We start from the raw sequence: 72089 nt of genomic DNA, 5'->3' as shown, positions 1-72089 counted from the left end.
AGCGGTTGGAGGAAAGTGTCAGGAGTGTTGTGTGACAGAAGAGTGTCAGCAAGACTCAAAGGAAAGGTGTACAAGACAGTGGTGAGACCAGCTCTGCTCTATGGGTTAGAGACGGTAGCAGTGAGACAGAGACAAGAGGCTGATATGGAGGTAGCGGAGATGAAGATGTTGAGGTTCTCCTTAGGAGTGACCAGGTTAGACAGGATAAGGAACGAGTACATCAGAGGGACGGCTCATGTTGGCTGTGTTAGCGACAAAGTCAGAGAAGCCAGACTGAGATGGTTTGGACATGTTCAGAGGAGGAATAGTGGATATATTGGTAGAAGGATGCTGGAGATGGAGCTGCCTGGCAGGAGGGCAAGAGGACGGCCAAAGAGGAGATATATGGATGTCTTAACAGAGGACATGAAGTTGGCTAATGTTAGGGTAGAAGATGTCCATGATAGAGTGAAGTGGAAAACGATGATTCGCTGTGGCGACCCCTGATGGGAAAAGCCGAAAGAGAAAGAAGAAGAATAATAAAACTTGGACTCAAATAAAAACGAATAATTAATGTTATTATTATATTTGGCAAATTGTATATTCATAAATGCTAATTTTATTCATCTTCTATCCCGCCCCCGTGTTAATCAAAAAATTGAAATGTATCTCAGTTAAATCTCTAAAAGCCTTAAGAAAGCTGTATAATTGTATGAAAGTTGTGGAAACCTAAATGTTTTTGTGTAAAATGCATGTAATATGTTTGCTCTCCTGGCTGTACTTACATTTTGAACAGTAAAGTTAAAAAAATAAACTTTCTTTACCCACTCCCTGAAAACACTAAACAGAGCAGCAGTTATCATTGATTTCTTACCAAAAACGATCCTAAAGTTTTTTAAAAGGTTTCTTATGTTTTTTTTATTTGTATAATATGAGATACTGTTTTACAAAACATCACAAAAGACTTTCCTGCCACTTGATACATGCTCAGGAAGAAATTGGCTGTTGGAAATGACAAAATTTGTTGTATGCCCGAAGTGCCATTGTATTTATTACCTTTGATGAAGCAATGAGGATATTACTGTATATCTTAATCAAACTTGGGTTGACTTGTCAATACTTTTCACACCTGTTTTTAAACATTTGTGGGAAAATATACGTGCAGAGCAAACTCAGCTTAACAGATCAGATGTCTAATTCAAATTTGTCATAAACAAAATATGTCTGGAAAAAATATATGTGCTTTTGAAGTATCTTGTGCACATAAATTGCTAGGCAAGGCACTTATCAAACAAGTGATACATATAATATCCAGAGACAATACATGTCCTAATGCAGTATCGCCTTTGCACATATCACAAAATACGGTGTAGGTACCATAACCTTTCGGCCTGGAACTTCCGTTCGGGGTCCTTTCAACTGAGTATAACGTCACACTACGGTAACCCCACTTGGACAAACTACGTAGCGTTGACATCTGCTTGGGCTCTACGTATTTTCATTTCACGTTCCCTTTTGTAACCTAAAGGAGTTTTCCCTCATAAATTGTGTCTGACAATATTCTTTGTCATTTTTATAAAGACATGTTGTCACAATCCGCTCGTTACTCCAGTTTAAGTTCAGCCGTGGCTGAAATTTTTGTCAGCACGGCTAAATGTTGCCCTTCCGGGTCCGTTCTGTCAATAATAAAGCAATGGGTGCACGGATTAAAAAAACTATAAGAGAACATGAATTCAATAATAATCATAACAATAATAAAGGCACCTTTCGAATACTATCTCACAGCTCTGTTCGTTTACAACAGACGTCATAATATTTTCTTCTATGGTAGTATCGTAAATTGGTGAATGTGGAAAAGAGTAAGGTGATGAGGTGTACGAGGTTAAAGGGTGAACGTAGATTGAATGTGGCATTAAATGGGGAGTTGTTGGAAGAGGTAGAGTGTTTTCAGTATTTGGGGTCGTGTGTCTGTGTGGATGGTGGAATAGGGGGAGAGGTAGAGTTTAGAATGAAAGAAGTACGAAAGATATGGGGGGGGGGGGGGGATGAAGAGAGCGACTGAACGTAGATCACTGGAAAAGCATGCGAAACGGAGATTCTATGAGGGTGTGGTGGTGCCTGCAGCGTTATATGGGGCTGAAACGGAGTCTGAAAGTGGCGGAAAAGAGGAAGCTGAATGTAGTTGAGATGAGATGGTTGAGGAGTATGTGTGGTGTGACGCGTATGGATCGTGTGAAAAATGAAGTTATCTGAGAGAGAACTGATGTGATGCGAGAGTTGGCCTATAGAGCAGAGCAAAAGGCACTGGGATGGTTTGGACATGTTGAAAGAATGGAAAGGGAGCGTTTGGTGAAAAGGGTATATGAATCTGATGTGAGTGGAGTAAGAATGAGAGGAAGACCACGAATGGGATGGACAGAGGGTGTAAGGAGAGCGCTGAATGCAAGAGGGATGACTGTGGTGCAGGGGAGAGAGGCTGCTCAGGACAGGGATGTGTGGAGAGAGTTCGTGTATGAATGAATGGATGAGTGTGGTAGAGGTCTGGTCTTGGGATGAAGCGGCAAGGGGAAACCAGCCTTGGCTGAGGCCCTGCTGTGGAGGTGCCCACACTGGAGTGTGCAGCTGACCCTGGTGCAGTGTGGTGTGGCTTAGACCAGGCCTTAGACCAGTCTCACACACACCAACGCACACACACACGCACACACTGAAGGAGGAGGGTTTGGGGAAGAGAAGGAGGGAGTTAAAATTGTGTGCCCTGTCTAGGCTACCCCACCTTGGTGGGACACAGCCTTAGTAAATAGATAGATAGTATCGTAAATTGTCCAGACCAATCACTGTCTGACACGTCATCAGACCAACACACAGCCAATCACATAATGTGACGTCAGCACTAGTCGAAGGACCCCGAACGGAAGTTCCAGGCCGAACGGTTATGGTACCTACAGCGGCAATGGTAACTACGGAGGATATGCACCAGAAATGCCTCAACACTTAGATAAGTATACACTACAGATACTACAGGATATTTACCTTCTTCAGTATCTTTACTCCAGATATTCCCAGATTTCACTTCAGGTCATATTCGGAACTTGGATATGACCAAAATAAGACACAACCAGTATCTTTTGCCCGGATATCTTCAGATATGCTGCATGTCTGGATATGCATTAGAAATGGTCCAGATTATTTAGATATTTAAGAAAGTATCCACAACAGATATTGAGGATTCTGGCTCTTTTCGCGCAGTGAAATCCAGAGGTTCTTCATCATGGAGGACCAGAAACCAATCCCATGCAGTGCTTTGACATCAGTGGCTGCATCTGATGTGCTGTTCAAAGCACATTTTGTCTTCAGCAACTCCTATGATGTTTTTACACATTTATCCAAACCACAGTTTATAACATTGATGTTGGAAACACAAAGGAAAGTCCACGATTCACGGAACTGAGAGCACGACTTCTGCAAGAGCGTTAGCATGACACCAGGTTTAAGGTCAGAACCCTGTTAACACACTGACAATGTTCTCTGGTTTTGTTTGTAAAAAGCTCCACAAATCTTTGCAAGTATTTAAAGTCCTTAATGGTTTATACCCAGCAGAATGTTTAAAATGTGGGGGCTAGGATGTGTTTCATGTTTTTGTACACATGGTGGATTCAGAAATTAGCTTAATACTGAACACAGTCGACAGCTTAGTGGACGGTCTGAATCTAATCAGGAAATGACACAACGTCATTCTGATGAAGATATTTCTGTAGCTCAGCCAACAACTTCAGCATCTATGCTGCAGGTTCTTACTAATGTTACACAAAACCCTCTTGTTGAAATGACCAACTACAAGCTTGAGGTCTATCTGAAAAACAGTCCAAACAATAGTTTGTTCAATGGAGGACGTTGGCAGTGATGTACATAAGCAATTATGTGAAGCAGCGTTCTAATCATTTTTTTCTGAAGATAAAAAATCTGACATAAACAAAAACATTGATCTTAGTCTAAACCAATTAAATGATCTGTTTACTCCATTTAATACTGAAAAAAAAGAGTAAAAATGGATGCTGAAAAATGGTAAATGGTTGACCCAGGGGCTGCACGTTATAAGGAAAACTCACGATTTGAGATATTAGTGAACAATATTGTGATGATGATATAACTAGTGATATGTAAACAAATAGCAAAAAAACTAAATACATCATTTTCATTTCACTGCAACAGTTTAATTGAAATAAGAGCCAATATAACTTAAATTATATTCTAAATGACCTTTGTCTACATAGGAGGTGCTTCCTTAGGATGTATGCAATTTTGGTATGTCCCACCGCTGTTCTGCTAACTTCAGAGTGTGTAATAAATGATTAAATTATAGTTCCAAATTTTATCTTGATAATACTGTTTATAATTTTTTGCATGTCCCTGAAACTGCTGTCCATTCTGTCGCTTTGGGACAACTGTCTCTTTAAAAACCCGCTAATGTTTTAAGTGACATTAAAACCAACAATACTGCTGGTAAAAAACTGAATGCTGATGTGAGCATTGTAATAATGAATATAAAGATAAACTAAACGTTTTAATGGCTATGCTGTATATTTATAACAAACTTAAAATGAATAAACAGAAACAAAGATACAGTTGGGGATTTTACTTCATGGGCTTTGGCCTGCATCCATCAAATATTACATTTACATTCAGCACTGACTCAGCGGACCTGTCAGTCACATTTATTAGATGAAGCAATGCATCATGGAAAAAGTGTTTGTTGATAACAGCTACATCAAAAAGTCTGTCCATGTTGCTGCTTGGCGCCACATCCGTCGTCCTCCGTAGAGAACTGGTCCTCTACAGATGAAGAGACCCGCCTAAGGGGCCCCCAGCTCCTGCTTGTACACACTGGATACCAGACAACTCAGTACGTACAGACCCTTAGAGACACATATGTGTTGTTCACATGCAGCCATTGACTTTAATGTACAGTGCAATGCCACACTCTAAAGTCACAGATCGTAGTAGGGGTAGAGAAGAAGCTTTCCTAAATTGTCTTCGTTTTTCCGAAACACAGAATTCTGCAGTTTACCTGACAGCATAGATGGTTATACGCCTCTCTGACAATCTTCCCCCACCCAACTCCAACTGATAACGGTAACCTGTCATGAACTGATGACGGGTGGATGATCTGTCTGTGAACACTGGTTACGTTTAACGTGTGACCAGTGTGTTCTGTTGATGATGGGACTGCCTTCCAGGTTGTTAATAATAATAATAATTAAAAATGTTTTTAGTAGCACTGCAGCGGAGCGCTCTCTGCTTGCTAAATAAATAACTACTCACACATCACCTGCTACATGCCTTTTACCTCTGAAAACTTTCTAACCACACATTTACAACATCTTCCAAGATTTTAACCTGTAACCCTTGTTCTATCCTAGGCACTTTAACGTTGGGAGTGGGGTCATCTAGACCCACTAGACAGTGCTCTGAACCTTTTTTCTTCAATGATTTGTGATCTTCACTGGTGTCCATGGATTACATGAAATCTTTCCACCTTTATCCACCTTTGTCATGGTAGGGAGAACACCTCAATGTAAGAATCCAGTAACCCTTGTGTCATAGGATAACACAAGGGTTAAAGATTTATCACACCATCCTTTTCTTCCACCTTCATCCACACAAACTACTTCTGGGTGACTTTTCTGTTTCACACAAAATGTCAAAAATTAATTCGAACGTTCATTGTCTGTTTGCTCCATTTTTTGAATAAAGACATGAATGGGAAAATAAAAGAAAACAGTTTTATTTTCTATAGAAGTTTATACATTGAAACTCAAATAAAGCGGTCATTTTTTATTTTAAGATAAAAATAAATGAACAAATGATACACGAATTTAGAAGCCTCAGTTTCCTGTTCTTAGCTGACAGCAGTGTTACCCAGTGTGGCCTTCTGCCTCCAGGTTGGACGTGTTGTGTGTTCAGAGATGCTCTTCTGCAGACCTCGATTGGAACCAGGGGTTCTTTGAGTTCCTGTTGTCTTTCTATCAGCTGGAACCAGTCTGACCTCTGGGATCAACAACATATTTCTGACTACACAACTGCTGCTCTCTGGATATTTTGTCTTTTTGGATCATACTCTGTAAACCCAGATGGTTGTGGGTGAAAATCCCAGTATATCAGCAGTTTTTAAAATCCCCAGACCAGTCCATCTAGCGCCAACAACCATGTTCAAAGTCACTTCAATCATCTCTATTCGCTGTTTGAATGCTGGTTTGAACTGCAGCAGATCGTCTATATATATATATATATATATATATATATATATGTATGTATATATGTATGGGTCGCTCGGTTGGTAAGGTGCAGGACTGTCATGCAGGAAACCCGGGTTCGATTCCCAGGGCGGAATGAACAATTAATGGCAATGAAAAATGGGGCAATTACCATGACAATGGAAATGGGGCAATTACCATAACAATGACGGGCAATTAACATCACCCAGTGAGGGTCCTTGGGCAACTCCTATCACAACTTGAGATTGAAGCAATACAATACAGTGCCACGGGAGAGCCAGAACAACAGGTCAGAGAGAAGGTTATACCACACTCCCACCCTGAGATTGGGTACACAGCCCCAACAACCACAATTACACTGAGCGAGGCAGCAATTGACCTGAAAGACAAGATCATGTCTACAATGAACACTAGGCAACCCCGACACCAGCTACAACGGTTAAGTGATGTACCGCCTGAAAGTCTACTGGAAACTGTGAATGAAGCATTGAGGGCAATTCCTACCACAACCATCACAGAAACCAATGAACTGGTTTACACTTCAGCAGCAGTGATCCTTGAGATGCTTGGCTATAAGAGCAACCATGGAAGAAAACAGTACCCACCATGGAAGCAACGGTTAGAGGCCAAAATCAAGGCAACTCGGAAGGATGTGAGTAAGCTGACAGAGGCTCAAAGAGGTACAATGAGAAAGCAAGTACCTAAGAGATACAGCCAGATGTCCATACCTGAAGCACTGGAAACTGCCAAACAAAGGCTCCTAGCCTTGAGTAGCCGCCTAAAGAGGTACACAAGAGACAATGAAGCCAGACGAATAAACAGGCTCTTCGCAACTCAACCTGCAAAAGTGTACGCTCAGTGGCAGGGTCAAAACAGCCGAGCAGACCCACCAAGGCTGGAAACTGAACAGTACTGGAAAAGTATATGGGAGAAAGAGACAGCACATAACAGCAATGCCCAGTGGCTGGTCTCTCTGAGAAAAGAACATAGCAACCTCCCTGAACAGAATCCAGTAACCATCACAGTGGCTGACATCCAAGAAAGAGTCTCAGGTATGAAGAACTGGACAGCACCGGGCCCTGACATGATACATGCCTACTGGCTAAAGAAGCTTACCGCACTCCACGAGCGCCTGGCAGCACAAATGAACCAGCTGCTTAGAGATGGGACTCACCCCGAATGGCTAACGGAAGGGCGAACGATCCTGATCCAGAAGGATCCCTCAAAGGGTGCAATCCCATCCAATTACCAGCCAATAACCTGTCTGTCCACAACATGGAAGCTCATGTCAGGCATCATTGCAACCAAGATAAACAGGCACATGGATCAATTCATGAGTAACACACAGAAGGGCATTGGTAGAGACTCCAGAGGAGCCAAACACCAACTCCCGGTTGACACAACAGTCGCTCAAGACTGCAAGTCACGACACACCAACCTGTGCACAGCCTGGATTGATTACAAGAAGGCCTATGACTCAATGCCACACACATGGATCACTGAATGCTTGGAGCTGTACAACATCAACAGGACTCTAAGAGCCTTCATAGGAAACTCGATGAAGCTGTGGAAAACCACCCTTGAAGCCAATGGGAAGCCACTTGCACAAGTGTCCATCAAATGTGGGATATACCAAGGTGATAGTCTGTCCCCACTGCTGTTCTGCATAGGTCTGAACCCCCTCAGCCAAATAATCAACAAGACTGGCTATGGATACCGACTCAGAAATGGGGCCAACATCAGTCACCTCCTCTACATGGATGACATCAAGCTATATGCTAAGAGCGAGCGTGACATTGACTCCCTGATCCACACCACCAGGATCTACAGTACTGACATTGGGATGTCATTCGGGCTCGAGAAATGCAGCCGGATGGTGACAAAGAGAGGCAAGGTAGTCCACACAGGAGGGGTCTCACTCCCAGAAGGAACAATAACAGACATCAAGGACAGTTACAAGTACCTTGGAATTCCCCAGGCAAATGGCAACCTGGAGCAGGCAACAAGGAAAGCTGCAACAGCTAAATACCTCCAACGAGTAAGGTAAGTCCTGAGAAGCCAGCTCAATGGCAAAAATAAGACCCGGGCAATAAACAGCTACGGACTGCCAGTTATCAGATACCCTGCAGGAATAATAAGATGGCCAAAGGAAGAGATACAGACCACGGATGTTAAAACACGAAAGCTCCTCACCATGCATGGAGGGTTCCATCCCAAATCCAGCACCCTGAGACTGTATGCTAGCCGCAAGGAAGGAGGCCGAGGACTAGTGAGTGTAGAAGCCACTATCCAGGATGAAACATCCAAGATGCATGAGTACATCAAGCTCAAGGCCCCAAATGACAGTGTGCTCAGTGAATGTCTCTGGCAATGGAGAGCAGAGGACACAGTGCTGGAGGACAGATCCTCATGGGAGGACAAACCCCTGCATGGGATGTACCACCGGACCATAACTGAAGTGGCTGATATCAAGAAGTCCTACCAATGGCTAGAAAGGGCTGGCCTACAGGACAGTACTGAAGCGCTCATCCTGGCAGCTCAGGAACAAGCCCTGAGCACCAGAGCGATAGAGGCTCAGATCTACCACACCAGACAAGACCCAAGGTGTAGGCTGTGCAAAGAGGCCCCTGAAACAATCCAGCACATAACTGCAGGATGTAAGATGCTGGCAGGTAAAGCATACATGGAGCGCCACAATCAAGTGGCTGGAATAATATACAGAAACATGTGTGCAGAATATGAACTGGAAACCCCGAGGTCAAAATGGGAAACACCTCCGAAGGTGGTAGAGAATGAGAGGGCAAAGATCCTGTGGGACTTCCAGATCCAGACTGATAGGATGGTAATGGCAAACCAACCAGACATTGTAGTGGTGGATAAAGAACAGAGGAAAGCCGTTGTGGTGGATGTGGCAGTGCCAAGCGATGGGAACATCAGGAAGAAGGAACATGAGAAACTGGAGAAATACCAGGGACTCAGAGAAGAACTGGAGAAAGCCTGGAAAGTGAAGGTGACAGTGGTGCCTGTGGTAATTGGAGCACTGGGGGCAGTAACCCCCAAGCTGGAGGAGTGGCTACAACAGATACCTGGAAAGACCTCTCAGTCCAGAAAAGAGCAGTGCTAAGAACAGCTAAGATACTGCAGGACCCTCAAGCTCCCAGGCCTCTGGTAGAGGACCCGAGCTTGGAGGAGAAACCACCCGCGGAGGGTGAGAGGGGCGTTTTTTTATATATATATATATATATATATATATATATATATATATATATATATATATATATATATATATATATATATATATATATATATATATATATATATATATATACACATACACATACACATACACATATATATATATATATATATATATAACTCTGACACAAGGCAGGACACAGGGCTGGACTCAGATGCAGAGTTTTAGATTGTTTTAATTTCTTAAACCTTGATAATCTTGGCTTGGCTTTGTCAAGGAGAAAACAAGACAATCAGGCACAGGACACAGGGAAACTCTGGCTATAAATACATGAGGAGGGGAAGCACAGGTGGAAACGATCAGGGATGATGAGGCAGGCTCAGCTGTGGGGAAACAGACAAGGGAAGGGAGAGGAAGGACTGAAACGAGAGGTAAACCTATAAAATAAAACAGGAAGTTAAACACGAGACAACAGAGACTGACAGGAACTTGACGAGACATGACAGAACCCCCCCCTTAAGGACCGACTCCTGACGGTCCAGGAGCCCCGGACCCGAAGAAGTCCGTCAGGAGAGACCTGTCCACAATGAAGCGTTCCGGGATCCACTGCCGCTCCTCCGGACCGTAACCCTCCCAGTCCACCAGAAACTGGCGACCCCGGCCCCTCTTCCTGACGGCCAGTATTTTCCGGACTGTGTACACCGGACCACCTCCCACCATTCTGGGCAGAGGAGGAGGCTCCGCGGGAGGCACCAGGGAACTGTCCACCACCGGCTTGATGTTGCTAACGTGGAACGTGGGATGGACTCTGAGGGACCGGGGCAGACGAAGACGAACCGCAGCAGGATTGATGACCTTGGTGATGGGAAATGGTCCCACAAACCGCGGGGCCAGTTTCCTACTTGGGACGTGAAGATTTAGATTCTTGGCCGAGAGCCAGACCTTCTGTCCAGCACGGTAATCTGGAGCAGGACGCCTGCGGCGGTCAGCAGCCGTCTTGACCCTGTCCTGTTGTCGTTCCAGGACCTGTCGAGCGGCAGCCCAGATGCGACGGCAGCGGTGGACCAGGGCGTGGACCGATGGAACCGAAACCTCAGACTCCAGCGCCACAAACAGAGGAGGTTCGTAGCCGAAGACACACTTGAAGGGCGAGAAGCCTGTAGCCGAGGTGGGTAAGGTGTTGTGAGCGTACTCCACCCAGACCAGATGCCTGCTCCATGTCGAGGGATTCTGGGAGACCAAGCACCGGAGACCGGTTTCCAGCTGTTGGTTGAGACGTTCAGTCTGGCCGTTGGACTCCGGATGGTAACCTGAGGTCAGGCTGGCCTTAGCGCCGATGAGCCGACAGAACTCCCTCCAGAACCGGGACACAAACTGCGGACCCCGGTCCGATACAATGTCCTTGGGGAAACCATGGTACCTCACGATCTGGTTCAGGAAAATGTCAGCTGTGGCCCTGGCCGAAGGCAGTCTAGGCAGGGCGATGAACCTGACCATTTTAGAGAACCGGTCCACAACTGTCAAAACAGTGTTGTGACCACGTGAGAGGGGAAGGCCTGTGACAAAGTCCATGGAAACCTCCGCCCACGGTCTGGAAGGGATGGGAAGAGGCTGTAGGAGTCCCATGCGTCGTCCGGTGGATGACTTATTCCGGGCACAGACTGAACAAGCGGAAACGTACTCCCGGACCTCCTGCTCCATGCATGGCCACCAGAACCTCCGGGAGATGGCGTGCATAGTCCGCCGCACTCCCGGATGACAGGAAAGCAGTGAGGCGTGGGCCCAGTGAATCACCCTTGAGCGTAGGTTCGGGGGAACGAACAGGCGTTTCCTCGGGCACCCACTGGGCGTCAGCACCCCACCGTTAGCCTGCCTTACCTCTGATTCTATCTGCCAAGACACTGCTCCAACCACACAAGTCAGCGGAAGGAGAGGTTCCGGTTCTTTGGCAACAGGCGCGGGGTCGAATCGGCGAGACAGGGCATCCGGCTTGACGTTCTTGGACCCCGGCCTGTAAGAGAGGGTAAGAGAAAAGCGGTCAAAGAACAGTCGCCAACGGGCTTGGCGAGCGTTAAGTCTCTTAGCGTTCCGGATATACTCAAGATTTTTATGGTCCGTCCAGACGATGAAGGGGTGCTCGGCCCCCTCCAACCAATGCCGCCACTCCTCCAGAGCCACCTTGACCGCCAGCAACTCCCGGTTGCCGATATCATAATTGCGTTCCGCTGATGAGAGACGCCGAGACAGGAACGCACATGGGTGCATCTTCCCATCCTGTTCAGACCGTTGGGACAGGACGGCTCCAATCCCCTGATTGGACGCATCCACCTCCACCACGAACTGCCGGTGTGGGTCAGGCAGGGTAAGCAGCGGAGCAGATGTGAAGCGGCGTTTCAGAGCCCTGAAAGTTCCAATGGACGCCGCCGGCGTCCATTGGAACTGCATACGTGGAGACGTGAGGGCATGGAGGGGCGCAGCAATGGAGCTGAAGCCCCGGATAAAGCGTCGATAAAAGGTCGCAAACCCCAGAAACTGCTGGAGTTTCTTACGGCTGTCAGGAGACGGCCAGTCCATCACTGCGCTGACCTTGGCTGGATCCATCTCCACTGTTCCTGCAGACACTATGAACCCTAGAAAGGCAACGGTGGAGACATGGAACTCACTCTTCTCTGCCTTAACATAGAGATGGTTCTCCAGTAGCCGCTGAAGAACCGCAGAGACATGGGAGACGTGAGAGTCTTGGTCGGGGGAGTAAATAAGGATGTTGTCTAAATAGACGTACACAAATCGGTCCAAGAAGTCTCTGAGAACGTCATTTATCATGGCCTGGAACACGGCGGGAGCATTGGTGAGCCCAAAAGGCATGACCCGGTATTCATAATGTCCTCTGGGTGTATTGAAACCGGTCTTCCACTCGTCTCCTTCCCTAATCCTGACCAGATGATAGGCATTACGGAGATCTAGTTTGGTAAACACTTTGGCCTGCTGGAGCTGGTCAAAAACAGAGGACATAAGTGGCAATGGATATCTGTTTTTAATTGTTATATTATTGAGAGCGCTGTAGTCTATGCAGGGTCTGAGGGTCCCATCCTTCTTCCCGACGAAGAAGAAGCCTGCTGCAGCTGCGGATGAGGAAGGACGGATGAGGCCCGCTGCCAGAGAGTCATCAATGTACTTATCCAGAGCCTGACGTTCGGAAGCTGAGACTGGATACAGACGCCCTTTTGGAATAGTGGAACCTGGAACCAGGTTAATGGCACAATCGTAGGGGCGATGAGGTGGAAGACTCAGAGCCCGGGACTTACTGAAGACCTCCGCGAGATGATGGTAACACGCAGGTACCTTCTTCAGGTCCGGGGTCTCTGGACCTGAAGCAGGATGAACAGGAACAGGTTTACAGTTCATGTTATTTCGTTTACCTGGGGGTCTTGAACTTTGGTGTTTGTCACAATCTGGCCCCCATTCCAGAATTTTCCCCGTCGACCAGTCCACTCGGGGACTGTGCTCACACAACCAAGGATACCCCAGGACCAGCTGCCTTGAGGAGCACTCGAATAGGTGAAATGACATGAATTCAGTATGGTTATTTATGGACAGTCGGAGAGGTTCAGAGACGTGAGTGATGTTAAAAAGACCTCTTCCGTGAAGACCACGGGCCTTGATAGGTCTGTCTAGGAGACGAGGTTTTAGTCCTAAACCGACTGCCAGCTTCCAGTCCATTAAGCTGACGTCAGCCCCTGAGTCTATGAGTGCTGTGAGAGCTGTGGTGACGCCGTGGTGGGTCACCACTAGGGGCGTGAAGCTCCGTGTGCATCTGTCTGCAGCGGTGATGTGACTCACCGTCGCAGGGTTCTTCATGGGGCAGGAGAAAACCGAATGACGGTGCTCTCCGCAGTAAAAGCACAAACCCTCCCGCTGGTGGCGCCGTCGTTCCTCCGCCGTAAGTCGCGCACGTCCCACCTGCATGGGTTCGTCACTGCGGTCCGCTGAGGAGCGTGGCGGATCAGTCGTGAAACGAGGGAAATCCCTCCTGTCCGTGAACTCAGCCCCGTGAGAAGACCCGCCCCCTGAGGGTCCGCTGCTGCATCGGGAAGCCAGCTCACGGATCCGGTTGTCTGTTCGGATGGCCAGACCGATCAGGGAGTCCAGACCCGGAGGTAAGTCCAAAGGTATGAGCTGCTCCTGGATGCGCGGAGCCAAACCCTTGAGGAATACGTCATACAGCGCCACCGAGTTCCACCCGCTCTCAGCCGCTAAGGTGCGAAATCGAATGGCGTAATCACAGACGGAGTCCCCACCTTGGCGTATGCTGGTCAGCTCCCGCGCTTTGTCCCGGCTGGTAGACACCGGATCGAACGTGATCTGAAGAGCCTCCTGGAATGCAATGAGAGACAAACAGAGTGGAGAGTCGCGAGCCCATTCGGCCATGGCCCAAGCACGAGCCCTCCCCGATAAATGGGAGATCATGAAGGCGATCCGAGCTCTGTCTGACACAAAGGCATGGGGGGAATGTTCAAAATGAATGGAACAGTCTGTCAGAAAGAGCTTACATAGTCCCTGCTCCCCCGAGTAACGATCGGGGGGGGCTATCTTGATTTCCTGAGTCCTGGCAGGCATGGTGGGAGAGGGAGGAACAGGGATGGATGCAGAAGCACCCGGAGGTGTGGTGATCCAGGGCGGACCCTGGCGGAGATCCTGAACATGGGTGGAGACCTGCACCATGTGAGATGCCAGGGCCTTCTGGAAGTCCTCCTGCTGAGAGCTGCGGGCCTCCAGGCGTTGCAGAACTGAAGCTAAATCGCTGCGCTCTGCTGAGTCCATTCTGGCCTGATTGTACTGACACAAGGCAGGACACAGGGCTGGACTCAGATGCAGAGTTTTAGATTGTTTTAATTTCTTAAACCTTGATAATCTTGGCTTGGCTTTGTCAAGGAGAAAACAAGACAATCAGGCACAGGACACAGGGAAACTCTGGCTATAAATACATGAGGAGGGGAAGCACAGGTGGAAACGATCAGGGATGATGAGGCAGGCTCAGCTGTGGGGAAACAGACAAGGGAAGGGAGAGGAAGGACTGAAACGAGAGGTAAACCTACAAAATAAAACAGGAAGTTAAACACGAGACAACAGAGACTGACAGGAACTTGACGAGACATGACAAACTCTTTAAACTCTCTGGAGTTCTTTCCAGAACTGTGCCGCAGCAAATCTAAAAGCTTTTTTTCCCATCTCTGTGCTGCACTCTGGGCACAGAGAGCAGGAGCAGGTCCTGAGACCACAGGCTGTAGCTGCTGCTGCTCTTCAGCTCTGTGAGCTGCTGGAAATAAGACGGTACCAACCCAAGAATGCATTTATAAGTTAAAAGGTACGAATGTTTCAGTCTGCGCTGGGATAAGGAGGGCCAACCTACCCGAGCATACAGAACACAGTGATGGGTTAGTGACCTCATGTTTGTTAGAAAACGCAGTGCACCATGAAACACAGTGTGTAAAGCATCAGCAGAAGCATTCATATAAATCACATCACCAAAATCAAGGACAGACATAAAAGTGGCAGTGACAAGTTTCTTACGGGCTTCAAATGATAAACATGATTTGATTCTGAAATAAAAGCGTAATTTTTGTTTCAGCCTGTGAGCCAGTTTCTGAATATGTGGTTTAAAAGTTAGACAGGCATCAATTAAAATACCAAGGTATTTGGATCCTGTTACCAGTTCAATTAAATATCCTTCTTTTGTAGTAATTGGGAGCAGGTTTTGGAGTTTGGCTTTGCTTTTAGAGAATAGCATGTATTTAGTCTTATTAGAGTTTAAAACCAGTTTTAAATGATAAAAGGTGTTCTGCAGTTGATTAAAAGCTGATTGGAGCTTTGCTATGGCAAGCTCAACTGAAAGTGCTGTAGTGTACAAGATGGTATCATCAGCATATAGGTGCAGGTTATCGATGATACCTTTATCGAGGTTGTTTATATAAATGGTAAAAAGAAGCAGCCCAAGAATCGAGCCCTGTGGAACCCGTGAGGATACTTTTAAAAATGTTGATTTTTGGTTCTGAACCTTTACACACTGTGTCCTGTCAGACAGGTAGTTTGCAAACCACCCGACAGTATGCTCTGACAGCCCAATGCTGCACAGTTTCTGTTTAAGCACAGTATGGTCCACAGTATCAAAGGCTTTAGAGGTCGATGAAGAGGGCGGCACAGTGGTGTTTGTCATCCAGAGATTCAGATATGTCATTTAAAACTTTAAGAGCTGCAGTTGTTGTGCTGTGTTGCTTTCTAAAACCTAATTGTGATGGGCTTAACATTTTTTTTTAAATGAGAAATTCGTTTAATTGTACACTTATAAGACCTTCCAGGACTTTTGCCAAAATGGGTAACTTGGAAATTGGTCTATAGTTATGATTATTGGAAAAATTATCAGTATTTTTAAATTGATTGATAGTATTTATTATATGAACAGCCAAACTGAGTGACTTTTCTTTGTCAGTTATCAAACTGATGACCTTTCGCATGAATCGGTACAAAAACGTTTGGTGACCTTTCTCCTCAGGAAGGGGCAGATCTGCTTGTTCTTCCTGAGCAGACTGAGGTCTTTTGGTGTCTGCAGCATCCAGCTCCACATGTTTCAGCAGATTGAGGAGAGGAGCACCTCCATAAAAAAGTACCACAGGAGAACCTGAAGAACATGACAGTTCTGGTCTGGGAGGAGGCCGGAGAATCGTGGACAACATCAACCATCCTCTCTGGTTCTGAGACAGCAGCAGATTCCTTTCACTGTGGTGTAGAACTACATCCACTAGACTGTGTCATTCTATGTCTGCAGTACACAGATTGAAAGGAGCAGTCTTGTCTGTTTTCTTTACTGTATCTTTGTTGTACAATTTTATTAGGACCTTAAAGACCCACTCCCATGAAAATTGTATTTTTAACACATTCTTGGGGCATTTTTCTGATGATGCGAATATAGAAAATAAAGAAAATTAAGCTTAAAATTGCATTTCTAAATATGTCTGTTCAATTTGTTCTGAATCCAGAGCAGATGAACAAAGGTCGATTAAAAACAGGGTGTAATTGGTACGTAGGTGGGGGGTGGGGGGTTCATAGGTGAATGATGACTCTAAATTCTCCCTAGGTGTGAAAGTGTGTGTGCAAGGGTGTGTGATTGTGGAGCTGCAACAGACTGGTGACCTGTGCAGGGTGAACCAACCCCTTCCCCCACGTGTGGCCGGGATAGGCTCCAGCAGCCATGAACCCTCAAGGGGCAAAACGGGGTTCATAAAATTGTTTGATGGATGGATGGATGGATGGGGGCTCAGCAGCAGGAAGGGGAATGGGAGTAGGGTTGTTCCATGCCAAATCTCAGACGTGAATTTCAAACTGCTGCTCTGCAGAAACTATGTTCTTATTAAAGACCACTGGGAATGATTTGAAAATGGATCAAAAAATGATCAAAGAGGGTCTTTAATGACGTCATCCATTCATTTATTTATTGATGACTTATTGGATTTTTTTGGGAGCGGCCGTGGTGCAGCGGTAGGGCAGTCGACCCATGATCGTAAGATTGCAGGTTCGATTCCCACCTTGCACGCCCATGAGTTGAAGTGTCCTTGGGCAAGACACTGAACCCCACCTTGCCTCTGGTGGAAGGCGGGCGCCTGTGTTTGGCAGTGGAGCCGCCACCAGTGTGTGTATGAATCTGTGACTGTAAAAGCGCTTTGTCCTTGTAGGAAGAAAGGTGCTATACAAATATACGCCATAAACACATTTTGTTTCCAAACTTGCTCTTTAGTATTTGTATATTCTTCATCTATTATTGATATAATGAATTATGTGATTAAATTACATAGTTCATGTTAAATAATGATCTTTAGAGTCTTTTTTCTCTGCGCTAAAAAACTGACAGGAGTTTGGTATCAAGACGAAGCTGAAGGGACTTTTATTTTTTGACCAGCAAATGACAAAAAAAGACACAAAAAGCTGCTCCATGTGATGCTTAAAGAACAGATTTATTGAAAGGAAAGAACAATCAACTTCAGTATTTGATTAGGAGGAAGAACATTGAAGTTATCAACATCTCCATTTGATTCTGAGAAGGACAGGTTTCAAGGTCAGATTGGAAAACATTGCAGCCGTTTTACTTATCGTTGCAAATTTTACAGCTGCAGGTTTTAATGTACTCATAGTTGTAACTCTTGGTGGTTTTGTCTTGGCATTTTAGATTCACCGTTTTGTTCACATGGTCGTCCTTCTGACAGCATTTGCAATCCTGATGCAAGACTCCATTTCCCATCATGCTGTTGGAGAATAAAAGCATTTGGATTAAAAGAGAGGAGGCGACAATTAAATCACCACAAAAACCTGAATAAACATGAAAAGTCAGGAGTCTTCTCACCTGGCCTGAGTGAAGCACTGACCCTTGCAGACAGGGACTTCTATAACAGCAGTGCAATCGTCTACAGTGGCGGTTATGTTAGTCAGTGAGGGAGAGCAGGTCTGTTTGCTGGATGTGCCTGAACAAAAAAAACAGCAAACAAAACATAAGAAGAATGCTTTAAAGGTTTCATAATTAAATACAAAAAGCTAAAGAATGAAACTAAAGAGAGCGTTTAAATGGAAAATAGGATTAGAGTACAAAGTAAAAGGTCTGTAGATGCATTGAGGTCTGCAGGAATTGATCTTACATGAGAAACAGCATTTCTGGTCATCCCAAACCCTGTCCTCCTAGAAAGGTTAAAAAACATCTTTAATTGTCACTCATTTTGTTAAAATACATCACTTTTTTACTAAAAGACTTGATTAGTGTAAAAAACTCATCAAATTCATACCTCAGAGCAGTTCTGTTCAGAACAAACTTGTTTCTGTGTCTGGACGCCCTCTAGTGTGCAGCTGAGGGACATGCAGGGATAGTTGGGGTCCTTCCAATGCTCTCCCACCTACACAAACACACAATCATCAGTGTCTGCAAGACAACTGAACATCATGGTGAATAAAAAGAAAACAATTATTAAATGAAGCAAGGATAAACAGAATTAACTTACCTTGTACGTCTTTCCCTGATAAATGCAAGTCCTCTCAACTGAAAAGATAAAGTGGAACAAATCATAAAATGCAGCTTCCTGCTCATATTTATTAATACATTATAAATAAAATTACAATCAAAGAAAATGCATTTTTAGATCTAATTAAAATGACAATTATACTCCTGCAGCTTTTGTCTTAAATTGTCCAGTCCAACTAAAAATGGATTCATCTCTACCACATTACATCTGGTGAAACTATATCATTTTGATGGAGGACGACACATTTATAAAATAAAAGAATCACTATTGGTAAGAATCAGATTTACAATCTTCTTATTTTTCACCCTTAAGGAAACTGAACAACCTTTTAGTGGGGACATTGAGTATTGTTGTTAACAGTAGGTTTAAATAATATAATACTTTAATATTACTGTAATTCCAAGTTCAAATGATGCATAAAAACATAAAGGAAACAGAAGTTTCAGTTCTTACCACAAATGTAGCAGCAAGACTCGTTCACCAGAATCTCATTGGGTTTGCAGATTGGGGGGGCTTTCCGTATTTCATGACACTTTTCTGTTAGAGTTTGGTTATCACATTCACAGAGGAAACAGTTGGCCACCCATGTTTCACCAGGCTACAAAGCAAAAACAGTAAAAAACAGTTATTTTAAAGTATTTGTGCATCAAACCATTGACCATTCTTCATGAACAAACAGGAATTCACTTGTTTGGGTTCTCCGTAGGGTCCTGTGCAAACTGAGAAGAAAGGAGAAAACAGAAGATGTTTCTCTTGAAGACTTTAAGCAAAGATCCAACACCTCCTAGGACAGAATACTCACATTTACAATCTTTCACACAGTCATTGCTGTGTGGGCCTGATCTAATAAAGCCTTTGGGGCAGAAGCAGCCAGCACTGATGCTAAGAAGGGGGCCTCCTTCATGAACCACTCTGAATAAACCAAAGAGCAGAAAAGTACAGATAAAACTGACTGACTGGCAATGGATTTAGCAGAAGCATTAAGATTTCTAACCCTCCAACGCAGTAGTCATCCCCGTTTGTTCGGCACTCTTCGTAAACCAATCCTTCTGGACAACTGGCCGCTAAAACATAACAAGAACGTTAAGGCTTTTACTCAACATAATGACCAAAAGTTATTGTCCGTGGGTTTTTAGAATAATAGTGAAGTGGAAAAAACACTTACGACACATTCCATTGGTGAAGTTTCTCCAGTTAACACAATGATCTGCATTTTTACAGTCCTCAGCAGCTTTCTCCAGGGCAGAGCAAGAAGCGTTTTTGTTTTTGCAGCCGTCAAACCTGCAGTTCTCCTCTATAGTCATCAAAGAGACATTTTTTCTGCACTCTGCAAAGACTCTGGGAAAGAAGATTCAATTAATGCAAAACTGACCACAACTTTGTTTTGCCCCTTAGCAAAAAGTAGTCTATTTAAAAACTGATTTTACCGATTCAAACACAAAAATGAAACATTCATTTATTAATCAGAATGTTTAGATCGTGTCTGTCATCTATCGATTAAAAATAATGTGGCAAAAAATCAGGATTAGCAAGAATATGTTAGTAAAAGCTAAACCAAGAATGATTATTCCGACAAATAACTGATTATTTTTCTACAGAAATCTGTTGAATTCTGGCTTCTTAGAGCTGCCAAGTATTTCCTTTTTGGAATGCCAGGGGGAGGGGTCACTCAGTCCAAATCTCTTATACAGTCAATGGTCAGTTAAAGTGTCAATTTTGTTTTACAAAGCTGCGAAAAATAAAATACAGATCCGGATTTCAAATTAAAACGTGTGTTGTACTTTCAAAATAAAAAAGTACAACATTTTAGTTTCCAAATAAAAACATCTATGACACAAAAAATGCATTTTACAAGGACTTGGCGAGGAAGGAGAAAGAAGAGGGCATGGGGCCTGATTACCAAAGTTTTGGATGTTGATGACATGGGGGTGGCAGGACAAACCACACCCAATCAGAAAGCCTGGGGGGAAGGGGGGTCGTAGACACAGTAGAGACGATGTCAAACTAAATGACGGTGGTGAAGCTGACTCCTCACGCAAATTAAGGTTGGTCTATTCTGAACGTGCTATACTTAAACTTAGGTATTGATGAGATAAACTTAAAGTGTACTAGTTTTTGCTAAGGGACATCTCAAAACCTTGTGTTTTTATCTCAGTCACAAAATTATATCTAGAACGTTTCAAGCTTACTGGTGTTCAAGAAGATCACAAAGTGGGTTTGAGCATATTTTGGGCAAGGTGGGTTTTGTGACAGGGGTTGTTGTAGGGCCTGTTTGTATGTGAAGTGTTGTTGTAGGGCCTGTTTTTGTAGGACCTTTTGTTGTAGGGGTTGTTGTTGGCTCAAAACAAGGAGGTGGGGGCGGCGGTACACAGGGTAGTTTCTGAGAGTCATTATCATTATCATGATACACCCAGGTGTATGAAGTTTTATCACAGCAGTCATCATCCTCCACTTTACCTCCTCTACGAACACATGAGGCTGGAGCCCCACACTCACCTAAAAAGAGATTCAATAAGGGTACTTAGCATAAAAAATATATTGGACTGAGTTTTTTATAATGACCTTTTACAACAAAGTACAATTTAAGGAAAGATTAAACAGAAAGGTTGCACTGGAAAATGAAATTCTTATTGCTGAAATCTTACCGCACTGTCCTTGGGTTTTGTTTTTGAAACGCTCCATAGCCAAACTGACAACCAGCGTACTATAAGGAGTAAGAGAGATAAAGGAACGAATCTCTGGAAGATGGACGAATACTTTCTTTTCTGTGGTCTCAAACTTTAACCCATCCTTTTTATAAGGTGGCTGAATTTCAACACTGTTGAGGGTGACCTAAGACAGATCAAAAACAATGCTTTTGTCATTGGCAAACTAATATATACATAAAAAAGTAAAGAAGAGTTTTATTTTTATACCTTTACTGCCTGTTCTCCATTTTCTTCAACTATATTTAGTTTAATAGTGTTCATTTTATATTTCAGTATAATGCCCTTAACACAGGAGCCTCTGATATCAGGCATACAATAGTAGTTGTCCACGGCAATGGTCAAATTATGAACTGGATGCAGTTCCTCAACCAAAACATAGGTGCAGTTGTCCATAAAATCAAAGTTTACACCTCCAAACGATATGTAATGGGGGTCCCCATATAACTCACAGACACCTGTAGGAATTGCAGAGAAAGGATCAGTATAATTGTATGAGCTGAAAGACTTTTTAAATAGAAATTATAACATTTACAAAAACTAATTTAATTGAAAAAACTTTCTGTACACTCACAGTCACATTCCCACTTTTCACAGCATCCATCTGTGACTTTTGTCATCATCTGTCTAGGACAGCTGGGAACCTCCAGCTCTGAACAAGTAATTGGGACTGAGACAATTTTCCCTTCTTCACATGTGTTGTTACGACAGTCCTCCGTCCAATTCGTACCGCAAGGCCAACTTTGGTTCTTTAGAATGTCGCTACATTCACAAGGTTTAGAAGTTTGTGTATATGGTCTGCTTGGTGTAGGTGTAGTTGTTGGTGTCAGGGTGGTTGTTGTAGAAGTTGTCGATATAGTTGAAGTTGATGGTGTAAAGATTGTAATAGTTGTGGGGGTAGTTGTTGGTGTCACTGTGGATGTTGAAATAGTTGTCGATATAGTTGTAGTAAATGGTGTAAAGGTTGTAGTAGTTTTAGTTATTGCTGTCACTGTGGTGGTTGTTGGAGGTGTAGTTGTTGGTGTCAAGTTAGTGGTTGTTGTAGTAGTTGTGGATGTAGTTGTAGTTGTTGGTGTGGTTGTTGCTGTCAAAGTACTGGTTGGTGTAGTTGTCTGTGTCACTGTGGTGTTTGTAGTAGTTGTAGTTGGAGTAGTTGATGGTGTTAAAGTAGTCGTGTTTGGCTTAGTTATTAGTGTCAAGGTAGTGGTTATTGTAGTAGTTGTGGATGTAGTTGTAGTGGTTGGCAGAATAGTTAGTGTTGTTAAAGTATTGGTTGTTGTTGGTGTAGTTGTTGGTGTCAAGGTAGTGGTGGTTGTAGTAGTTGTGGATGTAGTTGTTGGCGGAGTAGTTAGTGTTGTTAAAGCAGTGGTTGTTGTTGGAGTAGTTGTTGGTGTCACCGTGGTGTTTGTAGTAGTTGTGGATGTAGTGGTAGTTGTTGGTGGAGTAGTTGATGGTGTTAAGGTAGTGGTTGTTGTTGGTGTAGTTTTTGGTGTCACTGTGGTGGTTGTAGTAGATGTAAATGTAATTGTAGTTGTTGGCGGAGTAGTTGATGGAGTTAAAGTAGTGGTTTTTGTTGGCGTAGTTGTTGGTGTCAAGGTAGTGGTTGTTGTAGTAGTTGTGGATGTAGTTGTAGGCGGAGTAGTTGATGGAGTTAAAGTAGTGGTTGTTGTTGGCTTAGGTGTCACTGTGGTGGTTGTAGTTGTTGTTGATGTAGTTGTTGGCGGAGTAGTTAGTGTTGCTAAAGTAGTGGTTGTTGTCGGAGTAGTTGGTGTTAGGTGTAAAGTAGTGATTGTTGTAGTAGTTGTGGATGTAGTTGTAGTTGTTGGGAGAGATGTTGATGGTGTTAAGGTTGTTGTTGGTGTAGTTGTTGGCGTCACTGTTGTGTTTGTATTAGTTGTGGATGTAGTTGTAGTTGTTGGCAGAGTAGTTGGTGTTGTTAAAGTAAAAGTTGTTGTTGGTGTAGTTGTAGGTGTCAAGGAAGTTGTTGTTGTGGTAGTTGTGGATGTAGTTGTAGTTGTTGGCTGAGTAGTTGATGGTCTTAAAGAAGTAATTGTTGTTGGTGTAGTTGTTGGTGTCAAGGAAGTGGTTCTTGTAGTAGTCGTGGATGTAGTTGTAGTTGTTGGTGGAGTAGTTGATGGTGTTAAGGTAGTGGTTGTAGTTTTTTGTGTAGTTGTTGGTGTTACAGTGGTGTGTGTTGTAGTTGTGGATGAAGTTGTAGTTGTTGGCGGAGTACTTGATGGTGTTAAAGTAGTGGTTGTTGTTGGTGCAGTTGTTGGTGTCAAGGAAGTAGTGGTTGTAGTAGTTGTGGACGTAGTTGTAGTTGTTGGCGGAGTAGTTGGTGGTGTTAAAGTAGTGGTTGCTATCGGTGTAGTTGTTGGTGTCAACGAAGTGGTGGTTGTAGTAGTTTTGTATGTAGTTGCAGGTGGAGTAGTTGATGGTGTTAAAGTAGTGGTTGTTGTGGGTGTAGTTGTTGGTGTCAAGGTATTGGTTGTTGTAGTAGTTGTGGATGTAGTTGTTGGCGGAGTAATAGATGGTGTTAAAGTAGTGGTTGCTATCGGTGTAGTTGTTGGTGTCAACGAAGTGGTGGTTGTAGTAGTTTTGTATGTAGTTGCAGGTGGAGTAGTTGATGGTGTTAAAGTAATGGTTGTTGTCAGTGCAGTTATTGGTGTCAAGGTAGTGGTATTTGTAGTATATGTGGATGTAGTGGTTGTTGTTGGCGTAGTTTTTGGTGTCAAGTTAGTGGTTGTTGTAGTACTTGTGGATGTAGTTGTTGGTGTGTTTGTTGCTGTCAAAGTACTGGTTGGTGTAGTTGTTGGTGTCACCGTGGTGGTCGTAATAGTTGTGGATGTAGTTGGAGGTGGAGTAGATGATGGAGTTAAAGTAGTGGTTGTTGTTGGCGTAATTGTTGGTGTCACTGTGGTGGTTGTTGTAGTAGTTGTGGATGTAGTTGTTGGCAGACTAGTTGATGGTGTTAAAGTGATGGTTGTTGTTGGCGTAGTTTTTGGTGTCAAGGTAGTGGTTGTTGTAGTATTTGTGGATGTAGTTGTAGTTGTTGGTGTGGTTTTTGCTGTCAAAGTACTGGTTGGTGTAGTTGTTGGTGTCACCGTGGTGGTTATTGTAGTTGTGAACGTAGTTGTTGGTGGAGTAGTTGGTGGTGTAAAAATAATTGTTGTTGTGGTTGTAGTTGTTGGTGTCGAGGTAGTGGTTTTTGTAAAAGTTGTGGATGTAGTTGTTGGTAGAGTAGTTGATGGTGTTAAAGAAGTGATTGTTGTTGGTGTAGTTGTTGGTGTCAAGGAAGTGGTTGTTGTAGTAATTGTGGATGTAGTTGTAGTTGTTGGTGGAGTAGTTGATGGTGTTAATGGAGTGGTTGTAGTTGTTTGTGTAGTTGTTGGTGTTACAGTGGTGTGTGTTGTAGTTGTGGATGAAGTTGTAGTTGTTGGTGTGGTTGTTGCTGTAGTTGTCGGTGTCACTTTGGTGTTTGTAGTAGTTGTAGTTGGAGTAGTTGATGGTGTTAAAGTAGTCGTTGTGTTTGGCTTAGTTATTAGTGTCAAGGTAGTGGTTATTGTAGTAGTTGTGGATGTAGTTGTAGTGGTTGGCAGAATAGTTAGTGTTGTTAAGGTATTGGTTGTTGTTGGTGTAGTTGTTGGTGTCAAAGTAGTGGTGGTTGTAGTAGTTGTGGATGTAGTTGTTGGCGGAGTAGTAAGTGTTGTTAAAGCAGTGGTTGTTGTTGGAGTAGTTGTTGGTGTCACCGTGGTGTTTGTAGTAGTTGTGGATGTAGTTGTAGTCGTTGGCGGAGTAGTTGATGGTGTTAAGGTAGTGGTTGTTGTTGGTGTAGCTTTTGGTGTCACTGTGGTGGTTGTAGTAGATGTAGATGTAATTGTAGTTGTTGGCGGAGAAGTTGATGGTGTTAAAGTAGTGGTTTTTGTTGGCGTAGTTGTTGGTGTCAAGGTAGTGGTTGTTGTAGTAGTTGTGGATGTAGTTGTAGGCGGAGTAGTTGATGGAGTTAAAGTAGTGGTTGTTGTTGGAGTAGGTGTCACTGTGGTGGTTGTAGTTGTTGTTGATGAAGTTGTTGGCGGAGTAGTTAGTGTTGCTAAAGTAGTGGTTGTTGTTGGAGTAGTTGGTGTTAAAGTAGTGATTGTTGTAGTATTTGTGGACGTAGTTGTAGTTGTTGGTGTGGTTTTTGCTGTCAAAGTACTGGTTTGTGTAGTTGTTGGTGTCACTGTGGTGGTTTTTGTAGTTGTGAACGTAGTTGTTGGTGGAGTAGTTGGTGGTGTAAAAATAGTTGTTGTTGTGGTTGTAGTTGTTGGTGTCAAGGTAGTGGTTGTTGAAGTAATTGTGGATGTAGTTGTAGTTGTTGGTGGAGTAGTTGATGGTGTTAAGGTAGTGGTTGTAGTTTTTTGTGTAGTTGTTGGTGTTACAGTTGTGTGTGTTGTAGTTGTGGATGAAGTTGTAGTTGTTGGCATAGTACTTGATGGTGTTAAAGTAGTGGTTGTTGTTGGTGCAGTTGTTGGTGTCAAGGAAGTAGTGGTTGTAGTAGTTGTGGACGTAGTTGTAGTTGTTGGCGGAGTAGTTGGTGTTGTTAAAGTAGTGGTTGTTGTGGGTGTAGTTGTTGGTGTCAAGGAAGTGGTGGTTGTAGTAGTTGTGGATGTAGTTGTTGGTGTGGTTGTTGCTGTCAAAGTAATGGTTGGTGTAGTTGTTGGTGTCATCGTGGTGGTTGTAATACTTTTGGATGTAGTTGGAGGTGGAGTAGATGATGGAGTTAAAGTAGTGGTTGTTGTTGGCGTGATTGTTGGTGTCACTGTGGTGGTTGTTGTAGTAGTTGTGGATGTAGTTGTTGGCGGACTAATTGATGGTGTTAAAGTAGTGGTGGTTGTTGGTGTAGTTGTTGGTGTCAATGAAGTGGTGGTTGTAATAGTTGTAGATATAGTTGTAGTTGTTGGCGGAGGAGTTGATGAACCTAAAGTAGTTGTTGATGCGGGTGTAGTTGTTGGTGTAAAGGTAGTGGTGGTTGTAGTAGTTGTGAATGTAGTCGTTGGCAGAGTAGTTGGTGGTGTCAAGGAAGTGGTTGTTGTAGTATTTGTGGATGTAGTTGTATTTGTTGGTGGAGTAGTTGATGGTGTTAAGGTAGTTGTTGTAGCTGTTCGTGTAGTTGTTGGTGAAGTAGTGGTTGTTGTAGTGGTTGTGGATGTAGTCGTTGGCGGAGTAGTTGAGGGAGATAAAGTAGTGGTTGTTGTTGGTGTCACTGTGGTGGTTGTAGTAGTTGTAGATGCAGTTTTTGGCGTAGTTGTTGGTGGTGTTGGTAGAGTAGTTGATGGTGTTAAAGAAGTAATTGTTGTTGCAGTAGTTTTTGGTGTCAAGGTAGTGGTTGTTGTAGTAATTGTGGATGTAGAAGGAGTTGTTGATGGAGTTAAAACAGTGGTTGTTGGGGTAGTTGTTGGGGTCAAGGTAGTGGTGGATGTAGTTGTTGGCGGAGTAGTTAGTGTTGTTAAAGTAGTGGTTGTTGTTGGCGTAGTTGTTGGTGTCAAGGTAGTCGTTGTTGTAGTAGTTGTGGATGTAGTTGTAGTTGTTGGCGGAGTATTTGATGGTGTTAAAGTAGTGGTTGTTGTTGGTGTAAATGAAGTGGTGGTTGTAGTAGTTGTAGATATCGTTCTAGTTGTTGGCAGAGTAGTTGATGGTGTTAAAGTAGTGGTTGTTGTTGGTGTAGTTGTTGGGGTAAATGAAGTGGTGGTTGTGGTAGTTGTAGATATAGTCGTAGTTGTTGGCAGAGTAGTTGATGGTGTTAAAGTAGTGCTTGTTGTTCGTGTAGTTGGTGTCAAGATAGTGGTTGTAGTGGTATTTGTGGGTCTAGTTGTAGTTGTTGGCGGAGTAGTTGGTGGTGTTAAAGTAGTTGTTGTTGTTGGAGTAGTTGTTGGTGTTAAGGTAATGGTTGTTGTAGTAGTTGTGGATGTAGTTGTAGTTTTTGGTGGAGTAGTTGATGGTGTTAAAATAGTGGTTGTTGTTGGAGCAGTTGTTGGTTTCAAGGTAATGGTTGTTGTAGTAGTTGTGGATGTATTCGTTGGCGGAGTAGTTGTTGGTCTCAAGGTAGTGGTTGTTGTAGTGGTTGTGGATGTAGTTTTAGTTGTTGGCAGAGTAGTTGATGGTGTTAAAGTAGTGGTTGTTGTTGGCATAGTCGTTTGTGTCAAGGTAGTGGTTGTTGTAGTAATTGTGGATGTAAATGTAGGCGGAGTAGTTGATGGAGTATAAACAGTGGTTGTTGTTGGCATAGTTGCTGGGGTCAAGGTAGTGGTGGTTGTAGTAGTTGTGGATGTAGTTGTAGTTGTTGGCGGAGTAGTTAGTGTTGTTAAAATGGTTGTTGTTGGAGTATTTTTTGATTTTAAGGTAGTGATTGTTTCAGTGGTTGTTGGTTTTAAGGTAGTGATTTTTGCAGTAGTTGTGGTTGTAGTTATAGTTGTCGGCGGAGTAGCTGGTGGTGTTAAAGTAGTGGTTGTTGTTGGCGTAGTTGTTGGTGTCAAGGTAGTCGTTGTTGTAGTAGTTGTGGATGTAGTTGTAGTTGTTGGCGGAGTATTTGATGGTGTTAAAGTAGTGGTTGTTGTTGGTGTAAATGAAGTGGTGGTTGTAGTAGTTGTAGATATCGTTCTAGTTGTTGGCAGAGTAGTTGATGGTGTTAAAGTAGTGGTTGTTGTTGGTGTAGTTGTTGGGGTAAATGAAGTGGTGGTTGTGGTAGTTGTAGATATAGTCGTAGTTGTTGGCAGAGTAGTTGATGGTGTTAAAGTAGTGCTTGTTGTTCGTGTAGTTGGTGTCAAGATAGTGGTTGTAGTGGTATTTGTGGGTCTAGTTGTAGTTGTTGGCGGAGTAGTTGGTGGTGTTAAAGTAGTTGTTGTTGTTGGAGTAGTTGTTGGTGTTAAGGTAATGGTTGTTGTAGTAGTTGTGGATGTAGTTGTAGTTTTTGGTGGAGTAGTTGATGGTGTTAAAATAGTGGTTGTTGTTGGAGCAGTTGTTGGTTTCAAGGTAATGGTTGTTGTAGTAGTTGTGGATGTATTCGTTGGCGGAGTAGTTGTTGGTCTCAAGGTAGTGGTTGTTGTAGTGGTTGTGGATGTAGTTTTAGTTGTTGGCAGAGTAGTTGATGGTGTTAAAGTAGTGGTTGTTGTTGGCATAGTCGTTTGTGTCAAGGTAGTGGTTGTTGTAGTAATTGTGGATGTAAATGTAGGCGGAGTAGTTGATGGAGTATAAACAGTGGTTGTTGTTGGCATAGTTGCTGGGGTCAAGGTAGTGGTGGTTGTAGTAGTTGTGGATGTAGTTGTAGTTGTTGGCGGAGTAGTTAGTGTTGTTAAAATGGTTGTTGTTGGAGTATTTTTTGATTTTAAGGTAGTGATTGTTTCAGTGGTTGTTGGTTTTAAGGTAGTGATTTTTGCAGTAGTTGTGGTTGTAGTTATAGTTGTCGGCGGAGTAGCTGGTGGTGTTAAAGTAGTGGTTGTTGTTGGAGTATTTGTTGGTGTCACTTGGGTGGTTGTAGATGTCGTTAAAATGGTTGTTGTTGGAGTATTTGTTGGTTTTAAGGTAGTGATTGTTGCAGTAGTTGTTGGTTTTAAGGTAGTGATTTTTGCAGTAGTTGTGGTTGTAGTCATAGTTGTTGGCGGAGTAGTTGGTGGTGTTAAAGTAGTGGTTGTTGTTGGCGTAGTTGTTGGTGTCACTGTGGTGGTTGTAGTAGTTGTTGATGTAGTTGTAGTTGTTGGCGGACTAGATGATGGTGTTAAAGTAGTGCTTGTTGTTGGCGTAGTTGTTGGTGTCACTGTGGTGGTTGTAGTAGGTGTAGATGTAGCTGTTTGCGGAGTAGTTGGTGGTGTTAAAATAGTGGTTGTTGTTGAAGTAGTTGTTGGTTTTAAGGTAGTGATTGTTGTAGTAGTTGTGGTTGTAGTTATAGTTGTTGGTGGAGTAGTTGATGGTGTTAAAGTAGTGGTTGTTGTTGGCATAGTTGTTGGTGTCAAGGTAGTGGTTGTTGTAGAAGTTGTGGATGTAGTTTTAGTCGGATTAGTTGATGGAGTTAAAGTAGTGCTTGTTGTTGGCGTAGTTGGTGTCATTGTGGTGATTGTAGTAGTTGTGGATGTAGTTGTTGGCGGAATAGTTGATGGAGTTAAAGTAGTTCTTGTTGTTGGTGTCACTGTGGTGTTTGTAGTTGGGGATGTAGTTGTTGGTGTCAATGTGGTGGTTGTAGTAGTTGTGGATGTAGTTGTAGTTGTTGGCGGAATAGTAGATGGTGTTAAAGTTGTGTTTGTTGTTGTTGTTGTTGGTGTCAAGGTCGTCGTGGTTGTAGTAGTTGTCGATGTACCTGTAGGCGGAGTAGTTGTTGGTGTCAATGTAGTAGTGGTTGTAGTAGTTTTGGGTTTATTTGTAGTTGTTGGCGAAGTATTTGGTGGTGTTAAAGTAATGGTCGTTGTTGGCGTGGTTGTTGGTGTGAAGGTAGTGGTTGTTGTAGTAGTTGTGGATGTAGTTGTAGGCAGATTTGTTGATGGAGTTAAAGTAGTGCTTGTTGTTGGGGTAGTTGTTGGTGTCACTGTGGTGGTTGTAGTAGGTGTAGATGTAGCTGTTGGCGGAGTAGTTGGTGGTGTTAAAGTAGTGGTTGTTGTTGGAGTAGTTGTTGGTTTTAAGGTAGTGATTTTTGCAGTAGTTGTGGTTGTAGTTATAGTTGTTGGCGGAGTAGTTGATTGTATTAAAGTAGTGGTTGTTGTTGGTGTAGTTGTTGGTGTCAAGGTAGTAGTTGTGGATGTAGTTGTAGGCAGATTTGTTGATGGAGTTAAAGTAGTGCTTGTTGTTGGGGTAGTTGTTGGTGTCACTGTGGTGGTTGTAGTAGGTGTAGATGTAGCTGTTGGCGGAGTAGTTGGTGGTGTTAAAGTAGTGGTTGTTGTTGGAGTAGTTGTTGGTTTTAAGGTAGTGATTTTTGCAGTAGTTGTGGTTGTAGTTATAGTTGTTGGCGGAGTAGTTGATTGTATTAAAGTAGTGGTTGTTGTTGGTGTAGTTGTTGGTGTCAAGGTAGTAGTTGTTGGAGGTGTAGTTGATGGTGTCCCAGTGATGGTTGTAGTAGTTGCTGGAGGTGTAGTTGTTCGACGTTGATGTGCTGTGGACAATAACAGTTTTTTAATGTCATATAATTTAAGAAGAGGGAATTTTGAACTAGTGTTATACTTACAACAGTTAACGTGTCCGTTAACACAGGTGCTGATTTGAATTGGGAAAAAAGAAGAGAAGTCATGTATCATTTGGTTTTCCAAATTCATTTAGCAGCAGTTAACTTACCAATCGGTAGTTATTGGTCCAGGTGGAACAATAGTGTCATTGAAGTAACAGCTGCAGTTCCTAAGTGTAGTACATTTGCTGGTATTTTCATCATAGTATGGCGCTTCCTCTGGACATCTTGGGTAGCAACCTTTACAAGTATAAACAATATTATGTTTTTGTTGTTGAGAACATTTATTTTAGACTGAAATGAAATCTACAAAAAGCTTCAAATGCATGTTTCCTGCTGTGCTGTCTGACTATATTCTTATAAACTTGTATTTGGAAAATCAATAGCAACTGTGAGATTTAAACTGTAAAATACATAAAACCTTCAAACCCAAACTCTAAATCTTTTAAGAGTTTTTCTCTTTCTTTATAGATGAAAGATTTTAGGATAATTGCATAGATTTGACCAACATTTGTTGTGATGGTAACAACTCAAGAGAATTCCTAATTGTAAATAATTTATAAATGTAACTCAGCTTGTCTTCACTTGCTTTAAGACTAAGGCACGTTCGAAATAATTATGCAATGATTGTTGCTGTGAATTTTTTCTAAATACTCAATGCTAATGACAGTCAGCTTAACTTTCTAGTCACTATCTAATAAATAGAGTATATATTAAATGTCATTGACTGAAGATAACTATTTATTTGTAACTATTTATTTTTCTAATTATTTCTTTATTTCTATTTATTTTTATTTCCATTTGAATAGAGGACCCCTTAATTTGCTCCTGCTTTACAATTCTTACATCCATTGAACGTTCGCGATTTTAGAGTTTCTGCTTGAATTTCTTTGCAGGATGTCAGAATAGCCTCCCCAGCTGCTGGTTGGATGTGAACTGCCCCCCACCCTCAGAGATATTCTGACTGAGGATCCTCCAAAGGTTCTAAATATAGGTTGAGGTCAGGGGAGGATGGAGGGCCACAGCATCAGTTTATCTCCTTCTATGCCCAAAGCAGCCAATGATGCAGAGGCAGTCTTTGCAGCATGAGATGGTGCTTTGTCAGGCATGAAGAGGATTTTGTTACAGACGGACGGTTCTTCTTTTTGGAACACAGAAGAAGGTGGTTGGTCAGAAACTCTTCAGAGGTCATTTTCATACCTTCAGGGACCCTAAAAGTGCCAACCAGCTCTCTCTCCATATGATTCCAGCCCAAACCATGACTCCACCACCTCCTTGCTGACATCACAGCCTTGCTGTGACATGGTGGCCATCCACCAACCACCCACCACTCCATCCATCTGGACCATCCAGGGCTGAACAAGCTCTCATCAGTGAACGAGACTGTTTGAAAAGGAGTCTTCATGTGTGTCTGGGTCCACTGCAACCGTTTCTGCCTGTGGGGGGGTCGTTTAGGGGGACTGAAGAGGTTTACATTTTGCTGTTTTCCTAATCCAAAGTATTTGTTCCTCCTCGTTCTGCCTTTATCTGCATGAACCTGTGTCTGTCTGAATCAGCCTTAAATCTCTCACAGTGCGATGATCATGCTAAGGTTTTGGTGAAATATCCAAGCTTTTCATACCTTCTCTATATCATTGAACTATTTCATACTTTTCTTTGCCACATTACTTGAAAACGTTGGTCTGCTTAATAACATGGAACGTCCTTCTTTAGTTTTTCCTTTAGTTTAACTCACCTATCACATAATGATCACAGGTGTCTGAGATTGAGTTCAGTGATCCAGAGACACAATATCATCCATGAGTTTAAGTGTAAAATAAATAATTTGATATTTTTTTATTCTTGAAAAGACTTTGCATAATAATTTGTAATGTGCTGAATCTCCACTTGACATTGTTATTGTTAATTGTAAAAAGAAGAGGATGGAGATGGGAAGATCAAGAAGGAAGGTGAGTTGTGAAATGTGACTTGGTAATTTTCTAAAAAGATGTTTGCAGGATCTCTTAATTCTGCCAAAAATGATTTCATTTACAATATGACAGCATTTCTTTTGTTTGATTGAAACAAATACTACCTAGTCATACACATTTATATCCAGATAGATATTTAGAACATACAATCTCACATTAGGTGAGACATGAAGTCTACCTACTTAAGATGGGACAGAAACACTCACAGCTTAAATGAAAACAGAGAAACAAAATGTTTGCTGAAAATAAGACATTTAACTTTTAGATTTAAAAAAAGTTTGATTACCTTCCAGCTTGTTTGTGAAACTGCTGTCCTTGCCACAAGTCAGCGTTGTACCGCAGGGTTCATAGTGCCAGCTATACTCGCCCGGTTTATTGTAATAATCACAGAAGACCGCTAAAGAGTAAACAGTGTTTAGTTAGAAATATCAGTAGATACACAAATGCAGGAATTAGAGAAACTGCAAAAAGTTAACTTCGAAGTGTAATCTTTGTAGAAAATAATAAATATTGTTTAGTCAAAAGAATGTATAGTAAAATGTAAAAGTATTTAGTTGTTCAGGTATAGTCAGGAAGACGATCTGGGGATGGTCTGGATCACTTCCTGAAAAATTCACTATGATTTACTTTGTAGCCATAATGACCAAAAAACTAAGAAATAAGAAATAACAGACTGTTCAGCCATCAATCTAGCCTCTTGATCTAAAACCAGCATTTGAAGAAGCAACACTTTTCTTTAGGTTAATTGAACTCATTGACACTAATGGCATGTTGTTACGCCCCTTCCTGAGTCTAGGGGTGATTGGAGGCATAACATAACGTAACACATGCATAATGCTGCATTCAAACCGCCCTCTGCAACACGCTTTCAAGTAGCGTCTTTCACAGAAAAGTTTATGATAATGCCTGTAAATGCATGTTATCAAACCGTTCATGTTCACATGTAGTTACATGTGTTTTAAGACCAGTTTTTGGCTCTACGTATGAAAACAAGCAGCCATCAAACAGGCATTGAAGGTTGAATTTTGACCGCCTGAGACTTGGATTTGATAGCGACACATGGATGACGTCCTCTTTAATTTAAAATTGCCAACAGCTTAAAACTTGATCATGAATGAGAAATTAATAAATATGGACAGAATGATATGACACCAAGATTTTTATATATTGGAATAGAGCTGTGAAAAAAAAGCCTGGAGCAAGAAATGCCAGACTTGCACCACTTTGACATTTCATACTAAACCCCTTCCAGCTGTGGGGGACAGAGATGCTCTAGTATGTGGCAGTGACAGTTCAAGAACACACGTCATGTGGTTTGAACACAGCATGAGAAATGAAGACATGACAGAAAATGGTTGTGTAACTTACGACACAAATCAGGTGTTCTCCAGTTTATGCAGACATTCTGGTCACTGCAGGCTTCTGCATATGCTGACACAGCAGTGCAGAAGCCCAAGAACTTCCCTTCAAACTCACAAGAGCAGGACTCCATCACACAGGCCTCATAGTAGGCCTTAGGGTCAACCTGAGGGTTGATACATACGTACAACAAATTTCAGACTGATTTGACCTTCACTACACAAATGTGTGAAAATTAAGCATCAGAAAGAAATGTTTAACGTGATGGCACGAGTTTACAAGGTCCCTGCTGGCTCATGCCTGACTTTATTTCTAATGATATAAACAATATATTAATCCACGTTTTATCCTTTTGAGCTAATGATCAGTTAAGACCTGGACTAAATGGTACATTGTGAATTAGAGACATATGACAATCAAAGGGTTTTAAGATCAAACAGGGTAAATGAGAATCTCTTTTAGGTCCTAAATTTCTATCGTGAATAAACATTTAGTCAGGACTATGCCATATCAGTGGTTGGACAATAAAGCAAACTGTGTTGGTCTATTTTGCTCTTTTGTAAAGAAGGAATGTTAACTATCACAAAAGGTGTTGTGTCTTATGTGTTGATGACTAATGTAAGAAGAAAGGAAAATAAGAGAGAACAGGTGAGTCAGAAGAGCAGAATTAGAAGCAGGAAGACCAGATAAAGAGATTAGGAGAGTAGAATGATGGAGTGGGTCGACAGTAAGAGGATACAACCATACCTTTGAGTGACAGCTCTGAAACTTGTCTCCAGTAATGATCAAACAGCGCCGCTCAGCCCAGTTTTTACAGTAGCTGTTGTGAACACATGGAAATACCTCATTGGTCACATCTGAACAAGGAGGAGTGGAAATCTTCCAACTGTTACCAAAGGTCAGAGCACTGCTTATCTCTGTAAAAGAATAAATAAATATGTATTCCTATTTTACCCAACAATAACAGCAAAGGTTAAGCATAAAAAACACCTCACCTATTGAACCTTTTATCTGTAGATCATTGTTCTCATTGGAATCAAAGTTCCCACAAAGACCACGGACTTTGTTCTACAGAAGTGAAGGAATGCATTTACTTTGGTATAAGTTCGTTCAAACTCGGATGATTCTCATCACTCACCTTCCACTTTCCGTCTAGTTCAATATTGATCCTTGTGTGTTTGTCCCAAATTAAGGTGATACCTTGACTTGGAACTAAAATGATGAAATACATTCCCACACTGTGGATAGTCACTAGGGAATTTTTGTCTGGACTCCAGCCATATTTGTACTCTTTGGTTATGTTCATGTCTCTTAACGTCAGGGTGACTCCGCCCTTAAAGTGGAAAAATGTTGACACATTAAAACATACATATATTTTCTGGTATTCAATGACCTAGTTGGCAAAGTTGTACCCTGGTAATTATTAATGCACAAAGACGATTTGATGCTACGCACACACCGAGCATGTGCAGTGCAGATGTGCTGAACTTGGGTTTTTGAATGTGCTTTAGCGTGTGATGTTCACATTGGACTGTTACTACTCAATCCCTGCGCAGTTATTCACAGTTGGAATAGGGTTGGTGCAAAATGTTGCAGCAGTGCAAAGCTCACAAATCTTGGTAAAGGCTGTTTCTTTGACAGATCTGTGCCGATATACGAAATACTTGCTGTCATATAATTCCGCCAGGCACAAACCGCAATAATTAATTTCTCCTTCATGATTAATTTTTAAATATTTGGTACTTCTGCGTTTTGATCCCATACATCACATACCAAATCCTTGGTTGGTCAATGGTCAAAATTTAAGGACTCGCACAATCGCCACAGATTTTGTACGTAGAGCCAGAGAACTTACTTAAAAATTTCATAGTGACAAATGGAGGTGAGAGTTTTAAACACGGAAGCAGAAAACATGCATGTACCTGCATATTCATAGACATTTCATTGAAAGCGGTCACACAAACACACATTCCTGAGCCCGTTGTGAACATAGCATTGCTAAAACGCCAGACTAAAGAAGATGAACAGATCATGAAATTGATGAGATTATGGTTTATTTACCTTCAGGTCCATAATGACGGAACGAGAGCAGGTGAGTTCTTTTTCACAGCAAGGTACAGTTTCCACTCTGATAGAGAAAGTCTTGTCTTCATCCTTCAAAACGGGGGGGGGGGGGGTTACATTCAGTTATGCCAAGTACAATGTGGCCCATGTTGTTGAGACTGGGCTGAATAGATAGAGAATATTTCTGAAACAACTGATTGTTTGGCCGCCATCTTTACAGATTGGCCACCATTTTGGAATTTTCCTGTGGGTTCCTAAGGTACATTCAGAGCAAATGTGGGGCTTGTACCACTAAATTCACAATTTAGTGGTACAAGCCAACCGGCTCCACTATATCAGGACATGGAGGTTCTAGTGTTTGACACAACAGAATTCACTTTATTTTATTTGGAATATGCATTTTTTTGTTGAACATTCAGGAGTCCTTTCTGTTCCTCTCACCTCAACAAGTGTGTACTGACAGTGTCCATCAAAGCTGTACCATTTCAAATCAAATGTCTGGAAATGTCCATTGCCGTAAACTTGACATCTTCCAGGTTGGGGGTTGTCGGTGCAGTTCCAGACCCCTTCAATGCAGACACTTAAAGCAGAACAGAGCAGTGATCATGAATGAACATGTGGGACATTGTTACTAAGCAGCTAATGAAAGAACCACTGAGACTTCACCATGTTTGCTGGCCGGTCTGGAGTTTCTCTCCAGCCCCAAACACTTTGTCCTCGTGTCTGCATGTACACTTGTCTCTGGAAACACAGTTTTCATGGTGATCCTCATAAAGGTCGAGTGGGCAGTAACAGCCACTCACACATGTATAACTTGAATCCTGAAAAATCAAACCACACAAAACAATGTTTGGTCAGAAATGTGTAGTTACATCTGTGACAGACACATTTTTTTAGTAGCCAGTTGTTTTTCTTGTAAGTCAGTAAAGTTTAGTTATACAGCATTTTCCCCAGAAAGAATCCTAGAGTGCTTTTCAATGCAGGTCAAACCTACTTAAAAGACAGGATAAAACAACATTAAAAATCTCACATTTAGTTCAAAGTCTGCTGAAATCAAAGATCTTCAGGTGTCGTTTAAAAACCTCGGCTGAGTCGGTAAAGCTTAGCGACAGAGGGAGAGCGTTCTAGACTTTGAGGGACGTTCAATCAGCTCTTAGTTTTAAAATGTGTGCTTGTGTTGCAATAACAAAAGAGAGGTAGGAAGATATTTGGGATAATGCACGGAAAATAACAATATGTAACTAGAGCAGAGCAATACAACTAATGATTCTCCATCGAGCACAAATTGCCCCATACCGCCTCTCCAGAGACAGAAAGGATGTCTCTCCATTTTGCCTTAAGTGTAAGACGGAGATCGGCGATCTCACTAAGTATTTCTGGTCTTGTATTTGGTTATAGAATTACTGGAGAAATGTCTTACTTGAAATGCGAAAAATTCTGAAAGAGGACATTAAGTTTGACCCAGTTTCTCTGGTTCTTCCCAGCAGTAGGATTACTAACATATATCATAAAAGGATTTCTACTATATTAGCATTCTGTGCAAGAAAAAAAACCTCCTGCAGAACTGGATTAAGGAAAAAAACTCAATTTCTGGATGGCAGAGAACGTTATTGGAATAGATTCCTCCGGACCGCTTGACTTGTCTGTCACACTCAAAAACTGATCTTTTAAAGAAACTTGGAGGCCCTTCCTTGATGATATTAATGTGAACATCTCTGCCGCCATGATAAGAGCATTTGTGTAGAAGTGTGCTTTCTTTCTCTTCTATTAGATTTTATTTATTCACTTTATTGCACATTCATTTTAAGACTCCCTTTGCATTGTTATTGGAATATGATGGAAACCCTTTGATGTACCCGACTCATCTTATCTGGAATTGGTTTGTTTTTTTCTCCGGCTGCCCTTTTTTACTTTTTGTATTATTGGGATCTAGAGTTGGTTTTCCTTTCTGCTTGTTTGCTTTTGCTTATGTCTTTATGTCTTATTGACAAAAATTGAAAAATAAAAGCTATAAAACAAATGTGTGCGAGGGTTAACTAATGAAACTCCACATGCGTGAGGAGAACGTGTCCACACAGAAAAAACCCAGCCAGGAGTTGAACCAGGAACCTCTCACTTTGAAAACGGTAACAACTATCGATGTCCACAATCAGCTAACGTGATCTGACATTGAGCACGATCACGTAGTTTCAGACTCAATGGGGATCAGATGTGCATTGATCAGGGATTGAATATTTATTTTATTTTTATTATGATCAGTGCTATACATGTCAAGCTCATTATTACAGATAAATACTCCACTAGAAGTCTGGATGTCATTCATGGATCACGATATTTAAATGGCATAAAACGCATTTGGCACTAGTTTAAGTAGGAGGCACAAAAATATGCTGACGTGCAGAATACTCTTAATAACTGTTTTAAACTGAGTGTCTCTTCTGTGTTTTTTTTAATTTAAGAGAAAAAAACATTTTTACTTAAATTCTTTTTATTGACAATTAAACGGAGAAACAGCAGTTAGACGGCTGCCAAGGAACTGTCTACAAATTGCAAGTTCGGGAAAAATTACAACCCATAATCTCACAAAATCAACCCAAACTACTAAATGTTTACATTGATATGAGCTAGTCATGAATACTCGTCATCCTATTCAGGCTACACCAAGGATTTTAATAGAAAGTCATCAATACTTTTGAATAGTTTTTATTAGAGATTTGAACCACATCTGATCAAAATTGTTCAATAGCTTTAAAGGTTCTGACAGCCATCAATCTTTCTCACACGACTATCACCTATTTGTACCAGTTAATAGTTAACTCTCATTTCTAGTTCATAGTTGCAGTATTCTCACTTGATTGTTCAAGCTAATTCACCAAAGGCGTTTGTTCAGACGATAAAAGAAGGTTCATAAAATAAAAATGGTGGAACACCTGGATCTGCTTATGAAATGTGTTGATTTTTTAAATGTGTCACAAAGCTTTCGGATCAGGACTCGGTATAAGCAGATACTTAAACTACTCGGAATCAGATCCGGACCAAAAGCAAAACCTGATCGGGACTGATATGGTCTTGATGCTCATATCCGATTTTCTGACTATATCTGATTTTTTTTGACGACCCGCTTACATCATCTTTTAAAAGTGACCCGTATCCGATTTTTGCATTTACACTATACGATGCTGAAACTATAAAACGTAGACGTTCTGAGGACTACGTAGCAGCATTTCTTCTTCCGCGGACCTCCTTCTGACTTTTGTGACTTCGGTTGTCATGGAGGCAACGCAGCGACGGACAGAGGCGTTGCCTTGGGCGCTCCTGATCAGGATGAGGCAGGAGAGGGGATACGCTGGAGAGGAAAAAGGGGGGCTGCTCGGCCGGCTCATTTGCTCTCTCTGAGTTTTGAATGAGGAAGTGTTTGCAGACGTGCTGTACTAACAGTTTGATCCAAGTGTTGAACCTTTCCTGCGCGATGACTTCTCTTTTCCGACCGTGGTCAGAATCACACAGGAGATTTTCTCTAGGGCCAAAGGCGGATTCTCCTTCGGGGTTCACTTTCCCGTTCTGAACCCTCAGCCTCCAGAGTGGGTTAAGAAAGACTCCAAAACAGTCCTTTTGGGGGGAGACACCTTCTTTTTATTGCGGTTCCCCGTCACACTCTCCCGCTCTTCGCTCACACCCCCTCTCCTCTCCTTACACACACACACACAAACACACACACACACACACCCACGCACACACACACAGCACGCGCTGTCCCCATCATACACGCCCCCACTCTGCAACACAAGCAAAGATATAAATGGCTTCTAGCCTGTTCCAAAGCAACGGTGTCCCGCTTCATTAAATAACAGCGATTTTCGACTACGGCTGAGACTGAAAGGTAACACGCTGATGGGACTCCAGCTGTCCTCGAACAGCAAACTCAGCTCACAAAAGTCATCCGATTTGTCTGCTTACATGGCACGCCCAAATGCTCACCGGTCATATCTGATCTGTGCCACATAAGAGGAAAAAATCGGAATTGGGTCACTTGGGCCGCATTTACACTGCATGATTCAAGCAGACAAATGGGATATTCCCCAGTAAATGCGAGTCGTACCTCAGTGACGTCAACTGAGGACACCACCAACTGAGATCACATGACTTATTAAGGTGCTTTTGTGCGCTGATTTTGCTGTTCGAGGACAGCTGGAGCCCCATCAGCGTGTTACCTTTCAGCTTCAGGCTTCAGACTGTAGTCGGAAACTGCTGTTTTTTCCGGTCGGGACGCAAACGTTAACTAATGAAGCGGGACACTGCTGCGGAACAGGCCGTTTATATTTTTGCTTGGATCAAACTGTTAGTCCGACACAACGTCTGCAAACACTTCCTCGTTCAAAACCCAGAGAGAACACGTAAGCCGGGCGCGCAGCCCTCCTTTTTCCTCTCCCGCGCATCCCCTCAGGAGCGCCCAAGGCAACGCCTCCTTCCGTTGCTGTGTTGCCCCCATGACAACCGCAGTCACACAAAAGAAACACAACAAAAAGGGGAGGGTTTCACCATGCTTAACGTTTGCTGTTTGGACCAACACGTATCTTCTAAATGTGCATTTATTACTGTTATGATTATTATTAAGGGCCCGCTTGACCATCATTTTTATAACTCCGTGCGGTCAGTGCTCAGGTCCGCGGGAGGCGGAAATGCTGCTACGTTACGTAGTCTGCAGTACGTCCACGTTTGATGGTTTCAGCATTGTGTAGTGTAAATGCAAAAATCGGATACGGGTCACTTTTGAAAGATGATGTAAGCGGGTCATCAAAAAAATCGGATATAGTCAGAAAATCGGATTTGGACATAAAGACCTGCAGTGTAAATGCGGCCTTAGAGCCATTTTAAACGTTCTAAGATGTTTGTGCTGAAATGTAGGTCAACTTTGAAGCCCAGCTGTTCTATTGGCTGAGGAGGTATGACGTAGGTGAGGAGGGTTTGTTGGTCCGTTAGCGAAGCTGGAGAGCGCACTAGTTTTTGACCTTACTTTAAAGTTCTTTTGTTTATATGTTTTTTGTATTTACATTTTTGTAACAACTTTCTTGGGAATTAAACATTCAAAACAAAGAACTTGGACTGTGGAAGTTCATTAAAGAAGGCGCGTCAACTATAAGCTCTGACTCTACAGTTTAAGTGTGTATTTTAGAAATTAGACAGATCCACATTTACAGGGACATCCCTAGTAAATACTAATCGCAAGTCGACCTGTCAAAAAAAAAGTAAAACTAGAACAGGACACAAATTCTGTAAAAACTGTGTTAAAAACCTGTTAATATCTAGAAATGACCAGACAGTAAAACAATAGAACAGCTTATTAAAAAATGTCAAAACTGCATTTCACTTACAACTGCCTTGAGGAGACTTTCACATGTTTTCTGAGCGGTGCTCATCCAGCCTTGTGAGCAGTGATAGCAGACTTTCCCCTTAGTGCATCCTGACAGAGATCAGTAGAGTTCTTATGTTATTCTTAAAAAACACTTAAAACAGTTTTATAAACATTTTTAAAAGTTTTATTCAAATTTCAGTCTAAAAAGGTTGAATAATACACAAAAGAATCTACTAACCACAATCTTTGCTGCACTCCAATTCACCATTTTCACAATTGCTTGTAACAAAACAGAAAACAGGTTATGAAGCAGATACTCCAATATTTTCCTTTGCCTGAGAGACACATTCCTGTCAAACGTACCATAGCAGACCGTCAATAACTTTTTGTCCTGGTGGAGTTGTACCGCCAAGGTAATGACACGGACATTCAGCTTTTGAGATGCAGACGTTTGTGTCACCCAGGTGTGTCCCCTCTGGACAGCCGCATCCCTCCACTGGATCGTCCTTGACTTCACAGCGGGGGTCATTGCCAGACAGGGAGCTGCAGGTACTGTTGCAGATCACGTTGTTGTACGAGAACACTTGGTTCGTCTGACAGCTGATGGCTTTGACAGACAAATGGGAATCACATTAAACAACAGTCATGACATATCAATGAACAATGTTGGGTTTATCCAAATCACACTTTCTAATGTATTTTCAAAGGTTGAGTCCAAATGAGCCAGGCTTATAACACAGACCAGGGGAGTCCAAACCTTCTGCAAAGAGGCCCAGATTTGGTGAGATTGGAATGTGTGCTGACCAACATTTCTTTTAACTATTTTAATAACATCCAATTTAAGAGAACTATTCAATTAACGTGTTATTTCAGTGGCATACTTTTAATTTATTTCTATAGAATAAACACATTTAAATACAATTATGCTGAAATCCCAATTTGTTAATTTTTTGAACTGTTCATTCCCAGTTAGCTTGTTGTAGATAGCATGTCTTACTGCCTCTTTATGGTAAATATGAAAATGTGGTTCAGCCAACCATAATCAAGAAATTACACCCACAGTATTGAGAAAGGGCTGGGGGGCACATATTATTCATTTCATGAAAGAAACCTGTAGACCAGGGGTCGGGAACCTATGGCTCGCGAGCCATATATGGCTCTTTTGATGGTCACATGTGGCTCGCAGACAAATCTTTAATTATACTTTTTTTTATCATTAGTCCAGTTCTTCTCGGGCGCGATGCGATGCCAGAGGCGCACAATAGTAGCGGTGCTTGGAGAGAAAAATCTGCGCCAGCACTATCAGTTTACTATTATCTATAATTTCACAGAGTTTGTACCAGCTGGAAACCTGTGAATTGCCGTGCCTAAAAGTGCGCGCTCCTGTCTCTGAGAAAGAGCGCGCAGATGCGGGGACGGGATGTGTGAGGGAGAAAGCAGGGGGTGGGGGTGAGGGGTTGGGGGGACAGGCAGCAGGTGAATCGCGCAGGGATTGTAATAACCTAAAACCCGCTGCCCGTCACTCACTGCAGTGTGTGAGTGTGTGTTTGACTCCAGGTCTGCATGTGATCAGTCTGTCTCACATCTACAGAACATTCAGACCTACGATCACGTTTAAATTCTCAACGCCTGCACGAAGCAGAAACTCACCACGTATCAACCAGACTAGACCATCAGCAAAGCGACCACGAGAAATACTCATCATTTATCAGCAACAGCATAACAATGTTATTCAAAATAATCCACAGACTTATTGTACTTTAAAAATGTTGAAATTACATCAAATGCACACATTCACTTGTATATTTAGTTTTAAACATATTGTCGCGGACTGAGTTGGGTGGCTGTTGGGCCGCGTTAAAAGTTCTGGAGTTCATTGAACGCATCATGCAGAGATCTGATTGGCCCTCAGTTCTGTCGCTCAGCCTGTTGTTAGGTAGTTTGGACCAATGGGGTTCAGCTATGGGCCGAATGAGGAAAATGGGAGGGCTGGAGCGGGAGGGGGGAATATAAAGTTGGGAGAAGCGCTCTCTCTCGTCTCGTGTCGACAGGAAAGATTCAGGAGTTGCTGAATTAATTGTACGGCGTTTGTTGTGGTCTACAGTAACCAGAATAAAGAACCTTAAAAGAGGTTAAGTCTCCGTGCCTCAGTGTGGGAAAGGGACGCTACATTATTGTGGCTCTTTCGAAATTACATTTAAAAATATGTGGCGTTTATGGCTCTCTTAGCCAAAAAGGTTCCCGACCCCTGCTGTAGACCCTTAGAAATTTGATCATGGGCTGCATTTGGCCAACAGGCCAGACTTTGGACATGCATGTGGGCATAGGAATTTACTTGCAATACCAAACAGCGTGCAGAAAATGACAGAAGGCAAGGTGGGAGCTAAAGGAAATGTCAAAAAGAGAAGACTTTTCAACCCGAGTCCTTAAAGCTACAGTCGTTACCAGAAGGACATAAAATTAGAGAAGACAGGACTAACTTCCTACTCAAATGTGTTCTGAGAGAAGATCTAGAACTATGTAGTTCTCACTCCTTGTGACTTAGTCCTTAAAACTAAGGTTCAGATCCTTGGATCCATCTTAGTGTCAGTACATTGACTGTATATAAGAACTGGACTGAGTGAATGTCACTCACAGAAAATTGCTCCAATGAAATAAAGTCAATTCAGTCGCCATTTTTTTGCAACATGGATGCTTCCATATTCGATCCGGACAACGTCATAAGTAGTTATGGATTCTAGTCGGTCTGACTCAACATTGTTATGGCAACCACTCCAGCCAATGATGAGTGAGCAAGTTGGAAGCCTACACCCCTACTACTCTGAGGCAGGCTATGCGAAATCTGTTAATTAAACTTTCTGAACATTCAACATGAAACCGCATACTTTTATTGAGCTATTGGCCAGTTCATAACGTGAATAACTTTCTCTAACTAATTAATCCAAAAAAAGCAGGACTAGCAAAAATATTAAGGAAGGTTTCAGAGCAAGAATGGTTGTTCTGACTTATTAAATGACTGAGTAACAGCTGTTTATTTCTCAGTAGAGGTTTATGGAGTTTTGGCTTCTTGGAGTGCAAGGGGGGCGGGGTCACTCAGTCCAGTTGTCATGTACAGTCTGTCAGGGTTGTGATTTTTTCTTAATAAAGAGAAGAACCACACAGGAGATGAGAACTTTTGCTAGACCTCTGCAGAAGGAGAATCGGTCTGTGACAGAGGAGTTCTGCCTTCCAGTGTATCCAGTCTGGTTTTATTGGTGGCCAGGGGTTGATAACATGAAAGTTGGTCATTCAATCAAGCAGTACAGCAAAATCATATTCTTGTATAATCAGAACTTTTCAGGTCATTGTTTTCTTACTGAAAGATAGAACTTAGACAATCATATCATGGTGATAATAGCGTGTAAGCAAATGATAATTACATAACCCTAACACAGTCCAACGGTATGATATCAGCTCATTGCACACAAAAATAATTTTCTGTCCCTTACTGAGGCAAACAAGGTCTTTTAATTACATAAAAATGGATCCCTAAGCCTTTTTTTCAATATTTTTTAATTTTTTTCGTTTTTCATGAAATAGAAAATGCAAACAATGCAATAGTCTATAATGACAAATTTGTTTTACTATTGTTTTTTATTTAATTCATTTAAATCTAGTTTTATTTATAGCTTAAAATCACAAGAACAGTCGTCTTGATGGGCTTTGTGCGCATAAATGTAGGGTAAACATAAAATAAAATCAACTTAATCTTCATGAAGAGCACGTAGTTGGCATTGAAATGTCAGAACATTTGAAAAGCAGACTTACAAAATATTAGCATTAGCATTAGCAGTGTGACTCATCTCTTGTGATTATTGTCAAAGCAGCATATTTACTAAAATGTGAACCTACTGCAGTTGGTCGATGACCTCCAATCTCCAAGTTTAATACCCAGACCAGTGCAGGCTTTAGCGTAGTTTCCCAGAGCCGTGCACACACAATCCTCCTTGTTGCTGCCGCATGTACAGGTTGTTTTTATGCAATCCTGGAAACAGCAGTTCAGAAAAGATGAATTTATGCTACATATTTAAATACCATTCATATCAACTGTTTGGTTGGTACGTGTAAACGTTCTTACTGCTCGATACGCTTCAGGTGAGATGTAGCTATGGCATTCAGCAAATACTTTATTATTAATTAATGCAGCACATCTGTCAGCTGCAAATATTTCTGCAAAAAACATCAAAAGACAATAAAGTTATTTGGAAAACCCTTTTAGTCTGAATCATTCTTTTCTCATAGCAAAGCTGGACTGGAACAGAAATTATATGATGTCTTTAAAATTCTCCATGTTTTATAAAAATATTCAGTATTTTAGCAGGTGTTAATAAAAGCTGGTTATTACCAGCAGCGGAGTTCACACAGACAGTAGGTATGTCCTCTGTGGTGCACTGAGAACCTCCCGTTAGACCATAAGCCCAAGACAAAGCAAAAGGCCCAGATGAGCTCTCTCTAATGTTGTTGCTCGAAGTGAAATCGTCTGTTGTGTCGTTGTTGCCGTTGCCGCAAAGACCTGCAGAGAGTTTTCATATTAGAAATATTTAAAGGAGTCATATCATGGAACATGTATACTCTCTTATTCTTGTGATGATGTTGGTATCTTGGATTATTTAGGATGATGTTGGCCTACCTGACAGAGTTTCAATGTTGTTTCCAGGCAAAGTGATGTATAGCTGCATTATAGGAGACATCTGAACCTGAATCTTCATATCAAAAGATGTTTGGACAAGAACAAACATCGAGGACTGCCAGAAAACCAGAGCTTGATCTGGTAGAAGAAAGATTTATGCGGTTTATTGATACGTAAAATGTTACAGGTTAAAAAAATGCAGAGTTTTAATATATTTTTTACCAGATTTATGGAACTCTGTAATCTCCTTTTCCTTCAATTTAACTTTTTTGTCTTCAAATGTATATGTTTCCTGCAAATTTTAAATATATTAACACCGATTATATGTTTTTAGAAAACTGACAGTTTTTTCACTTATTTTTTTTGTCAACTTGGAAACGTTTCGGTACCTCGAAAAGTTCTATTACAACTTTGGTCACTTCTATTTCTGAAGCTGAAAAGTCAGCTTTTATTGTCCAGTTGGAGCCCTGCATTTGGTCAAGGAAAGTTTAGGAAAACATGAGAAACTGAATTATGACAATAAATGTAAATAGTTGCATTATTTTACCTTTGAGACTACATATCTGCATCTTTTAGGCAGTGTGTAGGGCTTTCCATCAAATGTCTCAACAAACTGTCCTTCAACGGTGCACTTTGGAGGGCAGATGTTTGCTGAGCATACCCAATTCCCACCGTTACAAGAGCTGAGGACAGAAAACATCAGAGGAAAAACGTAAATGTCTTTGGTTTGGTTTCACATCGGAAATCCTAAAACTAAAGACACACCAGGTGTGTGACACGCGGTCAAGAATGTCCTAAACATGCTTTATTGAATACACATTTAGCCTATGGAGTTCACACTGGACAGGCAGGGAGGGGCTTCTTCTTCTTATGTAGCGCATGTCTGCCACCTACTGTTGGAAGACGTGTTTGGTGCAAACTGTCAAAGGAGCGTATATCTAGCAAATCTTGCAGCAGGTTTTTTCTGTTACAGCTCTATTCAGATGAATAGAACGACTTGGGGTCATTTAATTCCGGCCAGACACAAACCACAGTTAAAATATTCTCCTCCAGGATTTTCATACAGTTAGTACTTCTGTGAATAAGGAAGGACATCATCCAAGTTCCTGATTGGTCAAACTTTTAATGCGCATTCAATGACCAATCTGTTCTGTACGTATGGCCTGAAAACACTCATAAAAACTAACGTAGCTACGTGTAAACGCGAGTCTTGGATTTGGAAGCCCGAAACAGGCGTGTATGAACGTTTACATGGACTTTTGAGGACATTGGTCATCTAAAGACCTGTTGATGAGGGCGTTGCAAATGTTGCTTGAAAGGGAAGAAATCCTACATAAACCACATTGTGCAACTAAAAAGAATGCTGGTGATCTGGGGGGTATTCCAGGAAGCAGGTTATGCTAGCTCCCACGGTAAGTTTGAGGCTAAGGAAGTTGATAACCTCAGTTTTCGGTTCCAGAAATTGAGCTATGTTTCATGGTAGGTCAAGTTGCCATAGCAACTCATGCTCTGAACATAACCTGGTCGGGAGCAGGTTTAGTTGAAGGTTAGTTATTTTACAGAGAGATGAAGCAGCATGTTGTGTCCACTTGAAGATGACTTAGTGGATGAAGAAGCTCAGATAATACTTTTTCCACCATGAGAGGATGATAAGACCACATGGATGTTCGAAAGAGAAACTTTTTCACTTTGATCTAACTTAATTATTTGCTTCAGTTAAGATAAATAAAAATCTTTACTTTCATTCAAATTAATTCAATTAAGTAGGTGTAACTTTGGTGCTGCTGTTAGATCGGCACCGCAAGGGATTGTGGGATACCATTTCCTTTGCCTGTCTGGACGGATTTTGGTTTAAGTGTGGCTTTTTGACCAAATGTGTTTAGTTGTTTAGTTGTTTTACTGTGTTTTGCCGTGTTTTGCTGAGTTATCTTGTCCTACTGTGCTTATGTCTCTGCACCATGAGTGAGAGTGAAGGAGAGGATGATGAGTTTATATTACCCCTACTGATCATTAGGGTACTGTTAAAGATGGACAATGCTTTAATGAATTTGAGCGCAACCTGCATTTTTTCCCCGTCCTTTTTATTGTTATAAAAATGAGTATATCTGCCGGCTCATACTTAGACATATGAGAGATCAAGAAATATAATTAATTAAGATGGAAAAAATATTAATTGAATTGGAGTAATATGACATTTAGTTTGATAAATACATAAATTTGAGGTGTATAAACAATTATTGAGTTTTATAGACGACAGAAATTAGGTTGATTAAATTTAACTCAATTATTTGTTACCAATAGAAGTAATTCATTTAAGGTGGCAAAATTGGATAAGTTATATATATATGCGTCACAAGGAAAATAGAAATAAGATCAGAAACTCGTGCGTTTACTTTGTCTGTTCTTCTACTACAAGCAGAAACTCTTTCTTTTGCTGATGCAGCCGTGTTACTTTTTTTAAGGATGTATAATCTTCATACGCCGTCATTAAAATCTCAGACTCCGTCTCACTAAAGTATTGCGCTCTCTTTGGTTCTCCATGCGTTTCCATGGTGACTCCGGAAATCGGCGATCTATTGAGAATGTCTTTATGTACCTTCCGTGCACGAGCATTAACCCAGGGTTACCAAGTGGAGCGTAATTACGTTAACTCATATCCGGTCTTTTGGAACCGACATACCCAGAGTAAGCGAGTTCAGGCGGATTTCAGCCAGAGTTCAGGCTTAAAGTCAGGCTAGTTTAAACATGCTTCCTGGAATACCCCCCAGGTAGGATTGACTGAAATGGTAATAATAATAATAATAATAATAAACTTTATTTGTATTGCACCTGTCAAGATAAAAATCACAAAGTGCTTCGCAGTAAAACACAGAATATAAAAAAGAGTTCAGAAAAGCAATTTTAAAAAGATAGGTTTTTAGCTGCTTTTTAAAAGAAAACACAGAGTCTGCAGATCAGAGTCTGAGAGGAAGGCAGTACCAGAGCGATGGAGCCACTGCTGCAAAGACTCTGTCACTGTTAGTCTTTAACAAACAGCAGACACTGGTCACATGACCTCAGGGACCTGCTATTTCTAAATGAGTTATGCTACACATTTACCAGAGAACGTCTTGAACATGAAATGTCAAATACCATTTTCTTTATCATTTTAATTAAGTGACAGAATAAGCTGTGTTGAGGAAGGAAAAGAAAAAGCATTTTGGTGGATTGCTTTTTCATTTTATTTTTGAGTCAAAAAATGCAGCTTCATTTTGAAAATGAAAAAGCATTTCTGGTTTTAGTCAGCAGTGTCAAAGGCTGCGGTCAAGTCCAGTAGCAGTAACACAGAGCATTTTCCTGCATCCAGATGTCATTAGTGACTCTGAGAAGGTCTGTTTCAGTTGAGTGAGCTCCGGTTAAACCTGATTGAAACTGATCAAAAATGACATGACTGTCTAGAGCAGTTGTAAGTTGTTCAACTTTATTTAAAATTCTGGACATGAATGGGAGATTAGAAATAGGTCTACGAGCTGGAACCAAGTAGAAAAAGTAAAAGGGAAAAAAACTACAGTTTCCTGGCATTTACTTTTCTAGACACATTTCAACAAGTGCTCCCACTTTTCAAAACATCAACATTTTTCTTGATTTGTTCTCAAACCAAACAGAATTTGTTCAAATGCAGTCTGACACATAGCTGAAGAAATCGGAAAAGACTAATTTGGTATAAATGGTTATTGTAGCTAATTGTATTTGAAATATATATTTAACTACAACCTATTATTATTGTGTTTTCTGCACTACACTCTCCACTGAAATATAAGGCGCATTAAGTAAATCAAAAGAGTCACAGATAAATCCATCAGTCAGTCAGACTTTAACTGTGTTCACAGTAACTCTAGAAGTTTATTTGTGTCACGCTACACGTTAGCCATGTTAGCAAATTTACAATAACTCTACCTGTTACTCTAACCTTGTTGCAACACAAACATTGCGATACCTCTAAGAAAACTGATACTACGCTAAGTCCCAACCTAGGGACGTAGCTGATCAAACGTAGCTGTATTTATTTACAATGAGAATGTCATTTTTGATGTCCTTTTTTTGCTATTATTTATGAATGTTGTTTATGCTGCCACAGATACGTGAATTTCCCCATCATGGGATAAATAAAGTCATCGAATCTAATCTAAACTTGTTAGTAAGACGTAATAAAAGTCCAACACCACTACACATTAGCAACATTAGCTTATTCACAGTACCTTTAAATCCCAACAGTTCTACACTTTGGCCACATTCGCAATTTACAACAACAGTCAACCATGTTTGCAACTTGGACAGAAAGAGACGGACATTTGGACAGCGCACCGTATGGGGCGGCGTTTCTGAAGTGACAGAGTCAAATATTACCAGCAATATTTTTGATTCTTTAGTCTGTTTTAGGACAAAAAACAGGTTTCATTTTTAAATGCATATTGTCACCTTTTAATCAATGTATCTACAAATGCTGCATTTACTAGCTAAATATTTAATTTAAAGTTAAATAGAAATAGAGGTGCTGAGTATTTATATGGAAGAACTCCACAAAGCTGTTTGTAAACTACTCAGTGTGAAATCTGGGTCTTTTATGATGAACACGGAGCTTTTATTCTGGTGATGGGAAATGTTTTTAGACCAGTGAAAAATAATATTTTCTCACGCCACAACGATCATCTGTGACGTCACACCAGTGTTCACTGGTTACAAACTGCGTTAAACTGCTGAGGCTGAAGTAATGGAATACCTAAAGTCAGCTAAAATGAACATGGTTGAAATTTAATAGTTCTTTGTATTTTCAAAAGACTGGCTTAGTTTTAGATTTGATATTCAGTATATGAATCTAAGACCATAGATATTGGGATAGCAGTTTGTTTCCACATCTCACTTTGACCATGAATAAAGTCTCTAAAAGCAAAACTAGAATGTTTAAAGCTAGAGTTTGGTATAAATGGAAATTGGAGGAGAATATTTACTTTGAAAACCAAAAGCAAATGTGCCGTTCCCTTACCAAGACTGACACCTCGTGTTTCGGCTAGTCCCAGGTTGGTAAATCTTCCCAGCAAACACACACGGGCAGTCGGACCTCCTCACGCATTGTGATGCATTTACACGATCATTACGCACTTTTCCTGCAAAAGAGTTTGGAAAAACACTCACAAACTAGAATTTGGAATTGTCAAATACCAAATTTGGCGGTGAAATGATGAATTCTACAGCTTTTCACGGCTTACCGTCTCTACAGACGCAGGTTTGGACCGTCTCACTGGAGGACGGGTTTGGGTTGGAACAGCTTGGTGCAAAAGGAGAACCCGTTTCGTTAAATTTCAGTTCCCCGGGACAGGTGGGTTTCTCTACATGACCCACAAAGAAAAAGTAGTTTGGTGAAAGTTTCAAGAATCTAAATTTAAATATACAAAAAAGATAATAAACAAATAAAATAAAAATAAAAAATGACATTACAGCCAAAACTATTGAAATTGTAACTACAATAAATCTACAAAAAATATATATTTCTAAAAGATCACCCACCACAGAGTTTGGATTTAGTGAAATAAGGCTTGTCTTTACACTGCAGAGCGATCTCATTAAAAAAGCTGCATTTGACCTCCTTGCTTGCTTTGTAGTTGTTCTTTGAACAGATATCTTCATATGGTTTCCATTTCTCTTTAAGGCATTCAGTAGCAGGTGATAGAAATGTACTGCAATTCTGCAAATGGAGTTAAGAAAAGAATTTAAAACTTCAATTACAAATTGTGCAGAAGACAAGCGAGACCTGTTCAGGATTCTCTAGGGTTTGATCTGGAAAAAACACTGAATTCATTCAAATACTTTTAATTTTGAGAAGAAATTTCTATTTGGGATAAATTTACACAAAACAGAGAAACTGAAGGACAAGAAAAGGTGCTTTTAATATATTTATATTTTATGAGTAAGAATGAACTTACTTGATCGGTGCCCTTATAATCATCTGGAGTTTCACAAACATTATCAGGAGAAACACGAAGCTTCTCCACTAGATTCACTGAATTAAAGACAAAACACTGTCAATAATCAACATTTGAACAAATTCATCACAAGTTTAGAATAATGTGAATGTGCATCCAATTTACATGTTTTGAAACTAATATATCGGAAAGACCTTGAGAAAATTGCTCTTCCATTTACAATTTATTAAATAACTTTATATTTAAATACTTTTGACGAACCTACTCTATGAAAAAGAGCTAATATGATTAAAAGTAATAGTTGAATTATTTATGTATGAATATTTTTCAATCAATTTTATGACTAAAAGTTTGATAAATCTCTGCATAGATATTTCTGTTGTTTGTTTGAAATAAACTATTTCCAAATCCAAATATACATTATCTGCTATTAAATCACATAACGAGAACTGCATTTTGTTTCTTAATTCGATGTTTCTTTCGTAGAAACAAATTTTTGGTCCTTGCAGTCTGGACCATATTGTAACTGCTACGAGGGTCGAACACTCAAAAAGGTCCAAAACGTCAAAAAAACGCGTCAAAACGCCAAAAAATGGGGTCAAAAGTCGGCCAAAGCACAAAACGACACGACAATTGTGTAACGCAACAAAAATTCACACACACACGCACAACACCCCCGCACAAACGACAAAATTGTAGTCGCAAAAATGACGACAAAAACACAAAAAAAACCTCGAAAGAAGGGTTTAAAGCCAAAAAGACATGCCCAGCCTATAGTAAAAGACAGGCCGCATTGAAATACATAGGCCACCTGACTGCAAAAACTTCTATATTGTTTCTGCTTCGTTTCATTATTATTCCGCTTTCTTATCGCGCATTTGAGCGAAGATTTGACCCCCGCCACATAGCTGAAAACTCACCAACAGTGGCACACACCTAGGATAAATTGAAAATTAATTTTCGGCAAAGAGAACGTCACCCCCCCCCCCCCCTCCCCTCCCACGAAGATGATGACATCACGGCGAGCGTCCCCAACAAAAAAATGAATGGGCCGAAAATCGCCTATGGGGCCAAAAAAATGTTTTTCAAATTAGAGCTGGAGATATGCCAAAGAACATTTGAAATCATTATGGGATGGCCACACGACCTACCGCTTGCCGGCCATTTTGTGGCAAATTCAGAGAAATGGCGATTTTTATGTTTTTTGACAATATAGGAAAACGACACTTTTGTTTGAGCGATTTTCACGAAATCGGACACACATGCCACCAGTTTGATTCTACAACTACCAAAGAAGTTTCGTTGACCTTTGACCTCGGGAAGAGGCGTTCATCCTGAATTTTTTTTTAAAAAGCACCTTTATTACCAGATACAAAAGAAACTCGTCCTAGGGATTTTTATCAATCTTTTTGAAACTTCTTGGGCAATAATGGTAAGCTACTGTGGACAAAATGTTGGAATTAGAAGTTGTAGATTTTGAATGGCGTTCACGTGGCGAATTCGCAACTGTTGCGATTTTAGCTAGCTTGCACATTTTTTATCGGAATGTAAATGAAAATTAAATATGCGATTCCCTGGCCCACACTGAACAAAACGATGTCACATACGACAAAATCGATAAAGGAATGTGGGCGTGGTAAACAAAAACTATTGCAAAAGAAAGTGCTGACTCGGCCAAAAAAAATCTGATTTTTTTTTAAAGAATTGGCTAACGAAACCCAGATAACTTTGTCTGGTATATACAAACAAAGTTTTGAAATCATTACGTGATGGCGACATGACCAATGGTTTGGCGGCCATTTTGTGCCAAAATCTGCGATTTTGTGATTTTCACGTTTTTACACAGTATGGAAAAATGAACTTTTTTCCGAGCGATTTTCACAAAATTTTACTCGCATGTCCCTAGTGTAAGTCTACAATCACCTCTGGAGTTTTATCGACCTTTGACCGGCATCTTGAATCATCTATAAAAACACCTTTACCAACGGATTCAAACGTAAACTTAGATAAAATGAACAGAAAAGCCGCCATTTTGAAAAAAGTGTTTTTTTTACTAACTTATGATGTATAGCTCTCACCAATGGAGCAATGTGTTTTTCTGAGAGAGTTGATGATGCTAATTGCAATGCTAGCACTTTTGGCCATATTAGCATAGTTAGCATAATTAGCAAATGTAGCTTTGACTAGCCTTGATCAAAGGTGGGTGGTGAGGGCGGTGAGGGCAGTGGTGGTGCGTAGAGGTGGGCGTGGAAGACGGGTTGCGTCTGCGGGCCATACAATGCCACTTGCGGCTTTACTTTTTAATTTTTTTCAACAATTAAAGTTTCTCTATATACTAATTGTGAAGGAAATTGTTTTATTATTATCATTGTTTAAATGTATTTGTTTAAACGTGTCTTTAAATGTTAACTCAGATTGACCTTTTTACCTCTTCTGAAAACAGTTGTGTGTTTGTTCATCTGCTTCTCATCTCCCACCCAGGATGAGGGGTTTACGACACACTGTCCTGAGCTGATAAGGGATACTGTTTGAAGTTAGAATCCAACCAAATGGGTCATTATACGACACCCCCTAATGAACTTTTCCTCATTGTCTTGAAAATGTTACCTCCTTCTTGTGTTCTTAATAAAAGCATCACGAGGAGAGGCAGACCTTTGAGAAGAGCAGCGTGTTGGTTGTTATCTGTCACACTGGCTTCTTCTCCCTCGTGCATGAGAAACTTGATTCTTGTTGTGGTTTGTTGTTTATAATTGTGTTTTTCTTTAATGTCTAGATGCATTTATCTGACACTAATAAAATTAGTTTGTAAAAGTCATATGTTTTGAAACGGTATTATTAAAAGTAATAGCTCAATTTTTGTTTTTATTTAATACAAAACATTGTAATTTGATTTATTAATAACAGCTTGACAGAGACACCAACCTTATATATTATTAGTTCACACTCACTATAAACCGGTTTATTATACTTTATTATATTATATTATATTATATTATATTATATTATATTATATTATATTATATTGTGTTTTTTTAGCTTTTTTTTAGCAAATTAAAAAGGCAGGTTATTTTGACTATTTATGATTTCATAATTAACTTCACTTCACCCTCCTTGCCTCCAGTGTGGCTCCACTGGTGTGTGAATGTGTATGAATGTCCCGGTGATGGTCAGAGGGGCCGTAGGCGCCAACTGGCAGCCACGCCTCTGTCAGTCTGCCCCAGGGCAGCTGTGGCTACAACAGTAGCTACCATCACCAAGTATGAATGAATAATGGACACACTGTAAGCACTTTGGGTGTCTTGAAAAGTACAGATAAATCTAATCCATTATTATTATTATTATTATTGAATACAATAAGAATCAAATTTCATGAAAAATATTTTAAAGCTGGGTTGTTATTTCATTTTGAAATGTCAAAGCCATATTTTTTCTGTTTGAAATACCTTGGCTTCCATTACTGCTGCACAGTCCTGTTGTGTCAGGTTTAAGTTCTTGCTCCAACTCCACCTTAAAGTAAAACAATTAAGAGAAATATATTTACATATAATTCACATCTATTGGTGCTTTTATTTTGACAGGTGCTGCCTCTGGAACTTCATACCCAAAGAGTCTCAATTCCTCCAGTGACGTTGTTCCAAGTGACAGTGAGAGGAATCAACTTGCTCATCAGTCTTTTGTAGACACCGTAATCGAATATTTGCAGATAAGTTTGGTCATAAGGCAGAGAAATACTGCAGAAAGAGAAAAAAAGTGCTGGGATTTCATCTTTAAGTGATCTCAAATCTTCATACTTCTTCATCAACCGTCTAAATGCATAAAATAAGGTTTTCTATGATGAATGCAGCATGCCATAGCTTCAACCCTTTGATGCCTTTTGATGCTAGTCCCACTCCAATCATCTTTTGATCTATTGTAAAAGCGTTCCCAGGGTTCTTTTATTTGTGATTATGACGTTCATAGACAATATTAAAAAAAAACCTGAGTCTATTTCTAGGACATAGTTTCTGCAGAGCAGGAGGAGTTCATTAGAGATTTGCCTCTGAGTTGTGGGTGGGACCATTGGCATGGAGTGGGTCCGCCCCACTACCCAACATCCTTGTGTTTACACCCTCTTCTGCTAGCTTATAGCCCCCCCACAACCCCAACCTAGTCTAGATCCTGTATGGATCTAGTCACATCAGAATGGAGCAGAGCAGGGAGCTACTTTTTTATTTTTCCTGCTCCTGGTTCCCGATTTGATAAACCAACAATCTCAGAAAGGCAATTTGAAGCTTTATTTTCTTTGTATATCTCCCCCGACATCAAGAAATGACACAAGGAACACGTTAAAAACACCAAAAACACCATTTTCATTGGAGTGGGTCTTTAGGTGAAACCCCATTAAATGAGCTTTAAGTAAAACAATAAAAGCTACTTAAAACAATCAATGATTCTATTCAACTTTTCATTTACTTCTCATTAAAGTATTTTAATATTCAATTTATCTATTAGGTTTATCATTAAAATTTGTTAGTGATGACAAATTGTCCAATAAATGTGTAAACACAGCAGGTTAGGCAGGAATATCAAACCTTTCAGATTTCACCGTGATGCTCTTGGCCTCCAGAACTGTTATAAGTCCGTTGATTATAATCTCAACCCGAGACATTAACAAAGAATCTTTGTCCCGCTGTACGATGATGCTGCATTCAAAGTTGTCGTGAGTGAAGTGGGTCAGGTAGTAGCGGCAGGAGGAACGCATGTAGTAAGCGCTGCCATTGAAGTTCTGGAAAACTCCACTGCCAAAGGTCTTGCAGGTGTCTGATCACAGAGGAAACAGGATGTAAATATCTTTCCTCGCTCAAAAATGTAGCAGATAAAAAAAGATGAACAGTTAAAATAAATTTCTGTATAGCTGGAAATGAACTACCACATCATTTGATGTTAATGCACTATTTTCCTATGTGTGTAGCGTCATCCCTAATATTATTCATATTTGAATAATCTGTTCCGTTAAGTTTAAGAAAACACAGTAGAGACGATGTACTTATATCCAAAACTAGATGAGTAACAATCTATACGATTTATATTGCTATGATCAATCAGATCCATCTGCAAATTGTCAATCAAATTGACCTTTACCATAATAAAAATGTTTCAAAATAAAATACATTGATTACAAATATTAGAAAATATCATTTGGATTGAGGCACTATAGGTTTATTTTACTATAACCTACAAACAACCTTCAAGACATTCAAGGAATCTGGAAAAGTTCCGCTGCAGTTCCGTTCCTCTCTGAGTCACACTGCTTGACTTTTGGCTAAAGATCCTCTGGATCAGTTTAGATCAGTGAATCGGATCAGACCAGGTCAACCAAATGAACCAATATTGACTGAAATCATATCGTCATCCAAAAATGTTGTTAAAATTATCAGTACACCCCTATTCAAAACACATTAAAAGGGGGATCAGAAGGACTTTTTGCAAAGTGTTCGAAAGATTTTTCATGTACTTTTGTAATGAAAACTGGAATTGGTCATGAAAATAAAATCTCAATCTCATTTTACAATACAGTGCTTAAGGAGTATTTTAGTGATATTAACATGGTACTTTTGTTGTATCTACTGGGTACTTACATGATACTTTCTCTGTATTTATGTCCTACTATGATATATGTGATAATGAGAGTATTTTCCCATACTTACATTTTTTAGAAGGAGTGGCTCCCATAGACTCCCCTGTCCCAATTACTAAAAAAAGTGAAAACAAAGATAGTTGTTACCTTAATGGATAAATACATTTAAAATGAGTAAAATTATAGAAACGTCATTATTACATATATGACACTAGATTAGGGTTAGAGTTTAAAATATGTCTCAACTGGGTACAACAAAAAATTAAAAGATCTTTGAATAACAGCATCACAATTACAAAAAAATCAGCATTTTATGGTAAACGACATTAAATGAACTACAATAAAATATGTATATAATTTCAAAGTAAGAGTTTTAATGCGTTTATATTACCTGAGACAAAGAACAAGCAGACTGCCAGTACGCGGCGCCGGGATGTCATGTTTCCAGATGTTCGTGCTGCGACCACGCAGCTCAAACCCCAAACGTACAGAGAGACCCACCGATCCACTTATATATGCAAAGCATCACGCAGGTCACCACCCTGTGTACATAGATGCACCCATTTGTTTACTTCTTGCTCCTTCCAAAGAAAGTCATACAGAATTATAAAAACAACCAAATCCTGGTTTTCTGGTTTCCTGTAGACACATCCTGATGATCATGTTACGTTTTGAAGAAATGCAGAAAAGAACAACAGAGGACTTTAAATAAACGTCACAGTAGAGAAATACACACATGGCTGTACAAATACTATGAAAGACAATTAACTGTTAATGTAGAATTTGAAACACGAGCCTTCATCTGATGTTCCTCCTTTGATTTATCTGGAAAGAATCACATCTAGAGTTCTGATGAGAATTGCAGAAAAACATTTCTAAAATGTACAATAAAATAAAACAGAAAACATAAAAAGCCTGGAAGATGAAAACCTTTAAAAAATTTATGTTTTTATTTAAAGACCATCTCCACAAAAAATGGGTTTTTGGTGTTTCTGACATGTTATTCAGAATCAGAAATCCTCTTATTATCACTGTAACACAAGAAGCTTGTAACAATGAAATTCCTGGTGCTCTCCAGCTGCTTGAACAATATAAATAAAGTAAAATACATAAATAGAATAAAATAGATGTTAAAAAATCTGTGGAACTATGGATGTATACATTTATACAAACCTACATACATGTATTGCTCATAACTGTTATTGCACTTCCAGAGTGTTAAATATTGCAAATAACTGGTATACAGTTGTTACAGTGTTTTTCTTTTGTTTGCCTTTTTGTTTTTGTTTTTTTAAAAGGTTCACATTTTGTTCAGGACGTTGACAGCTCTGGGGAAAACCTATTCTTTATTCTTTTGGTGCGAGCTCTGTGTGTTCTGTACCGTCGGCCTGACGGTAGCAGTTGGGACAGGTGGTGGTTGGGATGGTGGGAGTCCTCGATAGTTTCTTTGGCTATGCTTGTGTAGCGAGAGCTAGCAATGTCCTCTAGGCTGGGCAGGGGGGAGTCAGTGATTTCCTGGGCTGAGTTGATCACCCTCTGCAGCGCCTTCCTGTCTGCGGCTGAGCATCCTGCATACCAGGCTGTGATGCAGGACGTCAGGAGGCTCTCTATGGTGGCTCTGTAGAAGGTCACCAGCAGCTTCTTTCCAGGTTGTTACTCCAGAGTTTCTCAGGAAGTGGAGGTGCTGCTGAGCCTTCTCTACTGCCGCTGAGGTGTTTTCACCTCAGTTTTCCTCAGTGATAAGCACACCCAGGTAGTGGATGGAGTGGGCCCTGTCCACGCTGACCCCATTTATGTATAGTGGGGGTGGGTCCACTCTCCCCTTCCTGAAATCCAGGATTACAGCGGGGAAATTAAGTATTGAACATGTCAACATTTCTCTCAAAAAACATTTCTAATCGAGCTATTGACACGAAATTTTCACCAGATGTCGGCATCAACCCAAGTAATGCACACATAGAAAGAAATCCAAACATTTATGTCCATTAATGAAGTTATGTGTAATAAAGTGAAATGGCACAGGGAATAAGTATTGAACACATGAAGAAAAGGAGGGGTAAAAAGGTCTGGCAAGCCAAGAAAGCAGCTGGAGTTTGTCAGTATTCAGAAGGTTAACCTGCCCCCTATTAGTGCAAAGTAATATCAGCTGGTATAGTCCTGATTAGGGCTGTGACGATAACCGCATCACCGCATCACCGCACGTTTTGTTTTTTGGTTAAGTTTTGCATATGGTGCGTGAATGGAGCTATAATAAACACATTAAACACATTCATCTTTCCTGATAATTGACTTTTTCTACTAGTCCTGTGTTCAGACTTTCCTTCTTTTTTCAGACTGTTTTCTCCTTCTCTCCCACCGCTCTCTCATAGGCAAGCTCTCAGTGCCTCCGCGCTGCACGTGCCACGCGGCTCCCTTTACACACTGGAGCGCGCTTTCAGAAGCACACAAACTCATTTTACAACAGAAGTTTTCATCTCGCGAGGAAATATGACAAATTTACTGCGTTCTAATCGTTAATTTACATTGTATTCATTTCCGTTTCAAGCTGCGTGCGTTCTTAAGGGCGCGCGACACGGCCGCCCGCCGGAGGATTTTGTGTGTGTAGGGAGGGGGGGGGGTTATTAGGGTTCACCTTCACTCCAAACATGAACGCGCACTGTTAGATTTCCATGAATATCACTACATGTTTTGTTTGGCAACTATTTTTTGCAGCGTAACGTTACGTGTCTGTATAAACAAAGGCGGAGCCTCCTGCCCCGCGTTCTTCATGGCTACCGGAAAAGTGACAGTGTCTGCAGTCTGTTTATTACTGGGCAATATTTAATATTCTGAGAAGATGTGTGTACCAAAGAGCACAGGTGAAGGCTCGCGTGCAGCTAGAGAACGGTCCGCTGCAGAGGGATCAACACGCACCCCCAACACACATGTGCGCACCTTCCTCCTACGTACATGCAGCGCTGACCCACACAGTCACAGTCAATCCACAACACCTATATGGGTTTTATAAATAGCTAGTTCATTAGTTAGGTAGTAGTTAGTTGTTACTGTTATTTTATAATAAAGAATACTACGTTGTAATTGTATTTATTACTGATGCGGCCGCCGGGGGATTTTCTTTTTTTGGGGGGGGGGGGCTGCGGTTAACCGCGACACCGCGCCCCCTGGTGGTTCATCACCGCGGTAATGAAAAATCCGACACCGTCACAGCTCTAGTCCTGATTGATGCCTTTTAAAAAGGTTTCTCACCAGCAAGGTGTTAGACAAGAAGCATTGCATGATGGGTAAAAGCAAAGAGCTGTCCAAAGACCTACGCAACCTTATTGTTGCAAAACACACTGAAGGCATTGGTTACAGGCGCATTTCTAAACTTCTGAAAGTTCCAGTGAGTACCATTGGGGCCATCCTCCGGAAGTGGAAAGAACACGGCATTACCATAAACCTGCCACGGCCAGGTGCTCCTCGCAAGATTTCAGACAGAGGAGTCAGAACAATCATCAGAAGGGTTCTCCAACAGCCCAGGACCACTCGTGGAGAGCTTCAGAAAGACCTGGAATCAGCAGGTACCGTTGTTTCAAAGAAAACAATAAGTAATGCACTCAACCGCCATGGCCTCCATGCACGCACACCACGCAAGACTCCATTTTTGAAGAAGAAGCATGTTGAAGCTCGTTTGGAGTTTGCAACACAACATTTGGATAAACCCATGGCATTCTGGGAGAAGATACTCTGGTCAGATGAGACCAAAATTGAACTCTTCGGATGTCATAAGACACAACATGTTTGGAGGAAAAATGGCACCGCACATCACCCCCAAAACACCATACCCACAGTCAAGTTTGGAGGTGGGAGCATCATGGCGTGGGGCTGTTTTTCAGCATGTGGTACTGGTAGACTTCATATCATTGAAGGAATAATGACTGGAGAAAAGTATCAAGACATTCTTGATCAGAATCTGCTGTCATCTGCCAGGCTGCTGAAGATGAAAAGAGGGTGGGTCTTTCAGCAAGACAACGATCCCAAGCACACAGCCAAGGTAACACTCAACTGGTTGAAGAAAAAGACAATAAAGCTGCTAGAATGGCCCAGTCAATCACCAGACTTGAATCCAATTGAAAACCTTTGGAAAGAACTGAAGATCCGGGTTCACAGAAGAGACCCCCGGAACCTTGAAGATTTGAAGGCAGTTTGTGTGGATGAATGGGCCAAAATCACACCTGAGCAATGTATTCCACTGGTTTCTCCATACAGGAGGTGTCTTGAGGCTGGAATCACCAACAAAGGTTTTTGCACTAAGTAGTAAATAAATTTCAGTAAGTGTGTTCAATACTTATTCCCTGTGCCATTTCACTTTATTACACATAACTTCATTTATGGACATAAATGTTTGGATTTCTTTCTATGTGTGCATTACTTGGGTTGATGCCGACATCTGGTGAACATTTCATGTCAATAGCTCGATTAGAAATATGTTTTTTGAGAGAAATGTTGACGTGTTCAATACTTATTTTCCATGCTATATTTCTTTAGTCTTTGTGGTGTTCAGGTGGAGGCTGTTTCCTGAGCACCACTTTTCCAGTCTGGAAAGTCTCATCTTCCCCTGAGATGAGCCCGACCACAGCGGTGTCATCAGCAAATTTGATGATGGAGTAGCACAGGTAGTGTCCTTTTTGTTATGAGTGATGACAAAGATGACTGCGGCTCCACCAGGGGAGTTTCCTGCACTCCAGTGTGTGACAACTGCAACCCAGGACACTGCAGACTTCAGGAAACTGTTCAGAAGCTTTGACTGGAGCTCAGTCTAAGACTGGATCTGTCCTGAGGTCCGCGCACCACATCCTCCGTTTCAGCAACCTCAGAGGATTCACCCTCCACAATAAATCCGAGACTTCACATTGGATTGATGTCTGTCAGGAAACATCACACTGGAGCTCCCATTTCTCCACCTGAGCCTGCTGGAGCGGAGGTTGCTTCTCCTGTGGACACCCGTCATGCCTGATATATCATTCTCTGCCATTCAGCGTCATATATCAGTCCACATCACCAATAGATATTCAAATCATCTTTGTCTTTGCCAACACTAGCTGAGATCCAGCAACCCCCATGGGGAGGTCCAGTTGTCCCCCCACCTCATCCTATTTTTGTTCAAGCGTCAACAATAAGTTTCTGTGTGCAGAAAACAGAAGAAACTGACAAACATTTTGTACAAAGTGGCTGGAGTGTCCCCCAGTGCAAATATAGTCCGCCAAGATGGCGGCGCGCGTAGGTGCTGTGGCTCTCGGCTCCCCATTCAGTGCTTCCTTTTCTATATTTTCTTTATTCCTTTTCTTTACATTCTCATTTTTATTTTTATTCTTGGGCGTTGCTAACACCCAATACACTCGTCAGACGCTCTTGGACATTGGAAACCGACATCAAGCCGCTGTTTCCAGCAACTTCCACCATGAGCACAACATTCCGAGCTACATAGCGAGACCCCCGGGCTCACCTTGGATTATTGTCGGTACTGGCAGACGACGCAGGCGGAGGAGGGAGAGGAAGCAGAAGCAAGGCTGCAGGTCTGGCGTCGTGCTAAGACTACGGAAACAACCACACAAGCCACCTCTACCGAGCCTTTTCCTCTCAAATGCCAGATCGCTGGTTCACAAAATGGACAACTTGAGGTTACAGCTGGTCGGAAATTATCATGTTAACAACTGCTGTGCGCTCATCATCACAGAAACTTGGCTTCACCCGGACATTCCCGACGCTAGCATGCAACTCGTACGCCACACTCTGCTGCGCGGGGACAGAACAAAGGACTCCGGTAAGAGCAGAGGGGGGGGACTCTTTTACTGCACGAAAACTGGTGCAACAACGGGACGATCATCGATCAGCTGTGCACCCCCGACGTGGAGCTCATGTCTGTTAGATGTCGGCCCTTTTTTCTTCTGAGAGAGCTGACTGTTGTTATCATCACGGCTGTGTACATCCCGCCGGACGCCAACGTAAACACAGCGCTCTCTCTCCTGCTGAGCGCCATAAACAAACAGCAGTGGGCTCATCCCGATGGCGTTCACATTGTTTCAGGAGACTTTAATAAGGCCAACTTAAAGACTGTTCTCCCGAAGTTCTACCAACATGTGAAGTGTTCTACAAGGGGGGAGAACCTTCTGGATCATGTTTACACTAACAACAAACATGCATACAGAGCCACCCCCCTCCCCCACCTCGGGCAGTCAGACCACCTTTCCCTTCTGCTCTTCCCAGCCTACACCCCCCTCATACGCCGAACCAGGCCCACCACAAAGACCATCCCAACCTGGCCTAAGGATGCCCTCCCCATGAAACAGTCCAACACCACCCCACCACGCCGGACCCACCCCCAACCCCCACCGCTCCCAGCACACCCCCACTCACTGTACAGGAGCACGACGTCAGTAGGGGTGCTCCTAGCAGTGAACCCCAAGAAGGCTGCTGGCCCCGACGGAGTTCCGGGCAAAGTGCTCAGGGCGTGCGCCCATCAGCTCACCCCCACCTTCACAAAGATCTTTAACTTCTCCCTGGCCCAGAATCGAGAAGTGCGGAAGACGGGGAGGGACAGCACACAGGCTACGCCGGCTGGCTAGCCGCAGGAGGCTAAGACTCCCGATAGGGATGGGAATAGAAGCCCCATGAAGCTTTCATAGGGGTTCATGTAATTGTGCCGGAAAAAGGAACCATCCATTCAGGGCTTTGAAACCACACAGAACAGTGACCTCTTACCATCATATATTGGTACAAGTATTTTCCTTATAAATAACGTTCATAGTGTATTCTCTTATTAGGAGTAACCGAGTTGAAACAATCCTGAGCCACAGTACTTTTTCTTAACCAGGAACCATGGTAAAGTGCAATGAACTGACGCTGATTCCAATACAGGGGAAACAACAGAACTGGTCGAGAAACGTTCGGGATTCATTTCGTATTTCTAGAGAATAGCGCGCCCAACTGTTCAAAACACAAGTGAGATCTGAACCGTGGTTTGGCCAAACGAAGCATTTGGCGCATCATATGTCATCAACCACATGATCTGCGCTTTTTGACACACGCCCTAAACCATTGTGCCGAACCACTCTGTTTCATGAAGGTGAAACACTCGCCGAAGCGTCGTGTCAAACGGGCCATCCCTAACTCCCTGATCATTCTCCTCGCCAACGTACAATCTTTGGCGAACACGATGGATGACCTCATCAGCAGGCTCGCTACACAGTGACACATCTAGGACTGCTCCGTTTTTGTCTCTGTGAGACATGGCTCGGACAAGGGACCCCCAATGAGGCCATGACACCGGCAGGATTCAGTGTTTACAGAGCCGACCGCGACGCCGCAGACTGCGGTAAAACACGCGGCGGGGGGACCGCGATTTTTATTAAACAACAACGACAACACCGTCATTTCTCAGTCTTGTTCTGAAAATGTAGAATTTTTGACTGTTAAGTGTAGGCCATTGTACCTACCAAGGGAGCAGTGCATCATTCTTTGCACTGTTTACATTCCCCCCTCAGCTAATGAGGCAGCTGCACTCCAGGAGCTGCACAACATGATCAGCAGGCATGAGTACACCTACCCTGGTGCTGCATTTGTGATCCTAGGAGATTTCAACCACTGTGATCTCCAGAAAAGTCTTCCAAAATTCCACCAATTTATTGACTTTCCCACCAGGGGAAACAATATTCTGGATAATTGCTACAGCAACATCAAACATGCATATGCTGCCACCCTCGAGCCTCACCTCGGAAAATATCACCTAGCCATCCCACATACACCATGTTAGAGTTATGTAATTATCATTCTATTTCATGCTATTATTACCATGATATGTTTATCTCAGTTCAATCTTTCAGTATGAAAACAATGACCTGAAAAGACGGCAGTAAGTCAGACCTGTTCCCGGTCCACGTTGGACTCCAGCAGGGCTGCCCTTTATCACGGGTTCTGTTCATAGTTTTTATGGACAGAATTTCTAGGTGTGGCCAGGGGCCGGAGGGGATCTGGTGTGGGGACCACAGGATTTCCTCTCTGCTTTTTGTAGATGATGTTGTCCTGTTAGCTTCATCGAGCCGGGACCTCTTTGCCCGTTTGCGGCCGAGTGTGAAGTGGCTGGGATGAGGGTCAGCACCGCTAAATCTGAGGCCATGGTTCTCGACCGGAGAAAGGTAGTTTGCCATCTCTCGGTGGGTGGAGTGTCCCTGCCCCAGGTGGAGGAGTTTAAATACCTTGGGGTCTTGTTCACGAGTGAGGGAAGACCGGAGCATGAGATTGACAGGCAGATCAGAGTAGCGTCCGTAGTTATGCAGACGCTGTATCGGTCTGTCGTGGTGAAGAGAGACTCAGCCAAAAAGCAAAGCTCTCAATTTACAGGTTGATCTTCATTCCAATATTCACTTATGGTCATGAGCTCTGGGTCCTGACCGAAAGAACAAGGTCCCGAATACAAGCGGCTGAAATGAGCTTCCTCCGTCTGCAGTGTGGCTCGGCGCCCCCTTAGAGATAGGATGAGAAGCTCGGTCACTCGCGGAGAGCTCGGAGTAGAACCGCTTCTCCTCCTCATCAAAAGGAGCCAGTTGAGGTGGCTTGGGAATGTAGTCCGGATGACCCCTGGAGAGGTGTTCCGGGCATGTCCCACTGGGCGGAGGCCCCGTGGAAGACCCAGGACACGCTGGAGAGACTACGTCTCTCGGCTGGCCTGTGAATGCCTTGGGTCCCCCCAGAGGAGCTGGAGGAAGTGACTGGGGCGAGGGAAGTCTGGGCGTCTCTGCTTAGACTGGTGCCACCGCTACCTGGAGGAAGGAGGATAATCGGAGGAAGATGAATGGATCTATTGGTATATATATATATATATATATGTATGTATGTATGTATGTATGTATGTATGTATGTATATATATATGTATGTATGTATGTATGTATGTATGTATGTATGTATATATGTATGTATGTATGTATGTGTGTATGTGTGTATGTGTGTATGTGTGTGTGTGAGTCACTCTACACCTAAGAAGCCTAAAGGTGCTATTTGTGCTATTGTGGCACTATCAAACTCTAGACTCTAATAGACATTCATCAGCAAAGTTATGAATTACTCAGACTCTCCATGGCAACAGCGCTGAGAAGAAACTTTGGTTTCTTCCTGTGAAACTGTTCTGGCAAAGATGAAGTGCGGAAATAATTGCATTAGATATTCTGACAAGCCAGTTTACTCTAATGTACTTCTTTCCTGATGGTGTTTTGAAATTTTCTTCATTGCTTTTCCCTGGGAATGGATCTCAACAACATAACTCAGCAAAGAATGACGCAAAAATGATTATCTCTTCAAAATGTTTATCAAATTCATTATACTGTGCAGTAAAACATCCGTGTGTTATGTCTGAAAGTGCTCAAGTGAACGTCATGTTGGTGGCAGTTAAAGCAACGTTCATAAGTAGTGAGTTACTGCGCCTTTAAGAGCTGAAGCTCAGTACCTGCAAAGGTTGTGATAAAGATGTTGGGGCGTTAGGAAAAAAATAAAGAAGTTAGTTGAGCAGCAACACAGCGTGATCATTGTTTGATGGAGACACAACATTTGGCAAAGGGGGATGTCTGAATTCACTTTGCCTCCACCGCCGCCTTTCCTACCAGTGCCAGGGGATCCCGTGGTTCAGTGGGACCGATGGCTGGCGTCGTTTGAGGACTATTTGCTGGCTTTGGGCCACGCGGATCTGGCCAAAGTGCGGAAGTGTGCGCTCTTCTGCCGTCGGATGCGTTGTCAGCAGCCGGGTTAGACTGACATTTCTTATCAGCACTACATGAGCTGGCAAAGCTCTGTGATTTTGGGACATTAGAGGATGGACTCATTGTCGACCAGTTAATCGAAAAAAACGATTGCCGTAATTGCAACAAGCGGAATCATTTTGCACGCTGTTGTCACTCTTCTCCTGCCCACTCTGGTGCTTCCATTCCTATTAACTCAGTGCAGAGCTCACTTCCCGCTTTCAAGCTTTGCACCTGCCGTGTGGGCACAGCTCAAATTCCGCTCCTTTTAGATACAGGTGCTAAGTTGTCCATTTTAAACAAATCCACATGTGATCACTTCTTCAACCGTGTGCCTCTGGAAGCTAGAGTTCAGAATCTGCTTTTCTCCCTGTTGTCCCTCTCCCGGCTCCAAGCTGTTTTCAGCAGATTATGTCACTCATCCTGGCAGGTATCTCGGGTGTCTCCGTCTATCTGGATGATGTGGTTGTACACACACACACCATGGCACTGCATGACGCTTGTCTGGTGCAATTTTTTCAACGTTTCAAACAGCATGGCGTGAAACTAAATGCTCTCACAGAGAGGAATAGCGCCCATTATGTCTCACACGGAGCCCATTCTGTCTTTGCCTGATCCCCAGTCACAGCCTACCTGTTTTCTTTCTTTGGTGTGGCTGCCTACTGCCTTAGATTCATGCCACATTTCTCCAACTCGACGGCTCCATTGCGTAGCTTGCTTCATTCAGAAGGACACAGCAAGGACTGCACCCCAGCCTGCCACAAGGCTTTGTGCATCATTAAACAACAGCTCACCTCTCCTCCCACTTTGACCCAGTTTAGCCAGATAGCACCTACGTTGGTCACCTGTGACGCATCTGGCATGGCCCTCAGTGCTGCACTCTCCCAGATCCAGGGTGGACCTGGATCTCCCAGACCCAGGGTGGAACAACCAGTGGCGTTTGCTTCCAGGGCTCTCACTCCAGCTGATCAGAAGTATTCGGTGGGGGAGATGGAAGCACTGGCCTGGGGGTGGGCATGTGAACGCTGGCATGTCTGTCTATATGGTCTGGCTTTCACCATACGCACAGACCATCAGGCTCTGACAGCATTGTTGGCAACCCAGGGGGCAGGACACAAACCCATGAGATTGCTGAGGTGGGCTGACCGGCTGAACCAGTACAACTTCAAGAGCTCACCAACGGCCTCACTTGAGCCAACACCAGCCTCTCCAGCACCTTCATCACATGAGAAGTGAGGGCAACTGGACGGAAATCTCTGGGATGAGAAGAAGAGGTCTTCTTGGGTACAGGGACCAGGCAGGAGGTCTTCCAGAGGAGCGGCACCTTCTCCAGTCTGAGGCTCAGGTTGAAGAGATGCTGGAGAACCGCAGACAGCTGTTGGGCACAGGTCCTCAGGGTTTGAGGGCTGACGCCATCCGGGCCGGCTGCTTTGTGCTGGTTAAGTTTCTCCAGCTGTTTCTTCACCTGGCAGGCTGTTACAGTCAAACAGGGAGGGAGGGGGGTGGTAGTTGGACTGGGGGGAGGGGTGATGGACTGTGGGCCCAGGAGGTGTGGTGTAGTAGAGGGGGGAGAAAGGTGAGGAGGTGTGGGGGGTTCATGAGGGGGGAGGTCAGATCGCTGAGAGGCAGCAGGAGCGGGGGCTGGTGTGGTGGAGGTGGGGGGGGGGGGAGGCTGAGGCATTCAGAGGGCTAAACCTATTGAAAAAGGTGTTAAACTCGTCAGCTCTCTCTTTGCTGCCTGTGATGGGTCTGCTTCTCCCCCCACATCCTGTCATCTTCTTCATTCCAGACCACACCGCCCTCATGTTGTCCTGCTGGAGTTTGGATTCCAGCTTCCTCCTGTAGGAATCTCTCCCGTTCCTCAGTTGACCCCGTAGTTGGTGCTGCACCCTCCTCAGCTCCTCCTGGTCTCCAGACCTGAAGGCTCTCTTCTTCCTGTTCAGGAGGTTCTTCAGGTCACAGCTGATCCAGGGTTTGTTGTTGGGGAAGCATCGAACAGTTCGAGTAGGCACAACGGGCTCCTCACAGATCTTAATGTATTCTGTAATGCAGTCCGTCAATGTCCTCCCCATGAGGCGTGCAAAGAGCGTCCCAGACCGTGGACCCCAGACAGTCCTGCAGGGCCTGCTCCGTTTCTGGGGTCCACCTCCTCACAGCCTTTTTGTGAACACGTTCCCGCAGGGCAATGGGGACATAGTTCAGGATAAGGTGAACCAGGTTATGGTCAGACCTGCTGGGGGGGGGGCTCTGTATGCATTCTTTGCATTTGCATACACCACCGCTCACTCACGTAAAGAGCAATCCAGCCTCCCCTCTTCTTATCGCAGCCGGCTGCTTCTCTGTCCGCTCTCACAGTCGTTATATACAGACTGCCAAAATACAACAAGGATTTCATTGATGATTTTTCTGCTTTCATGGCTGGAAACTATCATTTTGATAGTTGGGGATTTTTATATTCATGTCTGTTGTCCTGATAAATCACTGGCCAGAGACTTTTTGAATCTTATCAACTCTTTTAATCTTGTTCAACTTGTATCTGCCCCCACGCAAGAACATGGTCAATTTCTAAGCTCCCTTTCCTTTCAAAGGTTTTGGAGAAAATTGTGTACTGCCAGTTAACAACGTTTTTAGAGGAGAAAAGCATTCTTGAGGTCTTTCTGTCAGGATTTAAACCCCGTCACAGTACTGAGTCTGCTCTATTGAGGGTCTCAAATGACTTTTTTTTAGCAACAGATGCGGGTCATCATGTTGTTTTGGTTCTGCTCGATCAGGCAGCTGGATTCGACACAGTTGACCACCAAATCCTTTTGTCTCTTCTGGAAAGCTGGGTGGGCCTTCGAGGTAGTGCTTTAGAATGGCTCAGATCGTACTTAACTGAGAGGAGCTTCTGTGTCTGTCTTGGACATGCAGAATCCCATAGAGCAACTCTCACATGTGGCGTACCTCAGGGCTCTGTTCTGGGGCCTCTTCTTTTTTCATTGCACCTGCTTCCATTTGGGTCTGTTCTCCGCAAACACGGGATTTCATTCAATCTGGCTGACGACAGCCAGATTTACATACCGTTAAAGTGGGAGGAAGCATATTCTGCTCAACAGTTATTAGAGTGTCTTGAGGACATTAAGACATGGATGTCATGTAACTTCTTACACTTAAACGAGGAAAAAACGGAGGTTCTGTTATTTGGTCCAAGTGACGTCTCTAAGGCACATGTCGACTTAGGCGTTTTAAATGATCACCTGAAACAGACAGCAATGAGTTTAGGTGTGAAGTAATTTAACTTTTAATACTCATACTGTATCAACTCATCGGTCAAATCCAGTTTTTTTTCACCTGAGACAACTGGCCAAGGTTAAACCTCTCCTCTCTCGTTATGACTTTGAGATTTTAATCCATGCTTTTATCTCAACTCGTTTGGATTACTGTAATGCTCTCTATGTTAGACTTTTCCAGAAATTACTTGCTCGATTGAGTTACAAAATGCTGCTGCCCATCTTCTTTTTTTATTTATTTTTTTAACTTATTCTCTCCAACAACTGAGCAAACAGATTAGATCTGAAGGCCTTTTGTATTGGACAGGTTTTACCATCACAAAAAGAGTTTATATAGCTTCGAGAAACCAGAGTGTAGATTTGTTTGAACCCCTTTTTGTTTTTTTTATTTATTTTTTACATTTAGTGTGTAGGGAGGGAGAGGGGAAGAATGTGGGGGGTGAGGTAGAAGAGAATAATAGGGAGAAAGTGAGGGATACAAGCACTGATTTGAATAAGTTATTATTTTAAGCTGTAACAATTCTACCAGATCTGCTGGAAAGACGAATGTTACATCAAAGGTGGAATTCTGAAGACATCTGTCTATCAATATGCTGTGGGTTAGGAGGAGGGATTAAGTAGACGGGGAGCAGTGGGCCAGTGTGCATGTGCACATGGGGGTGGAGTTACATGCATGCTGCCAAAGTGAACCGTGTGTTGGGGAACCAGATCCTTCCCAGCCCGACCAGCCAGACCAAGTTATTAAGAAAAAACTGAGAGCCTTCAGGAGAACCGGTGCTGACCTAGCAGTGGAGAGAGTTCTATAAATACCCTGGAAAGCTTTCCCAGTGTTTAAATTTGGTTTTCTGTTTCTAATAGAACAGAATACATTGAAACTTGTCTGAGGAGATCTGCATTTTATTTTATTTTTTACCTTTAATTGAAATTAAAAAAATTAAGACCTAATGTTCATCAGGTGTATAAATAAGTAATTTACATTATTTGTAGTCCTTTCGGTGGGACAATCTCCCACACCTAAAGCCCCTGCTGACCCCACCCCCCTACCAAAGTGATGAAGACACTGCCTTTAGAGCAGGGGTGTCCAAACTACGGCCCGCGGGCAAACTGCGGCCCGCGGGTCTGTTTTTATTGGCCCGCAGCAAATTTTGAAAATATAATTGAATTTGGCCCGCACATGGCGCTGTTGCACTTCTCAGTTTCAACACTAGATGGAGTCGGTCACAGAACAGAGTGGGTGTGTGCTGAGCGCCACGCGTGCCGAGAGAGAGAGAGGGGGAGGAACGCGTGCAGGTGGAGATGGGTGTGCGAGCACGGAGCGGAGGTGTGGGGGGTTGATACAGTGGCAGTTTTTGATATGGGCGAAGTGGGCGGTGGTGGCAGTTCATAGGGAGCGCATTTTCCGTGCCTTTAGCGTTACATATAATGTGCAACTAAACTCAAAGAAACAGCTTTGATCCTTTATTTTGACATGCCTGCAGCTGCCAACACTTTACGCTCATAACTTGAAACATCAGACTATGAACAATGTCTTCATCCTTTTCCCTCTTCACACTTATGGTGCAAAAAAAAAAAAAGGATGAAATAACTCAGAGTGAAACAACGTCAAACAGGCACATGAAAAGGAATCAAGCAGAAGAAACACCCATGCTTAACCCAATTTCGACAAAA

General features: G+C 42.2%; 1 protein-coding gene across 1 annotated transcript; it reads right to left on the bottom strand.

Moving 5' to 3' along the window:
- Positions 1-41371: 41371 nt before the first annotated feature.
- LOC101166770 (mucin-19-like) lies at positions 41372-62374 on the bottom strand. Its single transcript, XM_023952685.1, has 17 exons — positions 62328-62374; positions 58766-59002; positions 57776-57855; positions 56339-56567; positions 55369-55498; positions 55211-55274; positions 51054-51173; positions 50831-50951; positions 46355-46490; positions 46197-46274; positions 46030-46099; positions 45808-45945; positions 45523-45690; positions 45256-45365; positions 45030-45162; positions 41502-41745; positions 41372-41417 (listed from the first exon to the last, which is right to left on the bottom strand). Exons 1-17 carry the CDS (start codon positions 62372-62374, stop codon positions 41372-41374), a joined length of 2151 nt encoding a protein of 716 aa, XP_023808453.1.
- Positions 62375-72089: the final 9715 nt, after the last annotated feature.

This window comes from Oryzias latipes, chromosome 23, assembly GCF_002234675.1.
Source record: "Oryzias latipes chromosome 23, ASM223467v1".
In the NCBI taxonomy this organism is placed as follows: Eukaryota; Metazoa; Chordata; class Actinopteri; order Beloniformes; family Adrianichthyidae; genus Oryzias; species Oryzias latipes.
This window is presented reverse-complemented; position numbering and strand designations above follow the sequence as displayed.

What these genes read in the sequence shown, in the direction of transcription:
- LOC101166770 (XM_023952685.1), bottom strand. Translation starts at nt 62,374, where the DNA reads ATGACGGGTGTCCACAGGAGAAGCAACCTCCGCTCCAGCAGGCTCAG. An exon ending in CAACATTGAAACTCTGTCAG is followed by an intron (nt 45,691 to 45,807) that starts GTAGGCCAACAT and finishes AACTCTCTGCAG; the next exon opens with GTCTTTGCGGCAACGGCAAC. An exon ending in CTGTGTGAACTCCGCTGCTG is followed by an intron (nt 45,366 to 45,522) that starts GTAATAACCAGC and finishes AACTTTATTGTC; the next exon opens with TTTTGATGTTTTTTGCAGAA.